General features: G+C 36.4%; 6 protein-coding genes, 1 long non-coding RNA gene and 1 other non-coding gene across 8 annotated transcripts in view; 4 read left to right on the top strand and 4 right to left on the bottom strand.

The window, feature by feature from the left end:
* Window positions 1-16,511: 16,511 nt before the first annotated feature.
* On the top strand, window positions 16,512-20,610 carry LOC110699659. Its single transcript, XM_021877179.1, has 6 exons — window positions 16,512-16,737; window positions 19,069-19,191; window positions 19,339-19,612; window positions 19,731-19,845; window positions 19,950-20,114; window positions 20,201-20,610. The coding sequence occupies exons 1-6, from the start codon at window positions 16,630-16,632 to the stop codon at window positions 20,235-20,237; spliced, it is 822 nt and encodes a 273-aa protein (XP_021732871.1). The 5' UTR covers window positions 16,512-16,629; the 3' UTR covers window positions 20,238-20,610.
* Window positions 20,611-21,432: 822 nt separating this feature from the next.
* On the top strand, window positions 21,433-24,375 carry LOC110699878 (protein trichome birefringence-like 43). The gene is made up of 5 exons (XM_021877389.1): window positions 21,433-22,265; window positions 22,451-22,622; window positions 22,890-23,065; window positions 23,173-23,331; window positions 23,446-24,375. The coding sequence occupies exons 1-5, from the start codon at window positions 21,940-21,942 to the stop codon at window positions 23,756-23,758; spliced, it is 1,146 nt and encodes a 381-aa protein (XP_021733081.1). The 5' UTR covers window positions 21,433-21,939; the 3' UTR covers window positions 23,759-24,375.
* TRNAD-GUC lies at window positions 23,950-24,021 on the bottom strand. The gene has a single exon. It is a non-coding gene; the product is annotated as a tRNA-Asp (tRNA).
* A 1,035-nt stretch (window positions 24,376-25,410) lies between the features above and the next one.
* Window positions 25,411-28,467, bottom strand: LOC110699814 (putative disease resistance protein RGA4). Its single transcript, XM_021877328.1, has 3 exons — window positions 27,850-28,467; window positions 27,636-27,762; window positions 25,411-27,467 (listed from the first exon to the last, which is right to left on the bottom strand). The coding sequence occupies exons 1-3, from the start codon at window positions 28,465-28,467 to the stop codon at window positions 25,411-25,413; spliced, it is 2,802 nt and encodes a 933-aa protein (XP_021733020.1).
* Window positions 28,468-29,091: 624 nt separating this feature from the next.
* LOC110699660 lies at window positions 29,092-32,547 on the bottom strand. The gene is made up of 2 exons (XR_002506960.1): window positions 31,973-32,547; window positions 29,092-29,862 (listed from the first exon to the last, which is right to left on the bottom strand). It is a non-coding gene; the product is annotated as an uncharacterized LOC110699660 (long non-coding RNA).
* Window positions 32,548-48,043: 15,496 nt separating this feature from the next.
* On the top strand, window positions 48,044-49,918 carry LOC110699815. The gene is made up of 3 exons (XM_021877329.1): window positions 48,044-48,577; window positions 48,669-49,023; window positions 49,113-49,918. Exons 1-3 carry the CDS (start codon window positions 48,044-48,046, stop codon window positions 49,916-49,918), a joined length of 1,695 nt encoding a protein of 564 aa, XP_021733021.1.
* Window positions 49,919-56,973: 7,055 nt separating this feature from the next.
* LOC110699662 (ubiquitin-40S ribosomal protein S27a) lies at window positions 56,974-57,767 on the bottom strand. Its single transcript, XM_021877180.1, has one exon. It carries the CDS (start codon window positions 57,678-57,680, stop codon window positions 57,210-57,212), a length of 471 nt encoding a protein of 156 aa, XP_021732872.1. The 5' UTR covers window positions 57,681-57,767; the 3' UTR covers window positions 56,974-57,209.
* Window positions 57,768-70,600: 12,833 nt separating this feature from the next.
* LOC110699663 (synaptotagmin-3-like) overlaps window positions 70,601-72,089 on the top strand; it is an 8,355-nt gene continuing 6,866 nt past the window's right edge. Inside the window, exon 1 of the mRNA XM_021877181.1 lies at window positions 70,601-70,951. Coding sequence (XP_021732873.1) covers window positions 70,841-70,951 — 111 coding nt within the window. The 5' untranslated portion in view covers window positions 70,601-70,840. The remainder of the gene's footprint in view (window positions 70,952-72,089) is intronic.

Raw genomic sequence — 72,089 nt, forward strand, 5'->3', positions numbered from 1 at the left:
ACAAAGTCCGCCAGCAGCCATTACGACCAGGCTAAGGAGGTACTGATAATTTTCTCTCTCTTTTTTTTTTTTTTTTTTTTTTTGCCGAGCTGGTATGTTGGGAAAGGATTCCTTCCCTACTTTATTCGGATGCAGATTTCTTTAACATGATGCCGAGCTGGTATGTTGGGAAGGGTGTCCTTCTCAATTTTGCTCGAACAATTTTTCTTACTTTGGCTTTCTGCTCCTTTCAGGCGTCCACTCCCACTCCCAAGGCGAAGAGGAAGCATTCGACTTCGGCTTCCAACGACGGCCAGCCATCGAAGTCTAGGAAGACAACAGCCTCAAAGGCTAAGTCTTCCCCACAAATGGCCAAGACCACGCCACAGACTGCTTCAAAGAAGTCCAAAGGAGAGCAACCCCAGTTGATACCTAGTGGGGTCTCCAAGTCCATGGAGCCGCAAACTGAGACGGTCCACGATTAATCCGTCCGCATGGGCAAAGTGGGTAAGTCGTCCCCATCCAAAACGACTGGCAACATAGCCTAGACTCCGCATGTCGAGGTAATTGACAAATCTGAGTGGCAGAAGGGTGCCACTCAATCGGCCAAAGAGTAGCTCGGTCGTACTCAAGAAGTAGGGGATCAACTGCTGCCCCCTCACTCGGCGGCGTTCAACATGCTATCCGCTCCATCCTTCTCGGATGGTTATAGGCGTCATTCGAAGCGCACCTTCTTAAGCATGTTGTGAATATGCTTAGCAATCATAGGAAGTGGAAATTGACATTATGCGATTAGGGACAAGGAAATTAGGGAACCGCCAACAAGTTTTTAAGGAACTTGTAAACCGTTCATGGATCATTTAAGGCAACCACGAATAAGGGACAACGAAAGGAAACAACGATTGACACGTGAAGGCTACACCCCATTCATAATTCATGAGATTACTAACTCCATACGGTTCGAAACCATGAAAGGAGGATCGGGGATGATGGTACGAAGTAAGTCATGGAGTCACATTCGCCCGTATTGGCCTCTACTCAATTCTTATACCGAAAAGTAATTCCTCCGATCTCAAAGTCATACAAATAAAGATTCAATTTGCTCCAAACTAAAATTAGGCTAACTTAGTTGAATATTAATGCAACATATAATTCTTAATATCGTGATCACTTGATTAAACAACAAGATTAAAAAGGAACCTAAAACGGTCATCCAAATTATCTTATTAATCGTTATATTCAATTACATATTCCCTTTAACATGCAATATGGTCATCAATAATAACAATAGAATAAACATTAATGTTGGAAGCAATTTAACCATAAATGTTCCCTGCTTAATTAGGTTTAGGGTTTTTAATATTTGTTAATCAGGCTTAATTAATAAATAGAATGAAATGGATTAAAAAGGGTTTGGGCTGAAATGAGGGTTGGACTATGCTTAGACTTAATACTTGGACTAATCTATTAACTGATTTGTATGTTGTGTTTGATTAAATATGGATTTTAAGCACTCCCGAGATAAAAAAAAAAAAAACTCGACCTAATTGATGAAGGCTTCCTCGTTCCCATGATTAACTGCAGCGTCGAGGTAACCGCACTTTGCCTAAGCTTCAATACTTAGCTTTATTTTTATACTTTGCTCTAACTCATTTCCGTCCGAATGCAGATCTTCCTTAGGCTTAGTGCTTTCTTGGACGGGAAGGCCAAAGAAAATGTGAAGATCAGGGAGGCCTAGGCCGAAATAAGACGGATCTCTAATGAAAATATCGGAACAATCACCATCAACGCGCTATTAGAGAAGTCGGCTCGGAAGAACAAGGCATCGTCCAAATAGGCGATGCCCTTAAGTAAGAGCGACTGACTTGGAAGGCTCTTCAAAAAGAGAAGGAAGAGGCAGAGGACAATGCTTCTCAGTGGAAAGAGAGCATTGAAGCCACTGAGAAGCGGAAGGCCGAGCTGGACTCCACCCTCCAGGCTCTTCAAGCGGCCCTAGACCAAGTGGACTCTCTCAAGCTTGAGGTTGAGCGTTTGAACAAGTCCATTATGAGGTCGTCCAAATTGAGCATAAGGCCAATAGATCCTAAAGAGGCCGTCCGGATTGAGCATAAGGCCAAGCAACGACTGAAGAGCCGCTTCTATGAGGCGTTTGCCATGATGGTTGACATCGGCGAAGTGTCTTATTATCAGGAGCGCTTTGCCCGCTGACTGGAGCACGTCTCCCTCAAAGAGGAGGCCGAGGCTATTGGCTTGCCCTCCCGTGAGCTCATCAAACTCCTTCTGGCTCTGAGGACGATGAAGATGATAATGAAGGTGATAGAGAGGTGGAGAAGAAGCCGGCTGAGGAAGAAAAGTCGGCCAAGACCGACAATGCTGCCAACGCCAATGCTGATGAGGCGCCGATTGAATGAGGAGCTTGGGTCCCCCTGTTGCAACAATCAAGATTTTAGTACTTTGCTTTTATTTCTTTCTACTATACAGTTTCACTCTTTTTCGCCAGTTTGAGCGGTTTTGTAATATACTTTTTATTACCATCTGTTTGAACGGCTTTTATATATGCAAGCTTTCTTCTTTCTTTATTCATACTTAGCATTTTTTGAGCAATTTTTCATGCCTTTATTATGCGTTTTTGCGTACGAATGATTATATACTAGGGGTATGCCCCTTTATTCGACATTTTGTCTAGTCCATATTCAAAGAGGTTTGATTAACTTAATAGGTTTTATACCTTGAAGGGTATGAGAACTGGTAAGTTAATCAAATCATAATAATGATTGCCCTTGGACTAGGCAAATTCCGAATGAGTTATACGGCCGTTTAATTGGCTTTTGCCCAGTTATCCTTTGACATTATCTCTCGGACATACTCATGAAATTTCAAGTATTATCTCAACCTGGAATTTCTAAGTGTTTATAGGGCTTGATAGTCTAGGTATTCCCTTGCCCTTAAGGTTAAATTGCCTCAGACAAATTTTAGGCTACCTTATTTCTTAACCGTCCGACCAGATTTCTGGCCGAATGGTCTTAATGACAACCTGAACATTGTGGCCGAGTTGCTTTGCTGGGAGAAACCTTGGTTAGACATTTTTCCCGGCCATTCAACCCTGCCCTTATTAAGGGGCGAGCTGCTATGTTGCAAACAACCCTTGTTTCCGTTTTCAGGCGGCAACTTTGCTTATCATTAGTTAGATGTTCACAGTATATATGCAAAGAGTTTAATAACAATGTTTGACTTTTTCATTAATATTGTCAAAATTTCATTGTTTGGTCGTACGACTTTAATTACATAGCTCGGTCATCAGACCTAGTTGTATATACAACTTTAAGGCTAAGTATAAAAACTTTATACATAGTATTTCTAGAGATTGTCCGTATTCCACGTACGAGGAATAGGACGGCCATCCAAGGCTTCAAGACGGTAGGTACCATCTCGTATTTCTTATTTAATCCGGTAGGGCCCTTCCCAATTAGGGATTAGCTTGCCGTCTTCATTCGCTCGGCCTACCATTTCCATTTTTCTCAAAACTAAGTCTCCCAACTTAAGCGGCTGCTTTGACACTCTACGATTATATGCCCTTGTCATTCTTAGACGATATATTTCGTGTCTAAGAGTCGCATTGCCCCTAGCTTCTGGAAGGAAGTCTAGGGCGATCTTCATGGCCTCCTAATTGGCCAATTCATCATATAGCATCACTCGTAGAGTGGGCTCGTTCATTTCGACCGACAGCACGGCCTCAGCGCCATAGATAAGGAAGAATGGGGTCTCCCTAATTGAACTTTTTGCTGTTGTTCGAATGGACCATAGCACATTAGCCAACTCATCAGCCCAAAAGCTGTCTGCTTTCTCAAGCTTCCACTTGATGCCATTGGAGATCAATTTTTTGTATGCTTCAACTTGGCCAATGGCCTTTGGGCGTCCGACCGAGGCAAAGCAATGTGTTATTCCCTGGTCACTCAGCCAATCCCTGAGTTGGTTGGTCTCAAATTGTGGTCCATTATCGAACACCATTGACTGAGGCGCACCAAAACGTGTGATTATGTTCTTCCAAATAAAGGCAATTGCATCTTTCCACTTAATTCCTCGGACAACCTCAGCCTCCACCCACTTCATAAAGTAGTCAACAGCTACTAACACGTACCGTCGCTGGACTGATACAGGAGTATAAGGCCCTAAGATGTCCATGCCCCATTTTGCAAAGGGAAGTGGACTACTTATGGCCGACAAGCAATTTGTCGGACGGTGGATGAGAGTTGTGAATTTCTGGCACTTGTCATGTCTTTTCACCATCTCTATGGCGTCTAAATTCAAACTCGGCCAGTAATACCCCAGGTGGGCTACATTTTCAACTAAGGCTCGTCCTCCTATTTGTGATCCGCAATCCCCCTGGTGGAGGTCGTCTAGTACTTCATGTCCCTTCTCAGCCGTAACACACTTTTAGTATGGCTTTACTAATGATTTCTTGAACAAGCTCTCACCCTTCATCTCAAACCATGCAACCTTTTTCTTCATCACCCAACTCTCCTTAAGTCGTCCGGAAGAACTCCATCTTTTAGATAGGAGATTATTTCGTCCATCCATGTGGAGCTTCGGTCAACGACTTGCACAAGCTCGGCATCAATGCTCCGCTTCTCTTTAAGTTCCCAGAACACAGATCTCAGAGTATCACATGATGCCGAGGAGGCTATCTTAGAAAGAGCGTCCGCTTGATGATTCTCGGACCGAAGAACTTATTGCAGCATGAAATGCTCCAGACCCTTGGCCTTATCCTTCACCATTTGTAAATATTTCATCATTTTCGGCTCTCTAGCCTCGTAGTCACCATTCACTTGGCTGACTATCAGGTGAGAGTCCGAGCAAGCATCAATTTTTGTTGCCCCGACCGCCTTACACATTCTCAAGCCGACCAGGAGGGCTTCATACTCGGCCTCATTATTGGAGGCTTGAAACTGAAATCTCAAGGCATATTCGAACTTATCTCCTTCTGGAGATAGACAAATGATACCAACGCCACATCCGGTTGTTGTTGCACTTCCATCAACAAAAACTTTCTAGATCTGATCTCTTGCTGGCTGTAGGTCCAGCCGTGTCATTTCAGCCAAAAAATCTGCAAAGGCTTGACCCATGAACAATGCCTAGCCGAACTTTTCAATGGGTGGATACCTAAGCTCAGCATTGTGCAGAACATGGCTGATGAAATACACAGGGATCTAATGGTCGTCCCTTTCAGCAAGCAGGACGACGCTTAAGGAATGATCAGAAATAGCCAAATACATGTATAGCTTCTCATCTTTGAGCGAACAGACGAACCAAGGAAGTGTATGCAAATGATTCTTCCTCGGCCTCCTCTGTCCACTCGAACATTGCCTTTTTCTTAATTGTCTGGAAAACATAGCGGCACTTATCCCCTGATCTTGACAGAAATCGTCCAAGTGCAACTAAGAAACCGGTCAGTCTCTGAACTTCTTTAATGCTTTTGGGCGGTTTCATGTCTAAGACCGCCAAGATCTTTTCAAGGTTGGCCTCAATGCCACGCTGATCAATAAACATCCGAGAAATTCGTCGGACTCAACACCAAAAACACACTTCTTTGAATTTAACATCTTATGTCGTTTGAGTTCGGTAAATGTTTCTCAGAGGTCACTCAGATGATCGGCCGACTTCTTTGATTTAACAATCATGTCATAAATATAAGCCTCCATATTCCGGCCAATCTGATCTCTGAAGATCGTATTCACAAGTCTCTGAAATGCGGCAGGGGCATTCTTCAGGCCGAATGGCATGACTTTGTAACAGTACAGCCCCTACTCGATCACAAACGCTGTTTTTTCTTGATCTTCCCACAAAGGGATTTGACGAAAACCGAAGTATGCATCCATAAAGCTCATCAGGGCATGTCCGGCCGTTAAATCAACCAGACGGTCAATTTTAGGCTAGGGAAAGCTATCGTTAGGGCATGCCTTGTTGAGATCAGTGTAATCCACGCACATCCGCCAAGTTCCATTCGGATTTTTTACCAGAACTACATTGGCCACCCAGTCAGGGTAATAACATTGCCAAATGAAACCAGCGTCCAGCAACTTCTTTACTTCGGTCGCAGCTGCCTGGTTTCTTTCTTTACCATGATTTCTCTTTTTCTACCGTACAAGATTTACGGCCAGATTCACGGCAAGCTTATGGACTGCTAAGTCTAGGCTTATACCTGGCATCTCATGAACTTCAAATGCAAACACATCTTTGAATTCTCTTAATAAATTCACCAAGTTATCTCCAAGCAAGCCCATGGCCATAGTACCCACTTTAACCGTCCGATCAAGCTAGTCTAGGTCGAGCACTATGTCCGTATGGTCGCTGACCTGCTCTGGCCTCAACTCTTCAGGCCGGCCAACGGTCATTAATTGCTATGCTTTTTCTCTCTTGATCGACTTAAGTTTCTTGCCGGCCTGGTATGCTTAGAGTGACCCTTCTTCAAAGTTCTGCTCGGACGCTTTTCCACGTGCGATGTTGGCTTTACGGCCAGCTGATTACATTCTTTTGCAATCTTTTGGTTTCCTTAAATAGAACCTATCTTTCCATCTAACCGCTCAAACTTCATCAGCATCAAGTGAGGGACGATTACAGCCTTTGCTGAGGTCAAAGTAGGGCGGCCGATGATGACATTATAGCCAGTGAGCTCTTTAACAACTCGGAAGCGAACGACCATGTCCATTCCTTCTCCCTCCTACCCAAATCGGATGGGCAAGTCTATTCGTCCGATCGGGTGGATAATGCTCCCACCAAACCCAACCAACGGGTGAGAGATATCCTTTAGGGCAACTTTTGGAACACTACTAGAAAACAGGCCATTTCCGACGGAACAATTCCGTCGGAAACACCCTGAATTCCGTCGGAAAGCCCATTTCGGAACAGGTTGCCGTAAAACACTTTGTAGGAAAAACGGCCTTTTCCGTCAGAAATTCCGTCGGAACAGTGTTTTCCGTCGAAATTTTCTCGTCGAAAGAGGAATTCCGGCCACCGGAAAGTCCGTCGGAAATTTCCGACGGGATACAAATCTGCCGGAAACTTCCGACGGAAATTCCGTCGGAAACAAATAAAAAAATAAAAAAAAAAAACCACCCCACCACCCCAACCCAACCCAGACCAGACCCCTCACCACTCCAACCCAACCTAGAACAAACCAGACCCCCCTACCACTCCAACCCAACCCAGAAAAACCACCCCAACCCAACCCAGACCAGACCCCCCCCCCCCACCACTCCAACCCAACCCAAAACAAACCAGACCCCCCACTACCCCAACCCAGAACAAACCTACCCCACCCACCAGACCCAGACCACCCACCGTAACCACCATTCCACCCTCCCCACCAGCCCAGCCAGATCACCCATCGTAACCACCATTCCACCCACTCCATTTTTCCAAATACAAATCGGAACAAAAAAAACGAAAAAAAACCACCCACCCCACCCAACCCAGACCACCCACCCAGCCCAAACCACCCACCGTAACCACCATTCCTCCAACCCAATTTTCCGAATAAAAATCGAGAAAAAAAACACAAAAAAACGAAAAAATATTGAAAAAAAAAACCAGATCTATACAAATTGAAACTAAATACAGATCAGAACTTTATTATAATCGAAACAAAAAAAAATCGTGTTCTATAAACATTGAAGCAGACGAACAAATACAAATCGAAACAAAAAAAATATTAAAATAAATACCAGATCTATGCAAATTAACAAAAAAAAAAACAAAATACAAAATTACAAATTGTAAAAACAACAAACGAACGAAAATTGGGTTGTTGCGCCGTTGTTCGATGTTGCGTCGTTGTTGTTGGTTGATGTTGGTGGTTGACGTTGTTGTTGGTGCTGATGTTGCGTCGTTGTTGTTGGTTGTTGTTGGAGAAGAAATCGAAAAAAGGAAAAAGAAAAGAAAGAGGGGAAAAGTAAAAACAGGGAAGATGAGAGGAAGGACAGGAAGGAGAAGGAGAGGAAGGAGAAAGAGGGGAAGAGGAAAGAGGAGTGAGGCGCCGAGGAAGGAGAAGGAGAGGAAGGACAGGAAGGAGAAAGAGAGGAAGGAGAAAGAGGAAAGAAGAGAGGAGAGAGAAAGAGAAGAGAGGCGGGAAGAGAAGAGGAGAGAGAATAGGGTTTTTTAGGGTGTTTTTTTAGGTTTTTAAGGTTTTTTTTTATTATTATTTAATTATATTCCGACGGAATATTCCGTCGGAAAATTAATTATTTCGACGGAATAATCCGTCGGAAATTTCCCACGGATTTTATTTCCGTCGAAACATTAAGTTTCCGACGGAATATTCCGTCAGAAAGCCCATAAATTCCAACGGATTTTTATTCCGTAGGAAATCCGTCGTAAATGTCCGACGGAATAAAAATCCGTCGGAATTTACGACGGAAAAACATGTCCGTTGGAAATGGTCCATCGTAAATCGGCCTATTTCTAGTAGTGGAAACTTCAGATTATTTAGACAAGCTAAATTGATTATGTCGGACGAACTGCATGTGTCTATCAGCACTCGTCCAACCTTCAAATTGGCATCTTTGAGAATGAACACCATGGGGTCATTGTGGGGGGGCTTTGATTTTGCCTCGGTCTGCCTCTCAGACCGTCACCTCTAGAAAAGGCTCAACCTTGACCCCTTCCGCGTGCATTACATTCCCCAAATTCCAAGTGTCTTGCTTGATTCCCTTCATGGTTGGGCTACCTGCAGCAAAGCCGCCTGATATGACGGCCACAAACCCTGAACCTGTGTTGTTTCCATCATCTTTTTTCTTTTCCTTCTTCTCGGACTTATTGTTTGTCCAAGAGTAGGTGAACTTAGACTTCAGAACGTACGAGTTGAGCATGCCCTTCTCAGCTAGCTTTTCCAGCAACCTTTTCAAGTTGTTGCAGTCGTTCGTGTCATGCCCCACATCCTTATGGTAATGGCAGTACTTGTTCTTGTTTTTATACTGGGTCGGCCCTCTTAACGGCTGGGGCTTCTCAAACTCAAACTTATCCTTGATTTCCATCAAAATTGAGTAACAATCCTTGTTGTACTCGTACTGTGGCTCGTACGTCTTGGCTTTCTTTGACTTGGTCTGTTGGCAATCAGCCACTCAGACTTCTTTTCTTTTGTTGTTTCCCTCTTTCTTTTTGCCGGTCGAGTCTTGCTTAGAAGGTGGTTTCTTCTCGGTGCCCTTAGCCGGCTCTTCTGACTTTGTCAGCGAACAGAAATCAGCTGCCTCAATATATGATTCGACCTCGCACAGAACACTTATGTATGTCCGAATTTTTTTTTTTATCAAATTAAACTTGAAGCCATTATGCCTTAGACCTCGAAGAAACTCCAAGTAGGCCATTTTTTCCGGCAGATTCTGTATCTGCGCTTTCTTCAAGTTGAACCTTTGAACGTACGAACGCAACCCCTCTTTCTTCCCTTAGACGATGGTCCCCAAGTTAAGACTAATCTTTCGGGGTGGAATATTATAGGATAAGTTTCCAACAAACAACAGGCTGAGAGTTATAAAGAAATTTATGCATCCAGGCGGCAGACTGTTGAACTAGTCTTGAGCCACACCCTTAAGAGTGGCCGGGAAGCATTTACACCAGGTGGCATCATCCACACTTTGCAAGCACATCAATAGGCACCCAGAACTACACTCGTCACTTTAGCTGGATGAGGAGAGTTGAGAATTTCTTAAGAAAACGGAGGGGCTTGTCATCAAGAATTAACAAGCGTATTTGCCAATCAATAGGTTGAGGTTCGGCGGCCGGTCCGGCAACGGTACACTTCCTGGTCGTACGGCTAGTCATACTGCCTGTAGTGCCCATATACAAGGGGAGTAGGTGGCAGAATTGCACCATAGTTATGGGGTGTTTGAAACTGAAGGGGTTGAGTTATAAGAACTGGAGGTGGAGTACGATGAGCTTAACTCCTTCTGGTCCTGGCCGAGATGGTATGCTTGGAGAGAGTGTGGTTAGGGAATTCATCCGGCATGGTGGAAGTGGAGGCAGTGTCCGAGTAGTAGGACTGTGCTCGCTCCTGCCGTTTGTGCCGGAGATAGTCTCTAGCATCCTTCCAGCGCTGGGATGGCTCATTTATCTGCCTTAGAGGCTGCTTGGTCTGCCCTCCAGCCGACTGTGTTTTCCCAAGTAGCCTGAACCAGTTCATCCGAGGCACCCTTGGGATTTCTTCTAAACGGGGTATTCTCTGCATCTTCATTGTTAGCCGTCTTGTTTTGGGGTTTTTTCCTGATGCCCTCGTCTTCTCTTCTGGACGGCTGTCTAGAAGAAGAAGGTATCTTACCCTCAAGCTCTTTTTGGAGCTTATTCAAGGCAACCTAAAAGGAGCCGGCCGTTACTAGGGGGTCCTCGGCCTCATGGAATGAGGCGGTCAGAGGATCACTGGTGTTGATTGTAGCGACTATGTTCTCTACATAGTCGTCCTGACTAGAACTAAGTGTCTGACCATCTTTCGCCATTTCAGACGTGTATCCCCACAAACGGCGCCAAATATTTCGAGGTTTTTTGGAATCTCTCAGGATACAAGTCTTGAATAAAGCCGGACGGTCGTAGAATCCTGCAAAACAACGAATATTCCTTTTGACGGAATATTCGCCTCCGACAATCAAGTTAGTGATCGGAGAACGAAATAATTTAGAGAGAGAAAGTAGAGAGAAGTTTGAGAAAATTACTTATGCAATAAATGAGATGTCTCTATCCACCCTTCCCATCATAAAAGATTAGGGTATTTATAGGGGTGGGAGTGTGTGCCATCTAGGGTTTGGTGACCTAAAATGGTGTGCTCTGGTTGGCGGCGCAATCAGGTAAGGACAAGTGTCCTTTTAGGGGCGCTGTTTTAGCGCCTTTCGCCTTTCTCTCATTTAGGTGCTCTCTTATTTGCCATGTGTCATCTTCCTATTGGGACACGTGTCGCCCTATTATGGGACCACGTGTCTCTATAGGATTGGACCATGTTTTAGGGGTATATTTACCCTAAACACTAAGCATGATACTAGGAATCATAAAAACATCCTAAGCATGATACTAGGAATTAAAATAACATTGTAAACATGATTTCTACTCCAAAATCAAAGAATAATAATACGGGTAATTAAATTACTCACTTTAATGCCTCAACCTTCTTACTATTAAAACAATACACACGTTAGTAAATTTCAAGAAAGTTAAATCAATAAAGTAAATAAATCAAATGTGAATTGAAATATAGATTTGGGACCAAACTCTCAGAACTATCAACCCTTCACGTCGAGGTCGGAGGCAACGTCAAGTACGACTAAGAGTATTCGAATCTCGTGAATGAGGTATTGTGACTAATTTAGGAGAATATCAAGGATGTGTTTGGGCTATGGCTAGGAACATAGATATTTGATAAGGATTGATGATGATTGGAGATAGGTACTAGATGGTTATAGCTTATAATTGATGGTTCTAGCTAATTTGAAAACAGGGAAAACGACCTCTGTTTATAAGAAAAAAAGAGAGTAAGACGATCAGAAAAGATCAAAATTTGGAACGGAATAGAACTGCTCTTGACGCGCCGCGTTGGCTCTTACGCGCTGCGTTGGGACCATAGCGTCGCGCTGGGACTGTCGCAGTGTGTTGGTCCTGGCGTTGTGCGCTGGTTTTAAAAAATAATCTATTTTATTCGGAGTTTGGTTTCTGATGGGTTTTCTATGCAAATTATCTCCGAACGTCTTTTAATTTGAATAGAACAAGGATTATCAAAAAGAGAAGTTTTATTCAATCTCAAACTCTTTGATCTTCATCTTTTCGGAAAGGATAAACTAGAACCTTCTAGAAACTTCTAAAAGAGTCCTAATTGATTTCGGATTAGGAATAAGATATTATTTGGACCCTCATATGATCATTGGGTCATAGGTAAGGTGGACCTAGACTCGGTTTAGTATTCTGGCCATAACTTATTCGTTTTAAGTCAGATTTGGGCTTATAATATATCGTTGGAAAGCTCTTTTCAAACCCCATCCAGATAAGTGATAATTGGACTGATATTATGGACCAAAATAATGTAGTTTGTACTTTTTAAGATTTGGACACGAAATGAATGATTTTGGGTTTAAAGACACGAAATCAATTATTTGGATTTAAAGACACGAAATGAATGATTTTGGATTAAAACATTTTAGGAAAGGTTAAAAATATGGTCAAGGCTTAAGGAAACTTCACGAAACTCTTCAACTCTTTACCGAACTCGTTAATCAAAGACGTGAAAGGTACTCATCACTGGGTTTGGTTTTGGGGGAGACACAATCAGGTGTCTACAGACTCCAAATTATGTGTGGTTATCTGAAACTTTTGTGGGACTCTATATTTTGTATGGATTGTATGAAAACTTTTGTGGGACTCTTTAGTACGTATGGAAATGTCTATCTTATGTAGGACTCCAAACCTTTTATGTAACAGGTGATTGTTGTGATGACAAAGTTGTATTTTGTGAATGGAATGGAAAAATGATGTTCATTTTGCTACTCAAGTTTCAATGATTGTGTATAGCATAGTTATATAAGGCATGACAACTTCTGATCTCAATTTGCATAAACAATTCCATTATAAGGTTTTTTTTCTTTTCACAACAATGAATCATGTTTGTTACCTCAACACCATTTAATTCTAAAGTAAAGAAACCAAATGGTGGAGCAATACACACAATTCTTTGTTTATCAAAAGAGTCCCTTCATCCTTTGGACATTTTGTTGGTTGATGATCTCTCAAAAAGGGTCATTGAGATCAAATAGCAGGGACTCAAATTCTGACATCAACCAACAACACAATTGATCTCTCAACACTAGTCATTGAGATCAATATGTGATTTAACATCTTTCTACAGTCAACAATATGACAAATGATCCCTCCACATTGTTCGTTGAGATCACAATAGATTGTACACACATTCATCATCCATCAATCATCATCCCCATGCATTCATCAGTGGCAAAACAAAACAGGGACTTACATTCATAAAAAACACCACACGGGAAACCTTGAATTATAAAAAAGGGAATCAACTCATCCAAGACATAGCAACACCATCAGAGAGTGAAACAACACAAAACATCGCAGCAATATTGTTATGAAGAGAAACAACAACACAACAACAATCCACAATTTTCATCCCTTTGAGTGACTGGGCAACGTAAAATTGTCGATCAAGGAACTTCAGGAATTCAAGGTATGCTAGATCAATATGCTCCTCATCAGCCACAACCCTAGGTCTGACTCGTTTTTTTTCCGAGTTTTGCTTCTTCAGAAGGGAAAACCATTTTAGTTGGAGGATTAGCCATAGAATAACCCCAAAATTCCTCTTGCTCAGCTTCGTCTCCTACTTTTTGAGACCCACCCTCAATTGTTTCCTTTCCTTTTCCCCTTTTGTTTGCCCTTCCATTACCCCCTCTACCCTTTTCCTCTTCTTTACCTTTAATTGGCTCAATAATCTTAACCCCCTTCCCTCTAAGTCTCCTCATAAAAGTAGCTTTTCCGTAGTTTGGTGGTTTGAAGGTAGGGCTTGCGGTTTCACCATGGGTACACTAGTATGGTCAATCTCTAATAAATCCACCAGCTTCCCCCCCCCCCCCCCCTCCGCTTTCTCAACAGAATTGAGGACCCTTCCCAGACATTCAAAGGCGTAATTAGAAAACACCTTGCAATCTTCACCGGATTCGTAAAACCGGCGAGGCGAAGAAGAATCAGCCTCAAAGGAAGTGATAAAAGGTCATCGTTGGTTGTTGCAAAGAAGGCGTCATGTAAGGGGCTCAAATCAGCAATTTTGTTACAAATGTTTTATTTTATTTTGTAACATCCATTTTTGGAAAATGTTGCAGATAATATGAAACAGAGGTAGTATTTGGAAAATACACACTAATACAAATTAAATCTAATGAAACTCCATTTGGTGTTTTTTTTAATATGGATTAGTGTATATATAAAGTCAAAGTTTAATCAAGTCAGGCAACCAGATTAGGTTTACAAAAATAAGTTCAGATTAAAGGTGTGTTAAATTAACCTAATTTTCACTTATATGAACTTATTTTATATTATCTGAACTTATCTATTAGACCTTATGAAAACTTATTGTAGTTGTAATTTGTACTTGAGTAATAACCCTTATCATAACCTATTTTTCCTGAACTGATCTTATCTGAACTTAGGTGTAATCTATTCACCTGATTTTTACTTATCCGAACTTATTTGAACTTAATTAACTGGCCTTATCTAAACTTATTAAAACTTATTTTAGTTATAATTTGAATTTGCGTAACCCTTATCAGAACTTATTTTTCATGGACTGAACTTATCTACACTTATTTTTCTTAAACTGACTTATTTGAATTTATCTGAACTTATTATTAGACCTAAAATAAGTGAAAATAAGGTGAAGAGAACAAGCTCTTAATAACTGAACTTATTACTAATAAAATAAGTGAAAATAATGTGAACAAAACAGGCTCTTAATCAGATTAGCTATATAAAATGAATGAAACTTAGCCTTATCATATCTTTACAATGTTGTTTGTTTCTAGCTTGAGAGGCTTGTGTGGTTTGATATGTACTATATTAGGCAAGCAATGTTAATTAGGTCTAAAAAGTTCCAATAAGGACTAATAAGCTCAAATAAGTTCAATAAGGTCTAATAAGGTCCAATAAGTTCAATCAGGTCTAATAAGTTTTAATAAGTTCAAACTTAATAAATTAAAGGGCATGTTCTCTTCACCTTATAAAAATAAGTCTCATGTCTAATAAGTTTAACTAAGTTCAAAAAAGTTACAATAATAAGTGTAATAAGTTCGATAAGATCTAATAACTTTCAATAAGGGCAAGTTCTCTTCACCTTATAAAAATAAGTCTCATGTCTAATAAGTTTAACTAAGTTCAAAAAAGTTACAATAATAAGTGTAATAAGTTCGATAAGATCTAATAACTTTCAATAAGGGCAAGTTCTCTTCACCTTATTAAAATAAGTTTCAGGGCTAATAAGTTCAGATAAATTCAAGTAAGTTACAAAAAAGGTCCAATAAGTTTAATAAGGTCTATTAAGTTCAATAAGGTTTGATAAGTTCCAATAAGTTAAATAAGGTTTAATAAGTTCCAATAAGTTCTAATCTGGTCTAATATAATTATATTAAAAACTATTTTTTTTTTTATAATAAAGTATTACTACCTCCGTTTCATATCTTTTGCAACTTTGGAATATTTTGTTTCTCACAAATAATACCCCAAAGTTGCAAAAAAATATGAAACAGAGGTAGAATATTTTAAGTATCACATAAATAGTACTCCCTCCGTATTTTATTACTTGCTCCACTTTCCTTTTGCGGTTGTATTTTATTACTTGTTATATTTTCTTTTTTGGAAACCTTTTATAATATTTTACTCCCTCAAACCCATAATACATGAGACGTTGGACTTTTTATCACTATTCATGCATTATGTTTGACCATAATTTTTTACTAACATAAAAAAAAATATTTTATCATAAATATGTTGTTAGATAGGTTTTAATATAAAGTTTCATAATATAATTTTTAAAATAATTTTCATTAATATTTAATTATATAAAAATAAAGTCAAACTAGTGCATGGCATGTGTGCAATGTTTGATTGTGTCATGCATTATAGAATAGAGGGAGTACTAATTTTTCTTTCCTAGTGGACCCCAAACTATCATACTTTAATAATTTCATATTCTCTCTCTTCCCAACTATCATACTTTATTCTTCCACCAACCTCACTTCCTTCATATTTTATTACAATATATTATTTCTCCTAAAACTCCACGCATGGAGAAATGAAGCAAGTAATTTAATACGGAAGGAGCATTATTTTATTTCGTAGTTATTTTAGAATAATAATAATAATAATAATAATAATAATAATAATAATAATAATAATAATAATAATAAGTTCTAATAAATTCAATTAGGTTTAATAAATTCCAATAATTTTAATAAGGTCTAATAAATTTAGATAAATTAGTTAAGTTCAGACAAGTTAGATCCAATAAGGTGAAGAGAATATACCATAAATTCAATCAGGTTTAATAAGTTTCAATAATTTAATAAGTCAAGTTTAATAAAGTATAATAAGTTAGATAAGTTCATTTTCTGTTCTGTTCACCTTATTTTCACTTATTTCAGGTGTAATAAGTTCAGCTAAGTACAATTAAGTTCAGATAATTTCTGATAAGGGTTAACCAAGTACAAATTATAACTAAAATAAGTTTTAATAAGGTCTAATAAGTTTAGATAAGATAAGATAAGTGAAAATAAGTGAAAATCAGGTGGATAAAACGCACCTTTATCAAGTCTAATAAGGTAAAGAGAACATACTTTTTTTTTTTTTTTTTTTTCTTTTTACGGAGAAGAGAACATACCTTAAATGTGAACTGATTTGTTTTAAAATTTTATTTAATTAAAGTATACGTAGTAATGTGAGTGACCATAAAAAATAAAAATTAGAGGGGAAAAAAATGAAAAGGAAATGAGATTAATATTAGCCGCCAAGCCTCACCGAAAGAAAGAAAAAATCTTGTGATCTGTCATCTATTATATCATCTCTCACCAATCATCAAATCCTCTGCTCATAAACCTTCAAACCCAACTCCCAAAAAAAAAAATGGAGAGTGAAGTGATAAGGCGTAGGATCAACACCATTTCTGCTCACTTTGCTGCTGGAATTGTCACTGAGGATGTCACTGCACCTAATGCCCACTTAATTCCTTTGGTAATTCTTTTTTTATGTAATTAATTGGTGTATCAGCCCATGTTTTATTTATGTTTTGTTATACTTTATGTATTCACTTTAATTGCAATCGTTTGATTCTTTACAATATTTTAATTATCAAAAATATTAAAATTATTAACAGGTGACCTTTGAAAATAACGGATCTAATATATATTCATATAAATTGCCAGAGATGTTCACCAAAAAAAAAAAAAAAAAAAAAATTGCTAGAGATAGTAAGAGTGAAGTTAGTGAAATTGCAAAAGTCAAACTATTGTGATTATTATTAAGTTAATGATAGTAATATCTTTACTCATGCCTTCATGACTTATTGAATTTTATATTTGGTTGATTTGTACTCCATTCATCCCTTCATTATAGAGTTTATCAAATACTTCTTCCATTTTTTTTTTTTAACTGTAATATTCGAGATTTCACGTTTGTTTAAGTATTATGAGACGTTGGGAAAATCTCAAAAGGGGTATCCTAAAAAGAAGTACTTTCTCCATTTTTATTTAATTCCAACACACCCCTTTGACATGCATTTTAAAGGAGATATTGGACTAGGTAGACGAATAAATTAATTCAAACAATTCTGTCAATAAATTGCTACGGTTTAAATTTCATAGATTAATTTATTTGTTTACTAAATCTAATCACCTCCTCAAAAAGCGTGATAAAAGATGTGTTATAAGTAAAAAAATATAGAGGAGGTATAATGCAAGTAAAGAGGGATGGAGGGAGTAACTTTTTTTTTTAACTTGGATAAAAGTTCAATGAATTAGGAATGTGTTTTAATAATTTATTATCATACTTCCGTCAATTCTCTTTGGGTAACACTATACTTTTTAATTTTCTTAACGGTGAATTGCGAAAAATCTTATTATTTTTGGTAAACCTAAATTTTTTATATTAAGTCAACTATAATATTAACGATAAATTTTAACTAAATATGTAACTAAATAAGTTAGTTTTTTTTTTGTTTTTCTTTTTTACATTTATTTTAGAAATATTTTTTTTATAAAAGAAGTAACCCATTTCCCAACAGCCAGCAACCTGTCCCCCACCCCCACCCACGCCGGCGCCCAACCTCACCTTTGCCGGTGCGCCGGCCTCCATTACCCCCTGGCGACGCCCAACCTCCCTTAACCCCAGCCGGTGACTCCCAGCGTCCCCCGCCCCCCACCTGCTCTCTTTCCCCATCTCGACCAGCGACGCCCAGCTCCCCACCCGACCGGTGACGCTCACTTACTATCTCCTCCAATTTCGATAAAATCAAGCTTTCTTAATATCTTCGAACTGCGGTTTTTGATTCAATTTACAATATTTGTGTGAATTTTTGCAGCAAAAATCAAACCCCATGAGTTGATGCAAAAGCCTAAGGCTGATTTGTTGAATCAGCTTAAGGATCTCATGGTTGAGCAGATTTCGATTTCCATTTTCTAGGGTTTTTAATTTTAAGGTTTTTGGATGATTTGCTTGAATTAATTGGGATTTTTGGGGGGATTTTGCAGTAAGGTGGTGTAATTGGGGATTTTGCCCAAGTTTTGATAGTGATGTCACAAAAGCAGAAGTCGACCATTGAGGGAAGCATACAAGAACAAGAATCGGTGTGGGGGAATGGGAGAAGTGGGGTGTCGTGGCGTTGGGTGGGGGAAATGGGCATCGCCGGCCGGGGGTGGGGGAGGTCGGGCATCGCCGGCCGAGCCCTGTCCGCCGGCATGGGTGGGGGAGGGGTTTGGTTTAATTTTTTTTAAAAAAAATAAAAACCTAACTATAGTTAACGATTTTTATTAAAATAGCACTTATCAATGGTAATCAACTAATCAATAGTTCAAGTTTACCAAAGAGAATAAGATTGTTTGCAATTCACCACTGAGAAAATTAAATAGTATAGTGTTACCAAAGAGAATTTCCCTTTTATAATTCATATTTTAATGGTCAATGTTCGCTAACTTTGAAAAAAAAAATATGAAACCGAGGTAGTACTTCACTTTAGGCTTCATATTAGGCAAACAATAACCCCCAAGATTAGTAATTGCTGATAAAGAACCCAATAAGACCTTAAATAATCCTATATAGAACTGCTTGTAATAATAAACCAAACTGTGGATGGAAGAAACCGTAAATTTGTAGTGATTTTTGGATGTAAAATTAATTGACAGCGTAGTACATTAGCTGAGTAGCTGATACAAAAACCCATTGATTAATTTTCAAGAATTCGCTTGTAATGTAATTTTTGGAATGATTTCTCTATTTTCTTTCCATTTTGCTTTCATTTCATTTTATATGCATAGTTATAATAAGATGTGAATGTATGTAATGTTTCAGAACTGCAGCAGCAATATAAGCACTTCATTTAGAAGGCTTGATAGCAGAATGCTATTTGGACGGCAAGCATCTGCCTCTCAAGGGTATTTTACGAGGCAGGCAATGCTGAATTCTACTGAACAGGTACTTTACATAATGTACACAACTACACACCTTCCGATCCCAAGTTTGATTAACTTTGGCGTTGGACATTATATCCTTTCTTTCTTACATTGATAAGGTATTATTGAATTCAATCTAACTTCTTCAATGGCTTCTTTTATATTCCAGGGAAATGAGGTTTCCAAATGCAAAGATTGTTCTGCAAGGCGTGAAAATGAGAAAAAGACTGCTGTCCTTGAGTTACCATTATTTTCTCGTCCTGCCTCTAAAGATCCACTTTATTCTAGACCTGTTCAAGAAGAATTGAACTTTCCCGAAATTGGTGTAACTGAATCCTTTAAACAAGATGAAATGTTACCTGCATCAGAATGCCACACATCTATCGTTCCACAAGAGAAGCAAAGCACTTGCACGAGACAGATGTTTTCTTCTCAAATCAATGGTATGTAGTTTGCAAATTTCACTGCTGTAGTATTAGTCTTGAGTAATATAAATCATTGTTTACTCATTAAGCAATCATACCATTTGGTCTGATTTGAGTTATCTACGATCTATTGTAGGGATAGGATGGTCGCCAAGGATAAACATTGTTGAATCAAAATGCAGTCATGTCATCACAGTTGAGCTTCCTGGGGTTGAGATCAATGATATTAGAGTGGAGATGGATGACAAAAAGTACGGCATAACCTGAACACTTACTAACTTGTCAAATATTTTGTTGATTTCAATTTCAATACACCAAATCATCTACTAACCGCTGTGTTATTCACTCATTGCAGCTTAATTGTGAGAGGTAAACGGTCAATGAAGTGGTTGAAAGCAAGAGGTTCTTCAAATGACTCTTTCACCACTTACCACAGGAGGGAAATTGCGCAAGGACCATACCAAATCATTTTGCCACTTCCATCTAGTGCAAACAAGAACTCTGTGTCTGCAGAGCTTGTGTAAGTATAAAACCAATTTTAGGGAACTAAAAAGAGCAGCATACTCTTGATACTACAATATTCATCATAAATTCATTTTGATGCAGGGAGGGAATACTTCACATCACAATCCCAAAACTCTGAGACCGATAATTTGGAAACGAAGGGCTCACATATGAGCACAGAGGATCTATATACCCCTAATATTGATGTATGTATATATCAAAGTCGTAACTAAAGTTGCTTGATCTAGCTTTACACCCCTACTTTTCAAAGGCCTGGACTGCTATCATGAGTTTGAGATGACCCTTGAGGGGTCAAGTCCATCTATCTTACCATCCAAAAAAGATATACTACGTATATATATATGTACCCTTATATATACCTGTATTTGTACGTATATATCAAAAGATGACGGACAATATTATGTATTATTATGTGTGTTCTTGTGTTATATTCCCCTGTTCGACTCTTCATAGCATTAATAATTTGGATTTTTATTAGCCTTTAAGCTCAACTATGCTGTGTTTTTGAAATACAGCAAATTCTCACTAAATCTTTATCTTCAGACTGCCATTACGTTATTAATACCATAAGTACCATTACACTTGATGACTTGAATGACATATCTTGTAAATTATCTTATGAACTGTGAGGTATAATATGATAAGAACCAGTATCGATAGCTAGGTGATGAAATAGTGTGGATCGTAACCATAATCGGATTAGATCATTTGTGCACAGTTGTACTAATTTTGTACTGATAGCTAGGTGATAATGAAATATTATGAACTCGCTTGGGAGGTGCCTCGACCTAGCCATGGGAGCTATTTATTTAGGGCCTTGCATTACTAGGTTTTTCTTGGCTTATGACTACCATTAATATTTAACTCTCAAATGTTTTAGTCTTTACAGACCATTTTTTTGTAACTTAATCACTTAAACCAATTACCACATCTAAGTAATATGTATGCCATGACATGACTATATAGTGATTATAACATGTCTTGTATCCGATACTGTGATATCGATTTGTTTATAACACATAATCAAGATCAGATCTACAGCTTGCACTTTTTATTACATGGTCTATACTTTTAAAATTTATCCTGTTTTTTGCTCACATTGCATCACTACTACCTATGTTAGCCATTAAATACTAAGCTACTAGATAAAAATGTGATTTAAATTGTTTATGTGTTGAAAAAAAGAGAGATAACAATTCGAGTAAACGGGTTACGTTCATGTTTAGTCACATATCAATTGGTGTTCGTAGCGTAACAGGTTGGCTCTCTCAATAAAGTCCTAAGGGAACCCTAGCTCTATCAATTTTGTTTTAACTGAAAGCGGCCCTTCAAATAATATACAACACTAACATGCAATTTAAAGCCTACCTCAATCAACCATCTCATAAAAACATGCACTCTTGGATCAATTTATTATAATTCTCTTATGAAATGGTATTAAAGTAATAAGCAAAGAGTTGCCATCCATCTTCTTCATCTAAACTAATTAAGCAGTTAACACACAATCTTTTTCTCTCCCTCAGTTTCTCATCCGTTACTTGCTTCACTTCACTCGCACATGGTAGCTAAGCAACATACATATACTTTTCCATACCCTATACTAGAATGTAATCGTGCTAATACACAGGATAAAAGATGCTCATATTATTTCTTTTATTTTAATTTTCGATAATATGTAAACTTCAAATTTTTTGATTTTTTTTCCCTTGTGTACACTACCCTTGATATAATAACCACCCACTAACTTTTTTTTTTTTTAATTATTTTTTTCGTTGTATTTTAAAAAAATAACCACCCATTAATATAATTAACCACTTTAAATGCCCAACTTTTCACACCATTTGCTACTCATAACCAACTCATTCTTCATCATGAAGAACTCAACTGCTTTTGCTATGCTGCTTCTGCTGGTTATGGTGTTGAGTGGAGAAGGGCAAAATTGGAATATTACTAGTAGAAAGAAAGAGATTAGTAAAAACTCTTGTGATTTATATACAGGAAAATGGGTTTATGATAGTTCATATCCTCTGTATGATGCATCCAGTTGTCCCTTCTTTGAGAAACAATTTGGTTGTGAAAAAAATGGAAGACCTGACAAAAATTATCTCAAGTTTAGATGGAAGCCTTCTCATTGCTTCTTTCCAAGGTAACATTTGCCTTAAAGGCCGAATTTCTTTTGTCACGTATTCATTTTTGAACTAGTAACGTGAGAACAAGACCCAAATTAAGTTATGGCATGTTTTCATAATGATTTGTTTAGTAATAATATGTTGCATTAGGATATACAATTTTTTTCCCCTAGAAAAATATGACCTTTTTTTCAACTTTTAGGTTTGATGGTGCTGATTTTTTAAGAAGATTAAGAGGGAAGAAAATACTATTTGTGGGAGATTCAATAAGCCTAAATCAATGGCAATCTCTTGCATGCATGCTCCACACCGCCGTGCCACAATCTAAGTACACCTTAGCTAGGAGTGGAGGCCTCTCCGAGTTCACTTTCCCGGTTAGTTTACGTTCTATTAATGTAACTTTGTCCATTAATAATCATTTTGAATAATCTAAACTATAGATTGATGTATAGTTACTTGGTTATATATAGTTTTGAGACACTCTTGAATAAAAAAAAAAATTGTGTATGACAAATATATACCTCTTATCATTTAGAGACCGAGAGAGTTGTTCTATGTAGCTAATATGAGACGTTCAAAGTTAATTGATAACTTCGACAAAAGAAAATGATGTAATAATGGGCACATATGCACGGATGCAGGACTACAATACATCTTTGACGTTGTTAAGAGACGGTTTCCTTATAAAGATTGTGAATAAGAAGGCTGGCAGAGTATTAGTTCTGAATTCAGTGAGCCAAGGTAAATCGTGGAAGGGTTTCGACATTTTGATCTTCAATACTTGGCATTGGTGGCTTCATACCGGAAGGAAACAACCGTAAGTACTAGAACAGAATGAATTTCTACACACATTATTTTTTCTCTTTTGCAAAAGGTTATAATAAAGAAATTTGCAAGTAATTTGTATGTTTGGATAAAAAACAGATGGGATTTCATTGAAGATGGGAATAAATTGTACAAAGACATGGACCGACTCGTTGCATACGAAAAGGGATTGAAGACATGGACTAGATGGGTAGACTTACATTTGAGCTCTTCAGATATCAGGGTGTTTTTTCAAGGAGTCTCCCCTGATCATATGAAGTAAGACAATTTCTCTTGCAAACTCGGCTTTTATTAGACTTTCTATCTAATTATTGAATTACGCAACATATACCTTTATACATGTTGATCAAAGTCGTATTGTATGTGTTGCAGTGCCCTTAACTGGACAGCTCCAAATGCAAGAACATGTATAGGAGTAAAGCGACCGTTACTCGGAGCAACAAACAATGGAGTAGTTGAAGAACACCCAGCAGAAAGGATAGTAGAAAAGGTGATTAAGAAAATGGAAAAGCCAGTAGAATTGTTAAGAGTAACACCACTTTCTCAATTACGACGAGATGGACATCCTGGAGTTTACGGAATTGGTAGACATAGACTTCCTGATTGTAGTCATTGGTGTCTTCCTGGTGTGCCTGATGCTTGGAATCATCTCCTTTATGCCTCCCTTTATTTTTCCGCTTCTTGATTTACGTTGTTGCTGCCGGGATCAAACCCGGCTTTATTATTCATTGCATTTCTTAAATTAACAAAGTTTTTATGAATTAAAACTTATGTTCAATTGTTCAAGGAGTTAATTAGATTGTTTTTATTAGTGGTTGCAATTTCGCATGTGGTTATTTGTAAACTCAACAATGACATAGATTAAAAAAATAATAACGCCGTTGCCGGGGATCGAACCCGGGTCACCCGCGTGACAGGCGGGAATACTTACCACTATACTACAACGACTTTGTTGTTACGAAGCAGTAAGGTTTTGTTTATGTAAACAATATAAAATAATTACAATTAAATTGGAGCCTTTTTGTAATAAATACAATCTTCTGTTAAAAAAGTAAAATAATAAATACTCTGTAAAAAATAAAAATAAAAATAAAATTAATACAATCTTATAAATGTGATCACTGTACTTTTAAGTTGTTAACATCCGGGTTTTTTTTTTTTCCTTTTTAAAATGTGCATTATGTGCTTACTGTAAATGATATTTGGTTTAACAGACTTGCTAAAGCCTAAGAACCAAGATCCCACATATTTATTCAAAAAAAAAAAAAAGAGCCCATATTAATTAGATTATTAGTTCTCACAGCCATGTTGCCCGATCAAACTTGTCGCGCTAATGCTTAGCAAAAGCTTCAAAGCCATAGACAAGACAAACAGCCAAGCAACATGCTCAGGCAAATATAGAACAGTGGCTTAGTGCACACATATTTAGAAGAGAAGAGATTATGCCTGGCTACACATCTTGTGGTTCAATCTGCTAGAAAGAAAGATTTATACTTTGAATTTTATGAACTATTACCTTATACAGTACATAATTGTACATAAAAATTAGTGATTGATTAATAATTGTACTTCAGGCGTTCTAGCTCAGAATCAGGTCCTATTCTGTTCACCTTATTTCCACTTATTTCAGGGTTAATAAGTTCAGATTAGATAAGTTCAGGAAAAATAAGTTCAGATAAGTTGTGATAAGGGTTAATTAGGGGCTACCCAAGTTTAATATAACTAAAATAAGTTCAGATAAGTTCATAAGTTCAAATAAGTAAAAATCAGGTGAATAGAACGTACCCTTAATGCAAATAAACATCCTATATTACAATATATCAATTATTATTCAATTCATACAATTTTACATTTCACAAAAAAATATTTATCTAATTTCAATTTGTGCCTGATTTTTAGCAAAAGGTCAATATGGACTATTGTTTTCCTTTTGAGTTTCGGCCAAAAAAAAAAGTCTCAAAGATACAAGTGCAGGTACTTCCAGTATATCCACTGTGACTCAATGAGAAATCTCATAGTTTCTAACAATAAATTGTATTGCTTGCTTTTGCCAACACCTAGTATACATAAAATCAACATGGACTGCATCAGGAAACAGATTTATGAGACAGAGTTCAATATTACCACTGATTTGTACTTTTGTTGTTCGTATCAAGTAATACTTTGAAAACAGAAAATAAGACAATAACAATGGTAGGACAGAAGCAACAGATGAATTACCAATAACTACAAGAGTGTGTATGTTAATCTAATCGTTACTTGGTAACTTTACATGAAATGAAAAGAATGTTCCCTTCCTCCCTTCCACTCGACACAGTCATTACAGGTGGCTAATAATTAACTGTCTAGTGCTTTTCGAACTACAATGGTAGGGATATGTTTAATGTTGGGCCAGTCCTTTCCTATTGGGATACTTTGGCATCTTCTCTCCAGGCTAGCTGAGCACCCTGAAATCCGAAGTTGCTTGAGAGAGGTGAGTTGTGAAATCCACAAGGGCAATGATTCCAGTTGTTTGCACGTTGAAATTTCAAGGGTATGGAGGGCAGTTAAGTACTGCATAGAATTGGGCAGATTTATGAGCTGCGGCATGTCCCACAAGTGCAAGTAACGAAGGCTCTGATGAAGGGATGGCCACGGTGTGCCAGTACTATTCTGTGTAACTTCTGATAGCCTCAGGTTATGACTTGCAGATATCCGTAGCTTCTCCAGTGCAGTGAGATGCTCCAACCCTCCATACAAAGTCTTTAGTTTGTGGCAATCATGAATGATCAAGGATCGCAAGGAAGATGAGCAGCTATGGAGAACCACCCCAAGTTCAGCCAAACTCTCCACCACTTTATCATATTTAATGCGCATCTCAGATAGGCACTGAAAAGCCTCAACTGGCAGTGAGTTTAGCCAGGCCACATTGTCTACTGATAAAAGTGAGAGCACCTTCAGATTTTGCAATTTGCCTAAGCGTGGCACTTGCTCCAAGTCCTTGCAATCTTCAAGATGAAGCTTTACAAGATATGGGAGAGATTTTACCATGTTATTATCAATTGCCCAATCAGGCAGTTTCACACCATGGTATCCCAACATTTCTAACCCCTTGAGCTTCGAATGTGGCTGCAGCTCTTCCATCAATCGCAATCTTGCTTCCTCATCAATTACTACTCTTCCATTAGCCTCCTCATGTATAAAATTAAATCTAATGTGCTTGACGTGTTTCTTATTCCTCAATACATTTACTACACTTCTACCAGAACCTTCTTGCTTGACAGCATTAGTACCTTTTAGGGGCCACTTGATATGAATTTCAAGATCATTTTTCAGGTTGTCAAGAGCCTTCAGGTCTTCCATCCCGTCACACCATTGCTCCCAGCTTGAACCACTCCCTACACCACCCACTATAAACTTACTTAGCGTGTGAAGGTAAGTCAGCTTACCCATGCCCCGAGGCATGAAAGTCAGGCTGTAGCAACCCCATGTATCTAAGATCCTAAGATTAACTAATCTACTCAAGTGTTTTGGAAACTCTTCGAGTAAAAAACATTCCCTTAGTTTTAGGGTTTGTAGGGTGTACAGTTTTGTAATTGACTTAGGGAGCTCGTCCAGTTTTCCATTAAATGAGAGGTCTAGATACCTTAAGTGCAACAAATTACCCATCGAGCTTGGCAAGCTTTTGATATTTAACCCAGACAGGTCCAATGCCCTTAAGCACTTGCAACTTGCTACTAAAGCCTTCGCTGGTAGCAACTGCTCCATGTTGACAAATTGAAAATTGTCGTCAACATTAAGAAAGGAGCGAATATGGGTGTTAATGAAAGAGTAATTTGCAAATGAACTTCTATCAAAAGATAAATGGCGAACTTTTTTATCCAAATCATCAATGCTGACTGTTTTTGCAGAAATCTCCCCCTGTGTGACTTTTTGAGCAATGTCATGCATCAGATCATGTATCTTACATGAGTTGATCTCACCATCTTCATTCTTTTTAACGTCTTGGAAAAAACATCTCCGCAACAAAATTGAAAAATATTCCTCACCGGCATCCTCGATACTTTGGCCTTTATCAAACGGCACAATATAGCCCTGTGCCATCCAAAGGCTTATCAACATCTCTTTCCCTATCTCAAAATCTTTGGGAAACAATGCAGAATAACTAAAGCAGCACTTTATTGGAGACTCAAGATGATGGTAACTCAGCAACAGTATAGGAGTAATGTCATCATGACTCTCTCTGAAGTTGGCTAATCCAATATCCAGAAATGATTGCCACTTGCTCTCGTCTTGGCCAAACAGAAAACTTCCTACCACTCTTATAGCGAGAGGGTTTCGAGCACATCTCTCAACAATCTCTTGTCCAATCTTGACCAAGTCCTCTGAGTGATTTAATTTTTCTGATCCAAAAGCTGCATTTTGAAAAAACTTCCATGAATTTACCTTTGACAACCCTTACAATTCATACATTGGACCATCTCCTATAATTCTTGCTGTCTCTTTCGAACGTGTAGTCACCACAATCCTACTACCACTTTGTCCTCCAATCAGATATCGCACCAGAGTACGTCATTGATCACAGTGCTCAGTCCAAACATCATCTAACACAAGCAAATATTTATTGCTTGCTAGTAGTTCTCGGAGCTGGTTCTGTACTGATTCTGGGGTGGAGCCTTCATTCTTCAGGCCAGTAGCTGAAGCTAGAATCTTACCAAGAATCCCCTCTATATCCAATTGTTTATGATCTTGATCAGCAACTCAAGTCCACAACCGTGATTTAAATGCTTTTCTGACTCTTTCATCATTATACACAAGTTGAGCCAGAGCAGTTTTTCCCAATCCTCCGATCCCTACAATAGTAATAAAAGAAAGTTCTTGTTGGACATTGGAATCCAGCAACATCTTTACAATGTCCAAATCGTCCTCTCTTCCTATTATATCAACTGCATACACATAAGAGCAAGTCTCAGGCCTTCTCTTCCTGATAGGCTCATGATCGATCTGAAATCTAAACTGATTGTTGTAAACTGCAGCATCCAACTTCTGCTTGATCTTCTTAACCCCTCTAGACACCTTATGAGCAACACCAACCTTCTTGAAAAAAGTGAAGAGACGTACCTTCTTGTCATTGTCTGTGATCTTCTTCTGCTCGATAAGAGTGATGAATTCATCAAGCAGATCATCTGCTTCATAAACTGCATCCTTGAGTTCCTCAACATAGTGCTGCTCTTCATCAAGGAGCTCCTGCTTGGCCTCTGCCTTGCTGAGCACAGTTTTAATGGTGTGGACGGTGTTTTGGAGGTCATTAAGTTGGGATTTGTAGCCAAAAATTGAGCATATGTCTTTCAATTCTGAGCAATCCAGCGCTGCAAAGAGTGTTTGAGCAGCAGACAGAATTGTGCCGATGTCCATTTTTGTGTCAGAAGAACTTGGTTAAGATGCCAATTGCTTAAGAATCTGGTTGACTGAACGTAATACCAATGCTGCTGCAATATGACTCCCTCAACAATACTTCAACAATACGAGTAAGACTCCGATAATTGAAAATTAATATCCTTCTTCCACGAAGTTTCTCTTCTCTGTCCATTTGTATTGTTAGTGAAGAATAAAGAATATTTCAAAGAAAGGCTCGAATAAATATAATAGAATTTCCATGGTTCCACAAAGTAAAGACACATCTGTGTGGTGAAGACCATTTCAAAGCAAGTTAGAGGGATGAATATAATAGTATTTCCATGGTTCCACGAACATGTTTGTGTGTTTCGCTATGGAACGACTCTTGGCATGTTCTTTAGTTGCACATGTTCATATATCCATGTTACACAAAATTGACAGTAATGTAACATACAAAATATTATACAAGCCATATATGCTTCTTGGTCAGATAAAACTACAATACTAATCATAATATTGAAAGCTTAAAAACCATCACCTTATGCAGGAAACATAAATTAAAATGGCACTGCATTTGGAAACAGGTTCAGGTTAAACATCATATACAAAATAATTTGTTGATGTATGAAACAGTTTTCACTCTGATTTCAAAAATTCTTCCCATTTTCAGCATCAGCTTCCAAATCAGGTTACTGCAGACTGAAAGATTTCCCTTAATCAGTGTACGTACAAGAACAGTCCAGCAATGGAGAGCTGAACTAATATTTCGTAATACAAAGAACATGCCACAGAAACGTTTTAGAAGAGGAGCATAAAATTTTGGGGTTCTAACAGGGTCTATGAGACAGAATTTTCAGTTTTAACTCTGATTGCGGATAAAAATTTGTTGTGTATTTACATTTCAAGTACTACAATGCATAGAAGATAGGCTACCATTTCACAAACTCGGGGCACGATAAAATTTAGGGAGAGGAATGGATAGGAATGTTGATGTAGAGAACTCCATGTAGTAGTTCTACCTGGACTTTGGCTAGATTGTAAAATATTGGGTTCAGCTCAATGGAAGAGTAGTAAGCCCGAATTCCCTCATCGCATGGAATCTCCACTGCTTCAGCTTCAAAAGACAATGTATTCCCTACAACCTCCAGCTTCACTTTCTCTTTTGGGACTCCTGGAACATCAAACCAAAATCGAAGCGATCCATCTTCTTCCCACGACTCCATGGATTTCTGTGGGCCCTGTTTCATGAAGACATTCACGTTCTTGGCCTCTGTTGACTCACCGTAGAAGCTACAGAATCCACGTTTGCTGAAGTGTTGAGAAGATTTCACGGTGCACACAATCTTGCTGGCAACAGAATTGAATATCTTCATCTTATGGAGGGCCATTGAAGAAAGTGGAAGGAAAAAGAAGCTGCATTGAAATACTCCTATCAGATTTACTATTAAACTCTACAGATATACAAAAGACAAAGAATATAAGATTCAACAAAATAAAGAAATTTAGAAAACGGAATTAATCATTTAAATAGAAAATTTAGGCACTATAGATGCCTCAAAGGAAGGAATATGCAAAAGAAAGCTTCGGCCACCAAAAACTAAGGATCAAACAAAAAGCAATGGAATAGAGTGATAGCGTACATCTCACACAGGCCAAACAACTCTTGTGCGTTGTTTTCATTTTTCAAGAAATTATATTCAAATGAGAGAATTAATCATATCAAAGTGCAACAAATGATGATGCTTCCTTTCGGGTTATAATAAATTTACCCTCAAACTTGATTTGTCAAACCATTATTATACAAAACCAAGAACGCACCACCAAGCATAAAATATCATACAGCACATAGAACAGTACATATTTACACGACTCCAACTCTAAGTATATAGCCACACAAGCATGCAATGACACTTAAAATATTTGGGCCTAATTGCACAAAACAAATCTTATACCTTCAACCAGAAAACAGCTAAACTTCTTCAAAGTATACCACCATGTATGAGTATCATAAACTACTAAATTATTGTAATTTTGCAATCATTAATCTGAAAATATTATGGCATATTAATGATCACTTACCTATTTTTTTAAAAAATTATTATTTAAACCACCAAAGAATCAGAGATCATCTACTTATGTTGTCCAAACTTTTTAGGTTCGTGTTTTTGAAAATTTATGCAGTATTCTATTTTTCTTTGGAGGTTAGGAAAAGAAGCAAGGTGATTGTTGCCAATACTCGCATTAGTGCACCTAGTAACTGAAAACTAATACATCAAGCCAAGCAAGAAATTAGCGCATAAAATCTCAAAACATGTCTGCCAGATGAAGCTGGATGATACACTTCATAATAATTTCTGAAGAAAAACATCAGTACCTTCAGCACAAAGTATTAAAGGCAATAGATACAACCTGAACAACACAGTTTACAAGGCCCCATTTAAAATCATAGTGAATATTCTGATACATTAGTTTAGAAAATCCAATCTGCAATCTTAATAGTACACTCTCATATGATCAGCAATCAAGACTTCCACTCAATAAAACTACTATGGACAAAGGCCAAAGACCAACAAACTAGCTGCAATTAAAAGCAAATATCGCAAGAAGCCAAGCAACAAAAGATGAAATAAACAAATAGACCGATAGACAACATTCAATTCACTCGAAAGACTTAGACAGACAAATAAACAAACAACTACTTGTATTGTATTCGAGAATACACCATTTCAATAATCCAAAGCAATATTAATCACGATTTAACTACTAATGAAAGTAAATCAACCCTTGCTATACAGGGCAAAGCAAAATCAAGTTAGTTTAAGGACTTAACACACAAAATGATGACAAGTTTTCCCCATACTTTGCTAATAACCCAGCAAACCTCATCTTTATTACTGCATCAACAAAACCCAAAAGGCCGAAACATACAACCCACCAAATTTCAAAATCACCAGCATACACAAGAACACAACCCAAAACACCGCCCCTTTCTTTTTCAACTCGGTGTAGGACTCAAGTGTATTTACTCCATCACATTGATAAACCCTCAGCAATCAGCACCTGCTCTCATACATCCCAAACTCTCAGCAGTCAGTCAGCACTTCCTCTCATACATAAATTTCAAACCCTAACAATTATTAAAACCTTAAAGAAGTGCAATTGACCAACAAATTCCTTAATTTAATCACATTTTACACAGAAAAATATAAACCCTTGAATCCCTAAAACATAAGCGTACAAAAGACAATGAATATTTGTGAGCTACTCACAATGCATAAAGCCATAAAGTATATAAAAAGATAAATACAAAAGGCACAGTAAAATATGATAGTTAACTAATTTCATTTGAATTTACTCATTCAATATGCATCGAAAAAACCCACTAACAATTGAAGAAATAAACCATTTCAGAACCAAATTAATCAAAAATATCAACAAAAAAAAAAACCCCAAAAGTTGAAGAAAAGGGGATTATGATGAATTAAAAGGGTAGAAGAGAAAGAAGGTGGATAAATAAATATACCAGAAGTTGCAGTAATTGAGTCCTGTAAGAGCAAAATTGCAGTTCTGAGAGTGAAAATGGGTAAGAAGCAGAGTAAAATTGGGGGGTATTACTGAAAATTTAGCTTGTGTTTATTGTGTAGTACGAATTCAGGTTTTTTCTTTGAGATTTGAGAAATTGGGGTAAATTTGTAGGTTTGCAGAGATGGTGCAAGATTGCAGGAGGATGTCACACAGACACCGTGCTAGGCTACCAAACCAAACCATGCATGCAAAATTGCAAAAAAATAAAAGGGATATTATCAATGGTATCCCCCAGGTTTTGACTTTTATCAATGGTACACATCATTAAACTTTCATTATCAGTGGTACCCCTAAACTTTTACCTAAATTACTACAGTAAGCATGACGTTAAACAAACGTTAATGAAAGCGTTTTGGGTCTGACTTTGGTTGACTAAAATGCCCCCCCCCATTCATTACTCCTCCCTCCAAGCCCAACCAACAGCATTAAGTACAAAAAAAAAAAATAAACGATCACTCATCTTCTTCCTCTTTCCCCTGTTCTACTGCTGCTTCCCTAAACCCTTGACGCCATTCTTCTTCTGGTTTGACGCAAAATTCGTGGAATTTCAGCAACATTGTGTGGATTTTTGATAATTAAAGGTTAGTGCTTTCTTGAATTTTTGATTCTGTTAGTTTAAATTGTTATGTTTAAATTGTTAGGTTTACATGAATATATGTATACTTATGTAGTTTGTTGTTGGATTTTGCTCTTAATTTATCTCGATTTCCATATGATCATATTTGTGTGCTAAATTTTGTATTTTTTGCTGGATTATGCTCTTAATTCGATGAGATTGTCAATGAATTTGCATGGTACAGTGTAAATGTTGAACTTTGGTTGATATTCTTGTTGTGATGTTTTGGTGTGATGTAGTTAAATTAGTTTTGTATGATTTTGCAGAATGAGTGACAAGGTTGTGTTCAGATTTAAGTATAAGTCTCATAGTATTAACATTGAAGTTGATCCAGATATGTACAATCTCATGGATTTGATCATAGAATTTGAAGATAGGTTACAGAAAAAGGGAGTAGTTATATTGAACCCTAGATTTGCTTATGCATATAGAGGAAAGCATGTGCCTATTAAGGATGATGGTGGTTTGATTAGTATGTTTAGGACTTTCCCTGAAGCTGATATTTTTGACATTTTGGTTGGGACTGATGAAAATTCTGATTTCATGAATGATTTAGTGTCTGAGTTTAGGGGGAAAAAATAACTGAGGAACAAATCAACCAAGCTGTACTTGAACCACCTCCTGTTAATGAACCACCACTTGAAATTGTACCACCACCTATCAATGTCCAAGCTGCCCATCATATTGACCAAGCTTTAACCCATTCTGCTTCACTTACACAACCTTCTAGGATCAAGCTCCAACCTAGGAGGAGATTGAGACTAACATACCAATCAACAAACCCTGAATCAACTCCTGTTTCAACAAATCCTCAATTAACTCATCAAGCAACAAATTCTGACTCTGTTGTCAACCCCTCATTAGAAGACCTTGACAGTAGGATTATAAACTATGACCCAGATGCTACCTTCAATGATGTATATGAGGAGTTTGAACTGAATAGTGCTAAGCAGTCTGCAAAAGAGTACACTAAGGGTAGGAAGGAGTTTGAGAAGTACATGGAGAAGACTAAGGGTCCTTCTGGTGGTACAACAAAGGGCAAGGGTAAGGGTAAGGGTCCTTCTGGTGGTACAACTTGTTCTTCTGCTGGTGAGAAGTTACCCCCAGCTCCCATGTCACCACACACAGTGTTTAAGACACTACCTGTTAGAAGAAGCCCTAGGTTTTCACCAGCACAAACTACTACCAAGAAAACCTGTGCCATTTCTTCATCTAGTCCAAACACTAGAGGTCCAAATCCAACCACTAACCCCATGCTTTTTTCTAGAAAAATGCCTAAGACTACACAAAGAAGGAAGGGAGTTTGGACTGGTACTAAGGTTAGAGTTAGTGCTAAGGCAAGTGAGGGTGAGAAAAGCAGTGAATCAAATGTTAGGAGGAGAGTCAACTTTAATAGGGACTGTGATGAGGATGGGGGGGATGATGGGGGTGATGATGGCAGTGATGATGGCAGTGATGTTGGGGATTATGATGAGGATGATGATGGGGATTATCAGGAGGATTATGATGAGGATTCTGATGGTGAAGTACTACCTTCTGGTGAAGTACCAGAAGATGAGTTGGTTGATTTAGGACAGGTTCCCCAAATAGAAGACAACTGGGAGCAGGGTTTATGGTCTGGTTTCATAGATGATGATGATGATGATGACTACTTTCAGCAGCTTTATGGTCATGGTGAAATGTAGGAAGAGGTGAAATTTGGGAAGATTAAACTTAGACCTTGGATGATTTTCATAGACAAGGCTCATTTAAAGGAAGTGTTGAAAGATTATGCAGTGCAGGAAGGTTTTGCTTTACATGTTGTTGCTGCAGACAACATGAGATACACTGTGACATGCTATGCAGAGTGTTGTGAGTGGAGATTACATCCTAGTAGGTTAGTTGATGGGAAGACATGGGCAATAAAGAAAATTTGGCTAGATGTTTATAATTGTAGGGGTTCGAAAACCTACAACAGTATTTGTACTGTTAAGTGGGATGCTGATAACTTGCTATTTGATACGATTTTAGGGTGTTTTGAACCTTGTTTACTTGATAAAAATTGCGTTTTGGTTCATTTTTACTCTATTATTATGCAATTTTTGTGTATCCTATGCTTCACGGGTTGTTGGTGTTTTTGTTGAGATTTTAGGTTCAAAAGAACGACCAAATGGAGCCCATGGATACAAGGCCGAGGTTAGAAGCAAGAAGATGGATGAAAGAAGCCAAGGAAAGGAGCATTATAGAAGAAAAGATGAAAAAAAGGGGCTTAGAAGACCCTGCACGGCCGTGCCAGACCTTGCACGTCCGTGCAAGAGGTTCCAGAAGGCTTCAGCAAGCTGCCAAGGCCTGCACGGTCGTGCTTAATCTGGCACGTCCGTGCAGAAGAGGGTGCACGGCCGTGCCAGACTTTGCACGTCCGTGCAGGGTGCTCCAGAAACTCAGAACATTCTGCCAAGATCTGCACGGACGTGCCAAATTAAGCAAGTCCGTGCAGATGTAGCTGCACGTCCGTGCCAATATCTGCACGTCCGTGCGGAATTGCTCGACTCTTAGCAGTACGTTCTGCCTCAATTCTGCCCCCTCTGCACGTCCGTGCCAAACTTGGCACGGCCGTGCTTAGCCTTGCACGTCCATGCCAAATCTGGCACGTCCGTGCAGACCTGCAGTCGAACTTCTTCCTTGTTTTCTCCGTCCTTTTTATTTTGGGGTCATATAAATACCCTTTGAGAGCTCATTTGTAAAAAAAGGCAGTTTTTCAGAGCTTTTCTCTTAGTTTGTAGTCTTAGAACATTAAATCCTCAAATCATTAGTTAGTTCTCAATTATTAGCTTGGAATTATTCAAATTCAATCATTGTAGAAGACAAATCCACCATTGTTGCTCACCTTGAAGCTTCATAGTAACCATTTCTTACTCATCTTTTCTACTTCTCTTTACTTTGTTGTTGATTATTTGCTAGTTCTTGCATGTTTTGGATTGTTAATTAGCTTAATCCTTAGTTTGAATTTGTTCATGAATTGCTTGAAATCTTTAATTGCTTTAACCCCCATGGATTGTGAGTAGTCTAAATTCTAGGGTTTGGGCAAAACCCTCAATGTAGTCACTAATCACTTGTTGCATGTGCTAATTTGGTTGTTGTGGGATGTTAATTAGTTGAGCTTAAGTGGTTTAATTGCTTAGTTCTTGTATATGGCCATTGCTAAAACTATTTATCCAAGCTTTCTCAACGAAGGATCGAGAGATGAACTTGAGTTAGCTCCCTTATGCTTGATTGACCCGAAATGCCATGAGAATAGGGATTACCGGTCAAGGGAATGTTTATGTCATCATGATTATGCTTTAACACTTGTTTTATGCTATGTAACCACGAGAGTAGGTTGTATTCATGATTCAAGTAATCCCTCTAGCTTGAGAGAGTAGTTGGGTGCTTTAGATGACCTCCCCTAATTTATCCCATTAATTTACCTTGATTGTTGCATGCTAATTGTGATTTGTGATGACGTTGAGTGGTATAACCCAAGCCCTAGATTCTTCTGAATATTGTTAACCTCCTCTTAGCTTAGTTGAATTGTGTTAGAAGAAGTTACTCAAAACCAACCCAATTTAGAATTCGTTTAGCTTATTTAAACGGTAGTACTCGGTGGTTGATTCAACGCCTCTCTTGGGTTCGACCCTTTCTTACCCTTACTATTGTTAGTGAGACCAATATAGGAATTAGTATCTTTGGTAGGCTCGACGAAGGCCTATCAAATTTTGGCGCCGTTGCCGGGGAGGCAAAGTCACATTGAATGTATTATTGTTGAATGAGACTAGATGTGTGTATATGTATAGTAGTTTTCTTACCTTAATTTTTGTTTATGTGTGTTTAACTTGCGATAGTCATTGCTAACGTTTTTCTTAGCTTTGTTTGACTTTGCATGACACGAAAGAGTAAGCAATCACCGCTTATTCCCGTTGATCCAGAGCTAAATAGGACTTTGAGAAACGTGAGGAGACTCTTGCAAGGCACACCCGAGTTTTCCATTGTATATTCGGATTCCGATCTGGAAGAGGTTTTTGGAACTAACGAAGAAGATAACATGGGAGAGAATACTCCTCAACCATTGTTAAGAGACTATGACCACCCCAACACATTCCAACTTCGGAGTGGCATACGTCTTCCCACCACAAATGCAAACAACTTTGAACTTTCACCTCAACTCATCCGTATGATTCAAAGCGATCAATTCGGAGGTAGTCCTCATGAGTGTCCTTTTGCTCATTTGGACAACTTTCTTGAGTTGTGTACAACCATCAAGCAAAACAACATTTCGGAAGAGTTCATCCGTATGCACATGTTTCAATTCTCCCTCCGTGATAAAGCAAAACATTGGTTGAGAACGGTTGAAGAGGGATCATTGAGTACATGGGACGAAGTCACTAGAGCCTTTCTTGGAAAGTATTGTCCTCTGGAAAAGACCGCCGAACTAAGAAGAAAGATCACCAATTTCAATCAAGACATTGATGAAACATTGAGTGAAGCTTGGGAGCGTTTCAAAGATTACACAAGGAAATGCCCCCACCATGGTTTTACATCATGGATCATTGTACAAAGCTTCTATGACGGTCTTACTCCTATTTCAAGGGCCAACCTTGACTCCGGGGCCGGTGGTAGCCTCAAAAAGCTGTCGGTGGACGATGCATACAAGATGATTGAAGAAGTGGCCAAGCATTATGCATATGGAGGTGATAGAAGGCAACCTCAAACAAAGAAGGGCGGAATTCATGATCTTAGTGCAATAGATCTTATTGCATCAAAGTTTGATATGCTAGCTCACAAGCTAGATCAAGCCACCCTCACACCCTCAAGCTCTTCGTCGCAAGTCATGTCTTGTGAGACTTGTGGAGGAAATGATCACTTGTCCTCTTATTGCAACTCAACGAATCAAGAGCAAGCGGCGGCAATTGGGCAAAGGAATGAACAATACTCCCAATCCCACAATCAAAGTTGGAAGCCCCAACATAACACGGGATGGAAGCAATACAACCCCCCACAAAATAACTACAACCAAAATCAAACCCAACCTCAAAACCACTACAACCAACCTCGATCACAAAACCAACAAGCTCCATACCGCCATCCCAACCAAAGGGATCAAAACCACCAAAGATCCCAATATAACCAACCCGCTCCTCCTCCTCCACCTCCTCAAAAGACTAGCCTTGAGTCCGTTCTTGAAACTTTCATGACTCAACAAATAAGGAACAATGCGGAGATGAATGCAAACATCCAACAACTCCAAGCACATAATAAGATAATGGAAGGCCAATTGGCTCAAATTGCACAACAAGTTGGAAGTTCATCCTCCAATCCTAGTGGTCACTTTCCAAGCTCAACGGTAGTGAACCCAAAGGAGCAAGCTAAGGCTATCACTTTGAGATCGGGAAGGGGTTATGAGGGCCCGGTTATGAGTGAAGAGGAGCCACAAAAGAAAGATGAGGGAGTTGTGGTGAGAAGTGAGGATGATTTTGAAAATGAAGTAGTTGAAGTTGAGAGAAAAGAGCAAAAGAGTGATGAGGGAGCCACAAAGAAAGACGAGGGAGATGAAGAAAGAATAGAAAAGCCCCCTATGAGAGTATATAAGCCCCCCATTCCGTTTCCTCATAGAATTGTAGAGAAGAAGTTGAATGAGAAGTTTTCAAAATTTCTTGAAGTCATGAGAGGACTTCAAGTGAACATCCCCTTTCTTCATGCTATGTCACAAATGCCTACCTATGCAAAATTTTTGAAGGATATTCTATCCAACAAGAGTAGGCTTGAAGAGAGTGCAACCATCTCCCTTCCTAAGGAGGTGAGTGCAATCATTCAAAACAAGCTTCCCCAAAAGCTTGGTGACCCCGGTAGCTATGCAATACCGGTGAAGATTAGAGATTTGGAAGCTATGGATGCTTTATGTGATCTTGGGGCAAGTGTGAGCTTGATGCCCTATTCTATTGCAAAGACCTTGAAAGTTGGAGACTTGAAACCAACAAGAATGTCCTTACAACTAGCCGACCGCACGATTAGGCTACCTTTGGGGATTCTTGAAGATGTGCCGGTTCAAGTTGGAAGAGTATTTGTGCCATGTGATTTTGTAGTAATGGAGATGGAAGAAGATTCAAGAGTACCCCTCATTTTGGGGAGACCATTTTTGAACACCGCGGGAGTGGTGATTGATATGAAGGAAGGAAGATTGACTTTGAATGTGGGAGATGAGAAAATTTCATTTTCATTCTCACAAACTTTAAAAAAGCCATTGATTGATGAAGTTCATAGAATTGACACATTGGAGAGGGACTTAGAAGAGTTCCGAGAAAGATTGTATGAAAGAGATCCTTTACAAGCTACCTTAACGGGAAGCTTAGTTGAGGAGGGTGAAGAAGCAAAGGGGTACGATCTCTTGCTCAACCAACCTTTGGTCCACGAGGTGATAAAATTTGAAGTGCTTAACGTGGAGGCAAAAGAGGAGAGGACTACGCCTCCTCCTAAGGTTGAACTTAAACCCCTTCCCCCTCTACTTAAATATGCTTTTCTTGATGATAGTGAGAATTATCCCGTTATTGTCAATGCTAAGCTCGATGACACCTCTCTTGAGAAACTCCTAGTTGTTTTAAGGAAGTATAGAGATGTCATTGGGTACAAAATTGATGACATTAAGGGGATAAGTCCCACCATATGCATGCATAAAATTCTACTTGATGATGATCATGCTTCCTCGATTGAGAACCAAAGAAGGCTCAATCCCAATATGAAGGAAGTGGTAAAAAAGGAAGTTTTAAAACTTCTTGAGGCGGGCATAATCTACCCTATCTCCGATAGTAAGTGGGTTAGCCCGGTTCAAGTTGTGCCTAAAAAGGGAGGCATGACCATCATCAAAAATGATAAGGGTGAGACCATTTCTACGAGGTCGGTCACCGGGTGGAGGATGTGCATTGACTATCGAAAATTGAATAAATCCACCCGGAAAGACCACTTCCCACTCCCCTTCATTGATCAAATATTGGAAAGACTAGCATCACATAGTCATTATTGCTTCTTGGATGGATACTCGGGATTCTTTCAAATTCCAATCCACCCCAAGGACCAAGAAAAGACTACATTCACATGTCCTTTTGGCACCTTCGCATATCGAAGAATGCCATTTGGGCTTTGTAATGCACCTTCCACATTCCAAAGGTGTATGATGTCTATTTTTTCCGACATGCTTGAATCATCAATTGAGGTATTCATGGATGACTTTTCTGTTTTTGGTTCATCTTTTGACACTTGTCTTTCAAACTTGATTAAAGTGTTAAAAAGATGTCAAGAGGTGAACTTAGTTTTGAATTGGGAGAAATGTCATTTCATGGTAGAGGAGGGAATTGTTCTTGCTCATGTGATTTCTAGTAGGGGCATTGAGGTAGATCGTGCCAAGATTGAAGTAATTGAGCGCCTCCCACCCCCTACAAATGTGAAGGGGATAAGGAGCTTTCTTGGACATGCGGGTTTTTACCGCCGGTTCATAAAGGATTTTTCAAAAATCGCAAAGCCGCTCACTCAATTGTTGGTAAAAGATGCCCCTTTTGTGTTTACTAATGATTGTTTGCTAGCAATTGATAGGTTGAAGGAGGCCTTGATTTCGGCTCCTATAATTCAACCCCCTAATTGGGAACTTCCTTTCGAGCTTATGTGTGATGCTTCGGATTTCGCCGTTGGGTCTGTTCTTGGACAAAGGAAGGACAAGAAGCTCCATGATATCTATTATACTAGCAAAACATTGGATGAGGCACAAAGGAATTACACAACCACGGAAAAGGAGTTTCTAGCCATTGTTCATGCAATTGAGAAGTTTAGGTCCTACTTGTTGGGCTCTAAGGTCATAGTTTTCACCGACCATGCGGCCTTGAAGTACCTCTTGTCTAATAAGGAACCTAAGCCAAGATTGATATGGTGGGTCTTGCTCTTGCAAGATTATGATATTGAGATTAGAGACAAGAAGGGTGCCGAAAATGTTGTGGCCGATCATCTTTCACGGTTGCCTATCTTTGTAGGTGATCTTGATAACTTGCCAATTGATGATTCATTTCCGGATGATCGGCTATTTGCTATCCTTCAAGTACCAGCACCATGGTTTGCGGACATTGCAAACTACTTGTCTTGCTCTATTCTTCCTCCCGACCTCACCTATCAACAAAAAAGGAAGTTCCTTCATGATGTTCGCCAACACTTTTGGGACGACCCCTTGCTCTTTAAACAAGGTGTTGATGGCCTTTTTAGAAGGTGTGTCCCGGATGATGAAATTGAAAGTGTTATCACAATGTGTCACTCATCACCTTGTGGAGGACATATGAGTGCTAACAAAACTTTGGCAAAGATTTTACAATGTGGTTTCTATTGGCCTTCCATGTTCAAAGATGTGTGGGGTGTAGTGAAAGCTTGTGACCGGTGTCAAAGAACCGGCAATATTTCAAGAAGAAGTGAAATGCCATTGAACAACATTCTTGAGTTGGAGATTTTTGATGTACGCGGCATAGATTTTATGGGGCCTTTCCCAACCTCTTTTGGGAATAAATTCATTCTTGTGGCCGTCGATTACGTGTCAAAGTGGGTAGAAGCGGTTGCATCTCCTACTAATGATGCTAAGGTGGTGGTCAAACTCTTCAAGAAGGTCATTTTTCCGAGGTTTGGGGTGCCACGTGCCGTCATTAGTGATGGAGGTTCGCATTTTGCAAAGCGGTCCTTCCAAGCTCTTCTTCAGAAGTACGGTGTGAGGCACAAGGTGTCATTGGCTTACCACCCTCAAACAAGTGGTCAAGCCGAAATTTCAAACCGGGAGATAAAAGTCATCTTAGAGAAGACGGTGGATAGGTCTAGAAAGGGTTGGTCTACGAAGCTAGATGATGCTCTATGGGCCTACCGCACCGCATTCAAGACTCCCATTGGCACCACCCCTTACAAGCTAGTATATGGGAAATCATGCCATTTACCGGTAGAACTTGAGCATCGTGCTCATTGGGCTATTAAGACGTTGAACTTTGACCTTCAAAGTGCCGGTGAAAAGAGGTTACTTGACCTCCATGCCTTGGAAGAGCTAAGATTCGATGCATATGAGAATGCACGGATCTACAAGGAAAAGACCAAGGCTTGGCATGACAAGCATATCAACAAAAGAGAATTGAAGGAAGGTGACAAGGTCCTACTATTCAATTCCCGGTTGAAGTTGTTTCCGGGTAAGCTAAAATCAATATGGAGTGGACCTTTTACCGTTAAGAAGGTGTTCCCATATGGTGCAATCGAAATTGCCAAAGAGAATGGTGAACCGTTCAAAGTAAATGGCCAAAGGCTAAAAGCGTACTTTGATGGTTTTGTGAATGAAGAGGCAGAAGTTGTTCACCTTGATGAGTTCGATATTCCTCACTAACATTTGATCCCGCAATGTCGTCAAGCTAGTGACGTTAAAGAAGCGCTACCGGGAGGCAACCCGAGTTCCTCACTCCCCCTCAATTATTTTTTTTTTCATTTGTTTTATTTTTATTATTACTATCCCTTTTTTTTCTTTTACTTATATATATTTTTTTTGTTTTGTAAGTTTCTCAAAAAAAAAAAAAAAAAAAAAAAAAAAAAGGGGGGGAAAGAAGAAGAAATCGTGCACCATCAGGTCTGCACGGACGTGCAGAACATCGCACGTCCGTGCAGACGAAGGCAGAACCTGACTAGTGAAATCTGAAGGTTCGCACGTCCGTGCCAAAATAAGCACGTCCGTGCCAAAAATCGGCACGTCCGTGCAGTCGAAGACAGAACAGATTGCCATTCTGCCAAAATCTGCACGTCCGTGCAGATTCAGCCTGCAGCATTATGACGGTTTCTTGATAAAAAAAAATAATAATAATAATAAAAATAAAATAAAAAAAATTTATAATAGCAAAGACCCCCCCCCCATACTCACAATTCTCACTCCTCTTTCATACTCTAATTCTCCTTCAACCTCCATACTCCATACTTCATACTACTCCTTCAAACTCCACACTTCCTATTTCTCACCCTTCAAACTCCATTTTTCACTTAAATCCCAACTTTAAACTACAAATTTCACTCCTCTTTCAACATTCTTTACAAATTACTACCCCTTTTCAGCATCAAAGCCCCAAAGTACCAAAATTTTCTCAAACCCTAACTTTCAAAATTGATTTGGGGGTTTCTTGAATTTTGTTTCTTTAAGCAAATTGGGTGAACAAGGGTCATCAATCAACAACAAGGAGTGCTAGAAAGGTTCATTTGCGGGTTCTACACCCACGATATTCTTGGTATAATCTTTCTAATCTCAAGTTCTTCCTTTGTAATTTAAATGCTTGTTGGTTGATTTTATGAGTAGTAATAGTTGAAATTGTTGACATTTTGTTAAGTAATTGTGATTGTTGATAGTTTAGTAGTATAAAAAAAATAAAAAATAAAAAAAGTTTTTTGCGTGATTTGAGAGCATTGAAATTTTGGTTGGTGATAGGTTTGTGTGAGAATGGATGCTTTTGGTGTTGGATTGTTGATTTGTTGTTGGTAAATTGTGCACATTGACAATTTTGGTGTTTGATTGTTTGAATTGATAAGATCATTGTTGGTAATTTTCAATTTTCAGGCTTGTTCTTGTTGTGTGTTGGTTAGGTGGAAGACTTAGAGCCTTGTGTGTTCAAATACTTGTTCATTAGGTGTTGTGCTTGCTTGAAGTGTTCTAAAAAAAAATTTGATCATTTCAAGAAGAAACCAACCAAGAAACACCTCATCCGCTAGGCTTAGAAACCCTCCACCACCATCAACCGTCGAACCACCACAAGTGGACACCCTAGGTATTGTTTTTAATAATTCGGATTTCATGGACAACTACCTAAGAATTAGTAGGAGAAGAATCCGGCCAACGAAATTTTACAACCATGAGGTAGCCGAAGCCTTAGGTGTAGAGAATGATGTGAGGCAACTTTTTTTTCAAACCGGTGTCCCAAATTGGTTAGAAATGCATGCTAACACCTATAAACGACTTACCTTAGAATTCTTCTCCTCACTATATGTCCACCGAGATAACCGCAACAACCCCCGTTACCTGACCTTCCAATTGATGAACACCCATCACAAGATGACCATAGAACAAGTGAACCAAGCATTTGGGTGGCCAACGGATGGCAAATTCGGACCTAAGGATAAGCCTTCCCGAAAGCATAACTCGGGATCTTTTTGGAGAAAAATCACCGGCCTATTTACTAGAGATCCTAGGACCGACAAGGCCACGGCCATAGTACACCCCGCCTTTAGACTATCCCAACGCCTAATAGCTAATACTATTTTTGCTAGGGGAGATAGTTCGGGTGTAGTTTCTAACCGTGAGTTGCTTTTTCTTTGGCACTTGAGTGAGGGTGACGAGAGGTTGAACTTAGGGGCTTGGCTTGTAGACCACCTAGATGATGTATCCTCGGGGAGTGGAGTGATAACAATTGGGGGGATGATCACTATTATTGCTGCTTTTCTCGATCTTAATTTTGCAGATTTGGAAATCATTCCCGGGCCAACGACACTTGACATCCGCTCCCTCAAGGCTATGCATTGGTTGGAGGAAGATGAAGAGGGTAGGACCTACACGTGGATGGTAAGTAGGCGCCCCTATGCAACTTTGCCAAATCCGGAAGCCACGGTTATTTACAACCCCGAGAATTGGGTCTTTGAGCCGGATTTTGAATGGATTCCAGGTGGAGAAGATGACCAACCCCAAGGCGGTGAGGAGCAATTCCAACAACAACAACAGCAACAACATCATCAACAATTTCAACAACATCAACATCATCAACAATTTCAGCAACAACAATTTCATCAACAACACGAGTTCCAACAAAGGGACCAAGAGGGTTACCAAGATCAAGGTGTGGGTGAAAATAACCCATACATCTCTTTTGAGCAGCAGGTAGCCAACATGAATGCGAATTTTGCCCGCATTACCACCGAATTCGAGACCTTAAGGAGATCAAACGAAGATATGAGGTCTTCTTTTGACAACATGAGAACAAGTTTCGAAGGTCTCAGATCGGAGTTGGGCGATTTCCGCACTATGTACCGGCATCTCTACCCAGGGGGCTCAAGCTCCCAAGGGGGCCCGAACCAATGCGTTAGTTTCTTCCTCCCCTTCTCTTTGTGCTTGCATTGCTTTAACATTGGGGACAATGTTTATGATAGCTTGGGGGGGAGTGTTCTCTCATGTGTCATTGGTTCGTGTTGTGTTTTCGTGTTTCCATGATTGAGTTTGCATGTTGGTTTTTCCCATTCTCTTCTTCCCTAACATCCAAATCCTTTAAATCCAAATTTGCTCCCTTTGAAATCCAATACCCTAAATCCAAATTTCTTATCTTGTGAATACCTCTCCTATCTTTTCATTTAGATGTATAGTTTTTTTTATTATTATTTTTATGCTTAGTTTAGCTAGCCTAATGCTGTAATTTTTCATTTCTTACTCAAAAAAAAAAAAAAATCGAAAAAACGAAAAAATATTGAAAAATGAAAAAAAAAATTGCCCAAGGATGAAACTCAAATGACGACGCTAATATGTTTTTCTTGCTTGACTCTTGAGTGATGAGTAAAAGTTCTTTTAGAAGGGTGCATGCAAGAGTTGGGGTCATTTAGAGGTCTATTAATCCTGGTTGCATTAGTGTATATGAAATGAAAGTCGATGAATGCTCAATTGCACGTCTAGCATAGGATATTGTTTAATTTGCCCAAAGTAGGATATGTTTGAATCAAATTGCGGTCCCTTGTGCCCTTAATGTGCCTCCTTTCCTCCCCGAAATGAAACTCTATTAGGGAATTGCTTATACTTGTATTATGTGTAATAAGTGGCATAATAAGCCACATGTTTCGAATAAAGAAAGAGCCGCTCACAGTTAAAAGAGGCGAGGGCATTGAAAATTGAAAAAAAAAAAAAAAAAAGAGCATAAAAAAAGGGGAGAACAAAAACTACCCCAAAACTTCTAAAAAAAAAAATTCTCTTCTTTAGAGGTCAACTCGTGGATGCCTCCCACACCTTGTTTGCATTGTTATTTCTTATGAAATTCCCGAGTTAGAGTGTAGTTAAGGGGCCTTGGGTGTGCATTTTGGGAGGTGGACTAGCATTTTGAGATTTTATAACCGAAAGAGGGCTTGTTACAACTTTGGAATATCTAGGTGTGCTCTAATGAACTAGTAAAAGGCCAAAGGAAGTATCCTAGTGCAACCTTGTTTAGTTCTCCTCTCTACCCCCAACTCATGTGTACATTTGTATGATTGGTAATTCTTGAAAGTTGTTCACTTGTCTTGCTTGTGTCTCATATCCCGATGAGTTGACTTGGGCGAAAAATTGAACTTGTGCGATTTTTGGCGTTGTGTTGTGGACTGCGTGAGTTGTGGGGCAAACTCATTGGAAACCTTCACGAGATAAAAACTCGTCCTCTAAGGCGACTTAGAGGTTTAAATTGCTTCTCACTTGTGCTAAAAGTGATGATGGTTGTCACCATGCGGATTTGTTTATGTATGCTTCCCCTTGTTGCCTATCCTTGGATTGATGATTAGCAATTTGTTTTCCTCCTTTGGTTTGACATTTTTGTTTTGCTCGAGGACGAGCAAAAGCTTAGCTTGGGGGGATTTGATAACTTGCTATTTGATACGATTTTAGGGTGTTTTGAACCTTGTTTACTTGATAAAAATTGCGTTTTGGTTCATTTTTACTCTATTATTATGCAATTTTTGTGTATCCTATGCTTCACGGGTTGTTGGTGTTTTTGTTGAGATTTTAGGTTCAAAAGAACGACCAAATGGAGCCCATGGATACAAAGCCGAGGTTAGAAGCAAGAAGATGGATGAAAGAAGCCAAGGAAAGGAGCATTATAGAAGAAAAGATGAAAAAAAAGGGGCTTAAAAGACCCTGCACGGCCGTGCCAGACCTTGCACGTCCGTGCAAGAGGTTCCAGAAGGCTTCAGCAAGCTGCCAAGGCCTGCACGGTCGTGCTTAATCTGGCACGTCCGTGCAGAAGAGGGTGCACGGCCGTGCCAGACTTTGCACGTCCGTGCAGGGTGCTCCAGAAACTCAGAACATTCTGCCAAGATCTGCACGGACGTGCCAAATTAAGCACGTCCGTGCAGATGTAGCTGCACGTCCGTGCCAATATCTGCACGTCCGTGCGGAACTGCTCGACTCTTAGCAGTACGTTCTGCCTCAATTCTGCCCCCTCTGCACGTCCGTGCCAAACTTGGCACGGCCGTGCTTAGCCTTGCACGTCCATGCCAAATCTGGCACGTCCGTGCAGACCTGCAGTCGAACTTCTTCCTTGTTTTCTCCGTCCTTTTTATTCTGGGGTCATATAAATACCCCTTGAGAGCTCATTTGTAAAAAAAGGCAGTTTTTCAGAGCTTTTCTCTTAGTTTGTAGTCTTAGAACATTAAATCCTCAAATCATTAGTTAGTTCTCAATTATTAGCTTGGAATTATTCAAATTCAATCATTGTAGAAGACAAATCCACCATTGTTGCTCACCTTAAAGCTTCATAGTAACCATTTCTTACTCATCTTTTCTACTTCTCTTTACTTTGTTGTTGATTATTTGCTAGTTCTTGCATGTTTTGGATTGTTAATTAGCTTAATCCTTAGTTTGAATTTGTTCATGAATTGCTTGAAATATTTAATTGCTTTAACCCCTATGGATTGTGAGTAGTCTAAATTCTAGGGTTTGGGCAAAACCCTCAATGTAGTCACTAATCACTTGTTGCATGTGCTAATTTGGTTGTTGTGGGATGTTAATTAGTTGAGCTTAAGTGGTTTAATTGCTTAGTTCTTGTATATGGCCATTGCTAGAACTATTTATCCAAGCTTTCTCAACGAAGGATCGAGAGATGAACTTGAGTTAGCTCCCTTATGCTTGATTGACCCGAAATGCCATGAGAATAGGGATTACCGGTCAAGGGAATGTTTATGTCATCATGATTATGCTTTAACACTTGTTTTATGCTATGTAACCATGAGAGTAGGTTGTATTCATGATTCAAGTAATCCCTCTAGCTTGAGAGAGTAGTTGGGTGCTTTAGATGACCTCCCCTAATTTATCCCATTAATTTACCTTGATTGTTGCATGCTAATTGTGATTTGTGATGAAGTTTAGTGGTATAACCCAAGCCCTAGATTCCTCTAAATATTGTTAACCTCCTCTTAGCTTAGTTGAATTGTGTTAGAAGAAGTTACTCAAAACCAACCCAATTTAGAATTCGTTTAGCTTATTTAAACGGTAGTACTCGGTGGTTGATTCAACGCCTCTCTTGGGTTCGACCCTTTCTTACCCTTACTATTGTTAGTGAGACCAAGATAGGAATTATTATCTTTGGTAGGCTCGACGACGGCCTATCAGATGCTCCTAAGGTGATGGAAGATATTAGGGCTGATCCAGACATTCCAGGCAAGGCATTGAATGAACTCCTGTTTCAGAGGTTTGGGATATATATGAAACAAGCTTCATTGTACAGGCTGAAGAGGTTTGTAATTGAGAAACTGTTTGGGGGTCATGATGAGTCTTACTCACTTATGCCACAGTATGCTGACATGATATGCTTCACTAGCCCTGAGTCAATGGCATTTGTAGCTTGGGAACTGAGTGAAAGCATTCCTAGGGTCAATCTCTTCACAAGTATTTTCATAAGTTTTGCTGGACAGTGGAAGGGTTTTCTTGGAGGTTGCAGGCCTTTGATTGGGGTTGATGGGGCACATTTGAAGGGCAATTATGGTGGTATTCTGCTGTCTGCAGTTGCAGTAGATGCCAACAATGAAATATATCCCTTAGCATATGCCATAGTGAGATCTGAAGACAAAGAAACTTGGGCTTATTTCTTCTGGCATCTTCACAACATAGTCAAGCAGTCAAGCAGAGAACATTGGACTATTATATCTGACAGACAAAAGGTATAACTTTCTTACCTTCCCTCATTTATCTTTTCTACTGACATAACTGATTAGTAATTAAACTTATCAATTTTGTGGCTTAAAAACCCAGGGAGTTGATATTGCCCTGAAACAAGTATGGCCTTCTGCAAAAAGAAGGTATTGCTGCAGGCATTTAAGCAGAAACTACAAAAAAGCATTCCCAGGTCCTCTGATGTATACTTTGTTCTGGAGGGCATGCAATGCAACAAATAAGTTCACATTTAGAAAAGCAATGGAGAAGTTGAAAAAGGAAGGAGGAGAGGATGTTATGACTTGGTTTGCTGAGTTAGGTGATCAGTCAAAATGGAGCAAACATGCTTTTGATCCAAATGTTTGTAATGACTCAAACACCTCTAACTTTGTTGAGAGTTTTAACTCCACATTAGGTGTTGACAGGTGCAGACCTGTCTTAACTCTCCTTGAAGGTAATACTTCTACATTTTGCAAATTATTACTCCTCATACAAGATCACCTGATTTAGTGTACTAATACTTGTATTTGGCATAATTGAAAGGTATTAGAAGAGTCTGTATGGTCAGGATTGCTTCAAGGCATGAGAGAGCACAAGAATGGGAGGATAATGATTTATGCCCCAAGATTGCAAAGATGGTCAGAGAAATTAGCAAAGCTACCTCCACCTGCAGAGCTTTTCAGTCAAGTCCAGGAGAGTATGAGATACATGAGGGGAAGTCCCAGTTTCCTCTAAGTCTAAACTCCAAAATTTGCTCATGTGGAGCTTGGCAACTTTCTGGTATCCCCTGCAAACATGCAGTGAGGGCAATGCTCCATGCTAAGGTTGATCCTCATAATTATGTAAGCTCTTGGTATACTGCAAGAACATACAAGCAAATTTACAAATATGTTATAAACCCTGTTCCTGATTCAAGTCAGTGGCCACCTGCTGATGCTAACCACCCTCACATTCATCCACCAAAGATGAAGAGAAGTGTTGGTAGGCCAAGTAGAAACAGGAAGAGAGAAGAGGGTGAAGACCAACCAGGGAAGAGGTCTAGAACAATTAAATGCAGCAACTGTGGGAACTTGGGGCACAATGCAAGAAATTGCAAAGGGGGTTTGACTGGAAAGGAGCTTCAGTCAGTTAAGGCCATGGTTGTTAAAAACCCAAGAGTGAGGGATCAATCAAATGCTGCAAGGCAAACTAGAGCTCAGTCCAAAGCTGCAGCAACTGCAACAGAGCTCTCCTTATCACAGTTGGCAAGCCAACCACAAAACTTGTCACAATCACAGTTGGCAAGCCAACCACAAAACTTGTCACAATCACAGTTGGCAAGCCAACCACAAAACTTGTCACAAACTTGATATCATAGCTGCATCAGTTGTTCTGTAGTTTTTGATTCACTCTTGACAAACTTATGTAGGTTTTTGAACTAGTTTCATAAGTACTTCTGAACTTGTTTTATTTCATTGCTGAACTTAGTACTAAATTGGCAGTGGTAGATGCTCTGTTTTTTTGTATGGTAATGCAACATTACTTAGTGCAACATTACTTAGTGATATGTACAAGTTTTAGTATGAAATAATGTTTTTTTTGTATGGTAATGCAACATTGCTTAATTATCAGTACATAATTGCTAAAAATTTTGCTCATAAAAATAAGAGTGCAACTTAGTGAAAAAAGTTGCAAGAGTATGCCAAAATACACCACTGTCATTTATTTCAAACTAAAACACCAACTACAACTTAGTTCATCTATTTCAAACCTACAACTTCAAGGCAACTAAATACACCACTGCCATTTATTTCAAAGTAGAACACCAACTACAACTTAGTTAATCTATTTCAAACCTAAAACTTCAAGGCAACTATTTCAGGACAACAACCAGCAACACCAAATACATCACCACAACCAATTTCACAACCAAATACACAAAATCAGCAAATTCATCCGTCTTGTGCATAAACTCTGCAAATTCAGCCCTTAATGCTTGTACAGACGATGCTTCAGCCATGGAACCTTGCCTCCCCCTTACAATTTGATCTTCAGTCACCCACATGAAGAATTCACATAACCTGCATTTATAATAAGGCCTTCCAGGATTGGCTGTAGAGTTAGAAAACCTAATGTCTGCAGATCTTGGAGGTTCACAGTTGCAATTCATGCCTTTGAACCAATCACCTCTTCCATATACACTAGTTGAAGATGAAGCCCTGCCAGATGAAGCCCTACCAGATGAAGCCCTGCCAGATGATGCCATTGATTTTCCACAAGGTGAAGATATGGAATCAAAAGAAGAAAAAAAGGCGTGAATGTAATTAAAGGGGAAACAGGAAGGGTGTATAAGTAGGCAAATTTCAGAAAAAAAAAAAAAAAAGGAGGGAAAATTGGAAGGGAAGATTGGAGGGAAATTAGATGAGAGGGGCAATGAAGTATTTTCAGCTAACCTAACCTTTAAAACGCTTTCATTAACGTTTGTTTAACGTCATGCTTACTGTAGTAATTTAGGTAAAAGTTGGGGTACCACTGATAATGAAAGTTTAATGATGTGTACCATTGATAAAAGTCAAAACCTGGGGGGTACCATTGATAATATCCCAAAATAAAAAATAAAATCAATTGACATTAAATATTAAGTTGTTAGACTTTTGTTGACCGGTTTGGGATTGTTAGAAGAAAACACAGGTGAAAGTTGGGATTATTATACAATAATCAAAAGTTGGGATTATAATTCAAAGTAAATCGGGTAAAGCTGAGATGATCTTTGCTTTGTTAACGTACTTTGTGTTCATTTTCAATTCTTTGTCATGTTATTTGTGTGTTTTTGCTTGATATAATGGTATTATATTATTCTTGGGTTTTAGTTCTTTCAGCTGAATTTTTAGTATTATGTCAAATGAATGATTATCATTATGGATAAACTATAGCATTTGTGCAATTGTGCTTTAATTTGAGTTATATAGTTGACTACTTCCAACCTTTTCGTTTGATATAATTCGTTGCAAAGTCTTGAAAAAGAGAAAAATAGGAATTGGTCATTACGTAAACATTCAATGGGTTTCTGGTAGGGGTGAGCATGGGTCGGATACCCGTACCGTTAACACTATCGGTTCGGATACCCGATAACCAATAACACTAAATATGATATCCATTAACCGAACCGATAAGTTCGGGTACCCGAACTTCGGATACCCGGATTTTCGGATCGGTTATCGGGTACCCAATATGCTATCCAATAATGAAAATTTAGACTTTATAATCTAGTTATTATGATATCATTCAACACTAATTAACAATAATACCACGTAATCATGACCAAATTACTAATAATATTACTAACCATTTAAATTATGAAGTGATTATGAAGTAAATTAAGAGTTTAGGATTTGGATAAATAGATTTAAGTTGGAAGAAAATGAAAAAATTGCTTATCAGATCGGATCGGGTAACCGTTAATTTTAAAATGATACCCAATAACCGTACCCGATAACAAACTTATTGGATCAGGTACCCGAATCGTTATGGTTATCGGAACGGGTACCCTAATTTTCAGTTCAATTACGGTTCAGGTTTTCTGTTTTTCGGATAATTTTGTTCAGCCCTAGTTTCTGCAGCTAAGGTTTTTGGCTAAGTTGGTTCATTCACTGAATTTCATGCACCAGAATTATACTTGTACAAGGAATTGAAGATTTCGGCTACATTAGCTCATAATATAGTTAAAGTTCTTGTTTGTTTGATAGTTGGCAATGATGTCATGTTGAGTAGGAGGACTGAGAAGAAATTAGTCTTCCTCTCTTCATGCTAAGTTGCTAACATTGCATTCTATATCTGGATCGATAGAGGTGTGAATGTAATCATATAAATGGGTTGATGTTGTCTTGATGTATCTCTCTTTGAATGGCCTGATATCAAATAAAAACACTGCAAGATCTTCAATACTTTGATGGTGATTTCGGGTTTTTAATTAATCTTGTTTATTCTTATAATGTACATATGGTTGCAGTATAAGCAGAATAAAGATCCCCCCCCCCTCTTTTTATTTTTATTGTTCTAATTGCATGTCCCTGCGCCCTGTGATGTACTCTCTTGGCGATCCAGTATGAAAGCCGTTTATCAAATTTATAATACAACAATATGTACCATGTGGTGGGTCTCTACTAGCTTAGTTGGTAAAAATTTGGGGCTGATACCCGTGACTTTAAGATTGAATAATATCAATACAATGCTTTTGATCCTATTTAAGCCACCACCTTTGATGATCTTGATACACCTTAATATTATATTTGATAATACATTGTAGCCTATTCTCAATTAAGGGCCTCTACATCTCAATAATGTAAAAGATTATCTTTGAGCAAGGGTCTAGTGGGATTTAAATTTTAATTTATGTTTGCATGAAGAAGGTTTTTTTATATGTTTTTTACTCATGAGCTTGTTAAATATGGGCGCAGGTGCCAGTTGTTATACCACTTCAGGAATTCGATTGAGATACTCTGTTGAGTGCTTTACCCTATATTCCAAATTGGGTAAAGAGTCCCGATTATGATCGAGTAAGTAGTAGTTTTCAGATTTCTTATTAATTACCTTTATGATGAAGATATCCTAAGCAGGCTTCAATGAATTAGGTGGATTGGCTGAACAAGTTTTTGCTATATATGTGGCCTTATCTTGATACGGTGAGTTTTTCTTGGCAAAAGTGCGAAACTACTATTTGAGTAAACTCTGATGTTCAATTTATCAATATGAACAGGAAAGCTGCAACAAGATCAAAAACAAGGCAAAGCCTAAACAATTTGATTTCATAGGAAAATATAAGATAGACATTAATTTAGAGAACCTAAGTCTTGGAACCCTTCCACCTACTTTCTATGGTGAGTATGCTTTACTAGTTTGGTTTTTAGCTAGTACACATATATTGATATATGGTACGTGTATTTATATTTTGTGTGGAAGAACAAATCTTTCTAGAACCTGGTAATTTTTCACCTAATTTTGAGAAATTACAGTAGCAGAAAAGGAGGGGATGATTGATGAGTGGTGGCTAATATATATGCAAAAAAATTCTGCCTATGATTCTTCTAATGTCAACATAGTCCTTTAGTAATAATGCATGATAAAGTACAACTATTTCTAATGTTGGTTCATCACACACAGGAGAGAATTCAAATGTGGCTCAGCCTGACACTATGCTCTTCACTGAATCTTTATAGTATGAAATTCGTTTGAAAACAAACTGTAAAATCTTCACTAATTTAGTCGAAAAGAACCTGTAAAAGGAACCTGTTTGGGGATTTTATGTTTACAATATATAGCAGGTACTCTGAGTCTTTGAGGTGACTCTTAATAACATGATTAGAGATCTCTACAATACCAGTCAAAAGTTTTTCTTTTATTGTAAAAAAAAACACTGCTGTAGTGTTTGCTGTTGAAGATAGTTCTGATTCAAACTAATTCTGTCTCGGATTCTCAGCTTTGGTGTTCAGCTGGTGTACAATACATTTAGTTGATTTCTAACTTAATCAAGTCCTGGTTTCAATTTTGTGAATCTGGGTCTGCTGTTTTTACTCATTCCATTTAGCTCTTAGTTTCCTGAACTCCAGAAGCGGCTTTAACCTATGTTATGTCAGATTAGACAAATTTGGCTTTTAAAGCTACTGCAGTAGTTTACTTTTATGTCTTCTGCTTCTATTTTTTTTTTTTTTTTTTAAATCTCAGTTTTGCTACACAATGCTCAGTCAGTTTGTGGGTCCTTTGTGCTGTCTTTAGCTTTGTTTTAGATTTGATTCAATTATATTGTCAATTTGCCATAAATCATGTGTTGAAAAAAGTTTTTTGTTCATGAACTAGTTTCTCGAAGGTCTGCTTGTTGGTTTAGTTTTACTATTCTAGACTGATATTAAGTGGTTGTACAAATTATATCAGACCTTGATGCATTTTGAAGCACTATACAGACTGCAGATGTGGTGTTGGTTATCAAAGTTTACACCAGCAGTCCATATTAAATGACTAATAATCACACCTTATTAGTATACCATTGCACCCCCCCCCCCCTCTTCCCTCGTGATATATTTTCATCCATTTACCACCTTTTTTGAGTGTGTGCGTTATGTGTCCATGCAGAGTTGCCAAGGCTGTTGGCGGGATATTATATGTAAAAGTTATCCGGGCAGTGAGGCTTTGGAAGATAGATCTTTTAGGAACATCTGATCCATATGTTAAATTAACGTTGAGCGGTGTAAAAAGGACATTGGGAAAAACATCTATCAAGAACGGGACCTTGAATCCAAAGTGGAATGAGGATTTTAAACTACTCGTCAAGGATTCTAAAACCCAAGTTCTTGAGCTATAAGTTTATGACTGGGACAAGGTTTTCTTTCTAAACTCCTCTTAGACTATTACTTTCAGTCATTTATGACCTAATTATAGTACAATTTTAGGTAGACATATAGAATTATTTTGGCTTCTTCAAAGAAAATATCTCTGCAGGAGTGTCAACTGATCATTAATCATAGACATAAGCTATTCCATTAGTGGACTTGTGGAAATTAAGAAATGACAGCTTTAGAAGATAATCCTAGAAGTAGACACTAAACCTCTATTAAAGAAAATTTCTCTAATAATATAATGATGTTATGATACTAGTAATGTAACTGTATGTCTCCAAACTGTAGAAGATAATTGGGTTACATTTTCATAGTTAAATTCTCTCACATTTATGCGTTTGCTAATGTTTACAATATTACATGACCATAGTGAAGGCATACATAATTATATATAGCTTTAGTTCTCTCACAACTGTAATTGATGTGAACTTTTTAATGCTTTTGCATGCAGTTTGGAGGAGATGAAAAAATGGGGATGCAAGTAGTACCTTTGAATCAACTAACTCCCCACGAGAATAAGAAATTTACCCTCGATTTACTCAAGAGTTCTGATGTGAACGATTCTCCTGATATGAAGCCAAGGGGGCAGCTTGTAGTCGAGCTCACTTTTGATCCTTTCAAGTTGGGGAGACAGGGGAGTGACAGCATAGATAGATCTTTATCTGATGCCTCAACTAGTAGTGAGTGAAAGTGGAGCACTTTTGGTTAACGTCATATTTGCGAAAGATGTAGAGGGAGGGCAGCCAACAACCCTTATGCTCAGATTGTGTTCAGAGGTGAAATAAAGAGAACAAAGGTGAGTTCCTTACAAATTTTTGATTAAAGCTTCTCTCTCTGATGATAACCTTCCATGTATAAGAAAATGTTTCAGTATATGAAAGTGTTGCCGAGCAAAAATATTTACTTGAGTCGATGCATTAAATGTGAGTTTCAATGTATTTGCAACCAGCAAGAGACAATGCTTTTAAGCCCTACTACTTTGTACTACGTATAATGTTTAGAGGCATTAGAGCTTGTTGGATTTGGCTGCGTGTTGCATTGTTCTCAACATGAAGTCAATGTTATACTTCCTCTGTCTGAAATTGATATTTTCTATAGAATTGTGTTTGGAACTGATAATGTGACAATTAAATTCGAATGGCGGATGGAGTGGTTTCATAGGAAAAATGCTAGTGGATTTATATATAAAGACCTAAGTAACTATTATGCATAACGCAAAGTATGTTAAAACTGATTCCGGACATTGGAGCAGTGGGGAAGAATTTAAACTGCTTTGTATCTGAGGGCAGCCAGGCCATGTGTTAGTTATGCCTTCAAACAGAGTTTGCGTGGTGCAACTATAAGCGTACGGAGTATTTTTATGATGGGATAAACTAAAAAGAATATACGAAGTATTAAGCTCTTTAGTATTCATATTTTTTTTTCCTGAATCTGATTCAAACCATTCAATATTAGAAGTTTTAGACAAAAATAAGCGTGTTTATACTGAGGTTCATCTGAATTTATCATTTTCTTTCTCAAGTGGTTGTAAAAGTGCTCCTTTATAGTAGTTTTTTTTGGAGTTGTTATTCATTGTAAAAAAATTTCTACAAGAATGTATTACAGTTGTTATAACACTTTACATACATAGTTGATGAGCCACTTTTGCATGAAAAGTTGTACATTAAAATTTTCAGCAAACCTAGAACTTGTGGTTTTACAAAAAAGTAAAATATGCTCCGCAATTGCCCATGTTAAGTTGGTGTGGCAGACAATATGATTAGCTCAATCATCCAAACTTATACGTATATCAGGATTATCCTAAGATTTCCCCAGGTTGATTTTTATTTTCTTTATTAGTTTTACATGTGAAAATAAAGCACTTGGATTAGACAGTGTTCAAAGGTGAAATAAATCCCTTACAAATTACTTGAGAACACTTTACTTTTATACTCCCTCTGTCCTATTTTTTTTGCCCCATTGCTAAAAGTCGGGTCAAACTTCGAAAACTTTGATACAAACAATCAACAATCGGGATGAAATGAAGTACTTGGAAGAGTTGAATCTGTACATATGCCATTTTACTACTTTTTAAAAAGTTTGATAAAACAATCAAACACAGAATAAAAAAACACACAGATCCAAAATTGTAGATTCAACATTTCCAAATAAACTGAAAAGAGTAATTATAATAACCAATCCTCAACAAAACATAAGTTTGATAATAAAAACTAAAAACTAGTTAACATAATTCATTGGATTAAACTCAAAAAACCGGAAATCAATCAATCAATCAATCACCTCCAGCTTTCTGGTAAACATAGGTAAGACCACACTTACCACAATAATGGCGATCAAAATGATTCGCCATAAAAGTACCAGCACCACACTCAGCATTAGGGCACTCCTTCCTCAACCTCTGAACCTTAGCAGAATCATCAACCTTGTAAAACTGAAGAACAGCGAGCTTTACCTTCTTCTTCTTATGCTTAATCTTCTTAGGCTTAGTGTAAGTCTTCTTCTTCCTCTTCTTCGCACCACCACGAAGACGAAGAACAAGGTGAAGAGTCGATTCCTTCTGGATGTTGTAGTCGGCTAAAGTGCGGCCATCTTCGAGCTGTTTTCCGGCGAAAATGAGACGTTGTTGGTCTGGTGGGATTCCTTCTTTGTCTTGGATCTTGGCTTTGACATTGTCGATTGTGTCCGAGGATTCTACCTCTAGGGTTATGGTTTTACCCGTTAGGGTTTTCACGAAGATCTGCATTTTTCTGCTCTCTTTCTCTCTCTCCTCTGGTTTTGAGGCTGCTGATGATGAATGGGGGAGGAGGGTTAGGGTTTTTGGGGATTGCTTGGGTTTTTATTTGGGGGAAATTAGGGTTTTGTTGAGGGATTGTGTTACTAGCCCAGCCCATTACACTATTTGGATTTATTGGGTAATGGACTTAAGGAATGGACTACATTTAGACCTGTCAAATCCTGACGTGACCTGGTAATCGAATCCGACTCAAAGACGACCCGATTTGACATACTTATCATATTCTGTAATGATCCAAACGATTCAAATCATTCAAACCAAATAACCCAAAATTTGACCTGAACTTGACTCGTTCACCCAAATTGATAGGTCTAAGTCTATAGTATGTGGTTTTTTATTCTTTCTGCATTTAGATGAATGGACCTAATAACTACAAGGCTACAGTGTTCAAATGTTAAAATATATAGTACTTCATATGCCATTGCTTTCGTTTGATAAACTTTCATATTATGTGAGAATTTCTAATAATGAAATTTGTTATAAAACATATTAAAGATATATTTCATTTGCGTAAATATTATTTAAAAATCATATACTTGTATAATTATACAATATGTGAGAGTGAGGGATAGCTCAAGTGGTTAGAGTTTTCCTCCTAGTTTCAAGAGATCCTGGGGATCGTTTCTCACCCCCACCCTTGTGGCTCTCTAAACACCCAAAAAAAAAAAAAAAAAAAAAGTAATACAATATGTTCATTTTCAAATCTATAAATGTTCATTTTTAAATCATATACTTCACATATATAATTATAATTATACAATATGTACATCTCCAAATCTGTAAATGTTCATTTTAAAATCATACTTTCTTAGTTCTTTTTTACTTGACATGTTTCTTTTATCATGTTTGCTAGTGTAAAACTTTAATGATCAATAACTTTAATTCTCTAAAAGTAAAAATTATAAAAGTTATGGAGTATATATTATGATAGTACTTATTGAAACGGATTCAAAAAGATCTCACATGAATATGTTTTTCCTTACATATTATTTACAAAAGACAGTCAAAGGAGGGTGATGAATAGTGTAAAAGTCAAAGCGCAAATAAATAAAACAGAGGAAGTATATAATTATTATTATACTGTTCATTTCCAGATTCGTAAATGCTTGTTTTTTTAAATCATATATAAATCTAAACCTAACCCGTTTATTTTCAAATTGGGTGCGGGTTGACCCAATTAGATAAATGGGTTGAAAATCTCAATCAAAACTCGTTTATTTCGAGTTAGGTTTGGGTGGAGTTGTCGGGTTGGGTCAGCTTTTGTCAACCCTATATATAATTATACAATATGTTCATTTCCAAATCGGTAAATATTAATTTTTAAATCAGTAGATACTCAATTACTCATTGTCAAATTTGTTAATATGACTAAATCTAAATGTTCATCCTAAACAGGATAGGGACAAATTAGTGGTGGCTGGACTCAATCACTCAAGTCTATCTGAACATTTGCGCTCCTTTGTTTCATCGCAAATTTTAAGGTTGTAGGTGCACCACGTCAATACTTTTAAGCATTTAGTAAAAAAATTTGAACAAATTTTGAACATTTAGTAAAAAAAAAAATCTGAACATCGCAAATTTTGAACATTTAGTAAAAAAAATTTGAACAATTGCAATGCACCACACCTATACTTTTGAACAATTAATAAAAAAAAATGTGAACATCGCAAATTTTGAACATTTAGTAAAAAAAATCTGAACAATCGCAACGCACCACGCTTATATTTTTGAATATTTAGTAAAAAAAAATTGAACAATCGCAATGCACCACGCCTATATTTTTGAACATTTAGTAAAAAAATTTGAACAATCGCAAATTTTAAAATGTTGTATATTAAATATAACACTATATAATTAACATCATTTTTTAAAGAAGTTTGTCTGACTCGTAATAATTCAATAGTTTTGTAATATAAACTGAACATTTACTGCATATAAAATGAACATTACTTTATAAAATATGAACATATAAAATTGTATGTTTATGTTCAGTTTTTGTGACGTGTTCATATTTTTTTTTTTACTAAATGTTCATAGACGTGGTGCGCCTATTTCTAGGTGCACATAATAACTTTGTTGTTTCATTTATCATAAACTTATCTTTTATGGGCCAAACTTTCATTTAATTGGTTCGTGGTACTAACCTAGAACTTCGTAACCAATTCACTTAATCAAGCATTTACACTGTGTTTGGATTGAAGGAAATTGAGGGAAAAGAAGCGAAGGAAAATGGAGGGAGGGAGTATCTTTCATTTAGATAACAAATCAGGGATGAAGGGATTGGAGGGGAGAGAAATGGAGGAATTAAATTCTAAGAAAATAATCCATCCAACATTGGAGAGATTTGGAAGGAAAACCCATCCTTCAGTCCTTCTTTCTTCCCCTTCCTTCACCTCCCTCCCCTTCTTTTCCTTCCCTTAACATTACCCAAACACACTGTTAATCACCGGACCAAATTTATCTAGCTCGTCCTTAGGCTTCTAATATTAGATTATAAAATATACTTTGTATTTAATGCCATCATAGTTTTAATAAGCTCAAGAATTGTCGTAAATCCCCATAAGATCATACCAAATCTACAAAAACACTAAAAAAACGTATATTATTATTAATAAATAGCACTGCAGAGCTCAAATAAGCACAAGTATGACCGTGGGATGATGATTAAAAAAATATACTTCTTCCGTTTTTTTTATAGTTGCAAAAGTTTGACTTTTACACTATTGAAGTGTTCCACTTCGACTAGCTTTGATGATTTATAATTACGTAAAAATATATTAATGTGGGATTTTGTTAGATTCGTTTCGATTTATACTACGAATAAATGTTTATAGTTTTTACATATTGGTTATCAAAATATTAGCGATAAAAACAATACATTGGTAAGCGCAAAAAAAAAAAGTGTTGCAACTATAAAGAATAGATTTATCACTCCTCTCTCACCATTAACTCAATTTATTCCTCGTGCTTCGTTTTGCATATTGCGATTTTCAACGGAAGTAGATATTAAAAAAAATCTTTCAAAAAAAAAAAAAAAAAGATATTAAAAAAAAAAAAAAAAAAGTAATAATATCCATGTCAAAAAGGACACATGTCAAAATTAAAATATACTGTATTAGAATATCTTAGATGCATTATTAGTCTCTTGGTATTATTCATCTTGAAGTAGATGGGATTAAAATTTTCAGCCATTTAAATAATAAAATGAAGATCAAATTTATAATGGTCTTTATTTAATGTCAAAATTATGTGGAATATAGTGGTGAGTCACTTGTATAACTTTCGTCAAAATTATGAAAATTAATGAAGCAGTTAGATTGCAGATTAAATGAAAAATATATTTTTATAGGTCATTTTCATCAAGTCAAGAGAAAAAAAGTAGTGGACCTTGTGAGAATAGAATAGTTTGATTGCTTTTATAGTTTTTACCTTTCATAATAAGAAGTTTATTTGCTAGCTTACTTTAAATAAAAAATTTGAAAAAAAAAAGACTAATGTTTATTTTTTATTTTTAGCCTTTATAATATTCTCAACAATAAACCAATTTTTTCATATCAGTCTTTCTAAATCCAGTAGTGGATGGGTTCAAGTTTCTCCAGCCTAACTGCCTAGTATATTTTATTAACACTTTCAAGAAGTAGTTTAGATTTTGCCAACAAACTTTACTGGTCAAAAAATTGTCAATGTCCAAAAAATAAAATATCAATTATGTGTTGAATTAATGGAATTTGAGTGTGACATATTCATGTTTAGATACTACTAACTCACCAATTTTGTGTCTGGTCGATCTGTAATATATTTTCAAGCTGGAATATCTTATAATACCAATTGTAAATATGACCACAAATATAATAGGGTGAATTATCTTCACCTTATCGAACCTAAACTTATCTGAATTAAACTTATCTGAATTTATTAGACCTCATAAACTTTAATTTAAAAAATAAAATTGAATTAGATTAAAAAAATATATATAAAAAACTTTAAACTAAAACATACAATATCTTTTCTTTTAATCTTGCACAAAAAAAAATTAAATAAATAAATAAAAAATAAAAAATCGCTCATCTTTTATCATTTATTCAAAGATTGAATATATTAACAAAATCACCACTTTATATTCAACATTTTTTTTTTCAATCCTAAATAAACTTATCTAATGTCAATCCCACATAAATAATCGTTCAATTTTATGAGATTATTATCCCGAGTGCCAACAACTTTTATAGGTAAAGAAGCGTATCTTAGAGGTTGATTATCATGAAATTCTTGAATGTGCTAAACATTGACCTTAATTATATTATTAATGTATGGTTGGTGCACCCGGGTGCACCATGCGCATGGTGCACCCGAAAAGAACATAAGGTATATTTAAAAGAACATTAGCAAAAAAAGAACATTATATATATATATAAAGAACATGAGCATAATATGTTCTTTAAGTTTGATGATTATGTTCTTTGAGTTTGAACTATATGTTCTTTATATTATACAATATGTTCTTTATATTATACAGTATATTCTTTAATGTATGTACATTAAAAAAAAAAATCAATCACTCGAGTAACCAGAAAAAAAGAACATGTTCTTTAATGTATTATCATGTTCTTTTTGTAAAGACTTTATGTTCTTTGGCTAGAGGTGATCAAAGTTAGAACGGCCCGACCCGATTTTGGACGGGTTTTGGGCAGAATTTTTTCGCCCCCAAAATCGGGTCGGACCCGGCCCTTAAATTTAATTTATTGGGCGGGTTTGGGAATGCGTTTTATGCATTTTAGTTGATTTTTTTACTCGACCTGAAAAGCCCGCATGGCCGGACAATTTTGGGCACAAAAACTTTGGCCCAAAATTTGGCCCGACCCGAGAAGTGAGCTGATTTTTTAACCTTGGCCCGGCCCACCCAATGATCACCTACATCTTTGTCAAACACGAACATGTTCTTTTTTGTCAAATATAATGTTCTTTTTCAAACACGTTCAACACCTAAATAACCATGAAAAATAACACGTTCTTTTCGTAAAGACTTTATGTTCTTTGTAATGTCATGTTCTTGTCAAACACAAACATGTTCTTTTGTCAAACATAGGTATGTTCTTTTTCTAACACTAGCATGTTCTTTTTTTTGCCCATGTTCTTCAAAATATGTCTAATGTTCTTTCCGGGTGCACCATGCGCATGGTGCACCCGGGTGCACTATACTATTTTCATTATATTATGTATCATGCATTGAAAAATGTCTTGCAAGAGGGCATGTTCAAGTATGCGACTCAACGACTGGCACAATCAACAATTCATCGATTAATGAGATAAATATTATGATTAGAGTTTTAGCCTTTATAATATTCTCATCAACAATATATTTAGCAGTATAGAGATCTATTAACCATAAAGTTTGGGTATATTATTTAGGATAAGATTGTTGGTTTTGGTTTAGGCTCTATTTGGCAAAGCTAGCGCTAGTGGGTAACTTTTAATGGTCGAGTAGCAGGTGGTTGTTTAAGTAGCTAATACCTGTCAATTAGTAGTGGGTAGAGGTTACTAGGTTAGCTGTCAAAGTAACAATTGATAGTAGGGTTGTTTGATAAAAGTAGTGGTTGCATCTATTAACTATTACTAAAACAAAACATGTTGACATCATTAAGGAACACATGTCAACTTATGAAATTTTTTCCCGCCAAAACTATTTTTGACATCATCATTTTTTTCTCTCTATTTTTTTCCTCCTTAGTTCTAAGACTAAATAAATACAATAATTTTTTCAAAATTAATTTCTGAGATTATGATTACACTTTTTTGAATAATGAATATTGATTGCTAATCCGTGCAACGCACGAGGCTAAGCTAGTACTAAAATATATTAATAATAATTCTTTCTTCAAAAAAAAATATTAATAATAATATAAATTGTTTAAAAAAAGTAACCAAAAATTAACAAACGCTACCCGCTACTCTTAAAGGGCGTGCTCGGCAAAATATAGATGTGATGGTAGCTATTAACTGTCAACAAGCTGTTAGCTATGAAGATAGATAATTTGGGTTTGAGTGTTTGGTAAAGTAGCATTTGACTAGCTTTTATATACAAAAATCAATTTGTTTTTTTTTGTACTATAGATTTAATTTTCAACAGCTACCTCTAATTTGAAAGGCTAATATTTCTAACTTTTGATAAAAGCTACCACCACTACTGAAAACTACCCCAACCACTACATTGCCAAACACTAATATTTTTTGTTAATTAGTGGTTTGACTTGGTCAAACCACTAAAAGTTACTCAAAAGCTAGCGCCGAACACGCCCAAACGCTACTATTTTTAACGTTTGAGAAAAACTACTTAAACGTTACCTTTACCGCTAATCACTACTCACACCGCTACCTTGCCAAACACTCTTTATTATTTTTTTCTAGTAGTGTTTTGACTGGTCAAAACGCTAAACGCTACCACCAAACAGGGCTTTAGTCGTATGATTAGGGAAAGCATGCGACATTGACACTTGACATTTCTACTTTTTGCCAAGTGTTGCACCACGTACGCAATATCATTATTATGACCTTATTATTTATTTGAATAGATTTTCTTAGGATTAAAAAGTTGGATTTTTTAGGATAAAAAAAGTAGGAAATTTTTAGGATATAAAGTTAGGATTTTTTTGGTTAAAAAAAATTGGATACCATTGGATAGATTTTTAAGATAAATGAGTTAATTTAGATTATTTATTTTATAATAAAATATAGATAGATTTTTTAAGCTAAAAAGTAGTTGAGTGTTATTTTGATAAATTTCTAATATTTTATATGTATAAATTAAAATTATAACTTTCAATAACTAAAAACTTTAAATAATCAATCAATATAACTATGGCATTCTAGCTTCATTAATTGACATGTTTGATGCTACGTAAGTGAAATTCGAATAGTTATGTTAGAATAATCAGAAAAACCTATGTGGATCTGGTTCACAATAATATTATTGCGAACATGTGGTCTATACATGCGCAACTGACTTTATATTGAACTAGTTTTATATCCGAGTGATGCTCAGATGGTTGATAAAATTTTAAGATAATATTTTTACTTGAATGTTAAATACAGTCAAATAATTCATTCTGATAATGTAGGATATTTAGACATGTGATATCATATGGAGTGTACTTTGTGTAGTTTTGTTTGTAAATAGATATCTATGTTATTATCGTCTTGAAATTTATTTTTTATTGAACTTAAATTATTTTCACTTAACTGAAGTATTTTTATCAAACTAAAATTATTTTTACTGATTAAAACTTATTTTACTGATTCACTAATATTTTTTTAAATAAATTAAATAACAATGCATTTTGTATGCGGCTAACCACAACATCTGGCCGGACAAAGTAACCCCTATGTAATTGATCGAGTAACCCTTGTAATACTAACTGAGTAACCTCTAACACTGACTAAGTAACCCCTGTCTAGCTATAACACTGATTGAGTAACCACTATAACACTGACCAAGTAACCCCTATAGCACCAACAAAGTAACTCTTGATCTTGTAATAGTTGGTGACACGGTTTGGCCAGCTATGTATAAAAGTTTGTGATTAAATATATTATAAATGGATCTTATTTTAAAGAACTTTTTAAAACGAATTTGATGATGGAAATAGAATTGAGTTATAGGATATTTATTAAAAGTTATGATTAATTTTGTATATATGAAATAATAGAATTTTATCGATAATAAAAAGCTATGCAACAATTTTTTCTTAAAAAAATCTATCCAAAAATCGCTTACTAGCATCATATATGTCACAATAATACCTATTTATCTCCTACGTGGCGCGACACTTGGCGAAAAACTGAAATGTCAAGTGTCGCTATCTCGTGGCCTGGCTGCGAGACCGGCTTTATTTATTAGTGATATGATTTAGTAATTTTAATCTTAACATAGTAACATTTATTAAAACTTGTGTGATTTTTAATATTATTACAAACCTGAAAAATGACGTTATGTTAAATATAGTGATCCTAATTTTAACCTATAACCTTTGTTATTCACATAGACGAGTATTTTAAAATTTTCATTAAAAAATTAATCTCTTATATATGACCTTTATAAAGACACAATCACTTTTATTTTTAACATAATATATAACTTGTATTTTAACATAGTTTTTTTTTTTTTTTTTTTTTTTTTTTAATTAATAAAACGACCATAGTATCTCTCTACTATCAGTGGTGCACAATAAATTAATGTGAATTTAAGAGTTTGTATAGAATAATAATAAAGTTATTTTAGGATAAAAATATTATTTTGGAGTTTTATTATATTATATATATTAACTTTTAATATTGTATAAAGAAACATTAACTTAAATAATTATCTTATAAATTTGTTTTTTTACAACATAATTTTTTTTAAAAAAACAGTTTTTTAAAAAAAAAAAACAGTTTTTCAAAACAAGATCCATTTTATATACTTCCTCAGTTCACTAAAGTGTAATTGTTATTGAAATGAACTTATTTTTACTGAGCTAAATAAAAACAACACTAGCTTTTTTTTTTTTTTTTTTTTTTTAAAATATGTATATTTTTAAGGTATATTTTTATTAATATACTATTACCATTTCAAATAATTTGTAACAATTAAACATATTCTACTCGGCTAATTGACCAAATTGGTATAAAAATTAACACCCTTGTGACACATTGGTATAAATGTTAATAGAGGCGACAAATTGGTATAAAAGTTAGCACATTTGCGACATATTGGTATAAAAGTTAGCACATTTGCGACATATTGGTATAAAAGTTAGCAAATGGCGACATTTGACCTTTTTTTGTTGTCGGAGGAACCGCGTATCATATAGTAGCTTTTCTTTTATTTATTATTATTGTTTTTAACATCTATGAGAGCAAATAGAATTCTTAAAAAGATGAATTGAAAGAGAAAAAGAAAGTGATAAAAATATTATTTTTGAGTTTTATTATATTATATATATTAACTTTTAATATTGTATAAAGAAACTTTAACTTAAATAATTATCTTATAAATTTGTTTTTTTTACAACATAATTTTTTTTTAAAAAAACAGTTTTTCAAAAAAAAAAACAGTTTTTCAAAACAAGATCCATTTTATATACTTCCTCAGTTCACTAAAGTGTAATTGTTATTGAAATGAACTTATTTTTACTGAGCTAAATAAAAACAACACTAGCTTCTTTTTTTTTTTTTTTTTAAAAAATATGTATATTTTTAAGGTATATTTTTATTAATATACTATTACCATTTCAAATAATTTGTAACAATTAAACATATTCTACTCGGCTAATTGACCAAATTGGTATAAAAATTAACACCCTTGTGACACATTGGTATAAATGTTAATAGAGGCGACAAATTGGTATAAAAGTTAGCACATTTGCGACATATTGGTATAAAAGTTAGCACATTTGCGACATATTGGTATAAAAGTTAGCAAATGGCGACATTTGACCTTTTTTTGTTGTCGGAGGAACCGCGTATCATATAGTAGCTTTTCTTTTATTTATTATTATTATTGTTTTTAACATCTATGAGAGCAAATAGAATTCTCAAAAAGATGAATTGAAAGAGAAAAAGAAAGTGATAAATATACAGAAGGGGAAAGAGGAGAAAATGCGTGGGAGAATTATTGATCAAACATTGTTCATATTGACATATTTGTAGATGTAGCAAGTAGATCACTTACTTTTTTTTAGTTATTTTTTATTATTTTTGTTTCAAATACTCTGATTATAATTTGGAGTTTTAGAAGTGAGAATTATTCTAGAAAAGGCCTAAGATTTCATGTCTTAAAACAATAAAACTTAAAGCTAGTTGAAATTAGCTTAAAGGTTATAAAATTATAGACGTTGGGAACAAATTTATTTGTATACTCTTTTATATTGCATATATTGAAAGCTCAATGTAAAGCCAAAAATGTGTAATTTAATCTCGATCTTGCAATAATTTTTCTTGAATAACTCTATTGCATTGTCTTGAATTTTACTCTATTTTAAAAGATTTCATTTTTCCTTTATTTTTTTTTTATTTTTTATTCTTTGGTTGTTCTTTGCTTTTTTAGAGTTGTAAAAATATTGAACAATATTTAACACTAAGAAAAAAAAAAGTTATAATATATTTTAAAATAATATGGTACACACTTACTTCGACATGAAAAAAGGGCTAAATGTCACTGTTTACTAACTTTTATACCAATCTGTCACCTTATGCAAACTTTTATACCAATTTGTCACATTTTGCTAACTTTTGTACCAATATGTTGCCGATTATAATTTTTATACCAATATGTCGCAAGGGTGCTAATTTTTATACCAATGTGGCTAATTGGCCTATTCTACTCATACTTTATATCAAATCGTTGCAGATAATTTGAAACGGAGGTAGTAAAATAGATCAGTATTAATCTAATATATCATATCACTAATAAATAAAGCCGGTCTCGCAGCCAGGCCACGAGACAGCGACACTTGGCATTCCAGTTTTTCGCCAAGTGTCGTGCCACGTAGGCGATAAATAGGTATTATTGTGACATGTATGATGCTAAGTAAGCGATTTTTGGATAGATAATTTAAGATAAAATTGTCGTCGTATAGAGTTTTATTGTCGATAGAATTATAATATTTCATATATACAAAATTAATCATAACTTTTTATAAATATCCTATAACTCAATTCTATTTCAGCATCAAATTTGTTCTAAAAAGTTCTTTAAAATAAGATCCATTAATAATACATTAATTTATTTTTAAAAATAATAATGAATGTTGGTAAAAATACTTTTAGTTCAATGAAAGTTATTTAAGTTCAATAAAAATAATTTCAAGTTAATAATAACATAATTTAAATTAAGTTCAGTAAAAAATAATTTTAGTTTGCTAAAAATACTTTCAGTTCTATAAAAATAATTTAAGTTCAATATAAATAATTTCAAGTCAATAATAACAAAGATATCTATCTACAAGCAAAACTACAAAAAGTACACTACTATATAAATTATCAAAAGGGTTATATGACCATATTTAATATTCACACCAAAAGTTTATCCTAAATCTTATATATATACCATCTGGGTATCGCCCAGGCACCAAACTAGTATATATATAAAGGGGAGTTTTTTCCCGAGTTTTTAAAGCGCCACGTAGGATTTTATTTTTTAAAAAATTATTAGAGCTCCACTTAGGATTAATAATTTTAAAACGCTACAATTGGATTGTGGCACATAAGATTAGTTTTTTTCAAAACGCTACGTAGGATTATAATAAAAAAAGCGTCAAGTAGGATTAATACTTTTAAAATGCTACAATAGGATTATGCCACGTTAGATTAATTTTAGAGCGTCACATAAAAAAATGTTATATTTTAGCCAATGAAAAAAAAGAATTGTAATTTATTTTAGATCAAAATTTTATATTAATTATAAAAATAAAATCAGCGTGTTTTTTGTGTAGCTGACCATATCGTGTAGCCGACTGAGACAATATACACCCAAACACTGACCGAGTAACCCCTGATCGATTGAGTAACCCTTGATCAACCAAGTAACTTCTAACCAAGTAGTCCCGACCACACGGTGTGACCAGCCACATATGAAACTTTGTGAAATAAATTATTATCTTTTTATATTACGAATTTTATCAAAATATGAGAAACAAAGTTAATAATTCATTTTATAATAAAACATTCAAGTAGTAAGCAAGCGAATATCACAAAGTTTATAAATAAATATATATTTAGTAAAATATTTTATTTGAAAAAATACAAATAAACCGTGCATCGCACGGGATTCATCTAGTAATTTCAATCAATAACATAATACTAAAATAGACACCAGCTGGTGGTATTTTTTCCCTTCAAAATCGTTTTTTTTTTTTTTTTTACTTCAACTACTTTATTTAAATTATTCTTTATATATATTCATCAAATCACATACTTGTGATTCACTCTCCTAAAAAAAATATTTATATGTGATTAACATATTTTTCATATCTTTTATTGTATAAATCATTAATTATATCTATATTATTCCATGTGTAATCAATATATTATATAAATTACATTGATATTGAAATATATTTTATTGACTTTGATTGATTCCAAATAATTGATTATATTTCCAATATGATAAATATTTTTCATAGTTTATATATATATATATATGTATGCACAAATTTTATATGTGGTTGGCCCTGTGGGGTTACTTATTCTAGGGTTACTTATTCAGGGGTTATTCGTTTGGTTAGGGGTTACTTATAGGGGTTACTTATTCAAGAGTTACTCGGTAGATTAGGGGTTACTCTCATACAGAAAACGCGCTAATCGACTGAGTAAATTTAGAATAAGTAACCCCTGATCGACTGTGTAACCCCTAAATAAGTAACCCCGAAATAAGTAATCTCGGCGAAAACGCGTTAACCGACTGTGTAACTCCAAAATAAGTAACCCCTTGACCGATTGAGTAACCCCTGATTAGGTAACCCCTATAAGTAACCCGACCACACAGAAAAGGCAAGTGGAATGAATGTGCTATTATTGTTTATTTAATTTTAAAAATATTTGTACAAGTATATCTTTTTCACAATTTATTACTAATTGAATTATCTTTATTTTTTTTCCTACGGAATTAATAATTTAATTGATAAACCATGCATAGTACGAGCACTATGCTAGTTAGCAAAAAAATATCAGTTCTCTAAATATAGAGTGGATTAAACGGGACTTATTTATTTATTTGATTTTTCTGATAAACAAATACCTCTTAAATTAATTTCAGGTACATTCACATTTTCAAAGTGTCGTTATTATTGTATTTGTGGTGTATTTTATATAGAAACCCAGGTTGTCGTTATTATCATATTTCTTGTATAAACCAAAATACAAAACAACTATGAACACTGTATTTCGACATTTGGTCTTTCTTTGAGAGCGAAACCCAGGTTGTCGTAGCGTTTTCGAATTCCTTGTAAAACAATTTCCAATTATTTCCACCAAACTAAAAAATCCCACATTCAATTATATCAATTTCTTTTATCAAATTGCTCTAAAAATGATCATTTCATAGCTAAAGACTGATAATTTCACAGAAAAAAGATATGGGTTTTGTGAGTACTTTTGTAGGAATTCTGGGTTTTTGCATTGGTCTTCCAATTGGACTTGCTGCTGGGTTTTTCTTCTTTATATATTCCAAGCCTAAAGATGTTGAGGTAATGCACCTTTACTGTTTGATAAATTGTTTGACTGAGTCATGATTATTTTAGACTTATGATAATGATATAATCTTTGCAGTGCTCTTGTACTTTGTTTTAATTTTTTCATCATATTATTTGTGATTTTTTGATTGATATAATGATATTGTTTTTGGGTTTTAGTTGTTTTAGCTGAATTTTCAGTAATTTATATCAAATGAATAGAATTTGGTTTATCTAGTTGACTACTTCAAGCCTTTTAATTTTAGTTTGATATAATTAGTTGCGAAATATAAATAGGAATTGATATTCAATGGGTATCTGGGCTTGAAGTTTTCAGCTGAATTGATTGTACTGGAATATAATAAGGGATTGAAGATTTTGGCTAAGTTGGTTCATTCAATGGTTATATTTCTTGTTTGTTTGATAGTTGGCAGTGATGTCATGTTGGGTGGGAGGACTGTGGAAGGATTAAGTTGCAAACATTTTGTGTTCTTTGACTATATCTGGATTGATGGAGGTGTGAATGTAATCATATAAATTGGAAGAAAAAAAATGAAAAAGACACGGGTTGATGTTGTATTGCTGTATCTCCCTTTCGATGGCCAGATATCAAATTAAAATGTTGCAAAGATCTTCAATATTATATTCTGCAATGGCATAACTTATTCAGCTTGTTTATTCTTATAATGTATTGATTATATTTTAATATACATATGGTTGTAATATAAACAGAATAAAGCGCCAACACCTCCCCCCCCCCCCCCCCAATCTTAAAAGTTCTAAATGCATGTCCATGCACCCTGTGATGTACTCTTGGGTGACCTTGTATGAAAGCCGTTTTTCAACTTTATAATATGAGAATATATGCTGTGTGAGTGTCTACTAGCTTAGTTGGTAAAGTCTTGGGGTTTGTACCCTTGACTTTATGATTGAAAATTGATACAATGTTTTGTATCTTGTTTAAGCCACCACCTTTGATAATCCTGATACACCTAAATAATTGTTTGATAATACATTGTAGCATACTCATTAAGGGCCTCTACCTCTCAATAAAGTAACAGAGTAAATTTGATCAAGGGTCTAATGGGCATTTTGATTATTTATGGTCTCTTAATCTAATATTTAAAATTGCTGATTTTTTTCTGACAAATTA

The sequence above is a fragment of the Chenopodium quinoa genome, unplaced genomic scaffold (assembly GCF_001683475.1).
Source record: "Chenopodium quinoa cultivar QQ74 unplaced genomic scaffold, ASM168347v1, whole genome shotgun sequence".
Lineage (NCBI taxonomy): Eukaryota > Viridiplantae > Streptophyta > Magnoliopsida > Caryophyllales > Amaranthaceae > Chenopodium > Chenopodium quinoa.

Coding starts and splice junctions, on each gene's coding strand:
- LOC110699659 (XM_021877179.1), top strand. CDS start 16,630: ATGGAGAGTGAAGTGATAAGGCGTAGGATCAACACCATTTCTGCTCAC. Junction 19,192..19,338: donor TGCTGAATTCTACTGAACAG/GTACTTTACATA, acceptor TTTATATTCCAG/GGAAATGAGGTTTCCAAATG. Junction 20,115..20,200: donor TCTGTGTCTGCAGAGCTTGT/GTAAGTATAAAA, acceptor ATTTTGATGCAG/GGAGGGAATACTTCACATCA.
- LOC110699662 (XM_021877180.1), bottom strand. CDS start 57,680: ATGCAGATCTTCGTGAAAACCCTAACGGGTAAAACCATAACCCTAGAG.
- LOC110699815 (XM_021877329.1), top strand. CDS start 48,044: ATGGAAGATATTAGGGCTGATCCAGACATTCCAGGCAAGGCATTGAAT. Junction 48,578..48,668: donor TTATATCTGACAGACAAAAG/GTATAACTTTCT, acceptor TTAAAAACCCAG/GGAGTTGATATTGCCCTGAA. Junction 49,024..49,112: donor TGTCTTAACTCTCCTTGAAG/GTAATACTTCTA, acceptor CATAATTGAAAG/GTATTAGAAGAGTCTGTATG.
- LOC110699878 (XM_021877389.1), top strand. CDS start 21,940: ATGCCCAACTTTTCACACCATTTGCTACTCATAACCAACTCATTCTTC. Junction 22,266..22,450: donor TCTCATTGCTTCTTTCCAAG/GTAACATTTGCC, acceptor TTCAACTTTTAG/GTTTGATGGTGCTGATTTTT. Junction 22,623..22,889: donor TCTCCGAGTTCACTTTCCCG/GTTAGTTTACGT, acceptor GCACGGATGCAG/GACTACAATACATCTTTGAC.
- LOC110699814 (XM_021877328.1), bottom strand. CDS start 28,467: ATGGACATCGGCACAATTCTGTCTGCTGCTCAAACACTCTTTGCAGCG. Junction 27,763..27,849: donor TTGTGTATAATGATGAAAGA/GTCAGAAAAGCA, acceptor ATTCTTGGTAAG/ATTCTAGCTTCAGCTACTGG. Junction 27,468..27,635: donor TGATGTTTGGACTGAGCACT/GTGATCAATGAC, acceptor TTCAAAATGCAG/CTTTTGGATCAGAAAAATTA.